Genomic DNA, 71,860 nt, shown 5'->3' with positions numbered 1-71,860 from the left:
TATGCATTTCATTTATGCATTTCGAGTTTTGTGAGATAGATTAGTACTTGTTGGTGCAACCTTAGGTCAAGGTTGACCTGGTTGACCCGACTCGAGTTGACTTGACTCGAGTTGTATTTTGATGTTTGACTTGGGAAGATTGTTGATGCAACCTTAGGTCAAGATTGACCTAGTTGAGTTGCATGTTGATGTTTGACACTCGTGGAAGAGTTGTATTCTTGATGTGAGACAAGAATAGATGGTTGGGAGATTATTGGTGCAACCCTAGGTCAAGGTTGACCTGGTTGACCTGAAAAGTCCAAGTATGGAGACTTGGCAAACGGAAAAGTCCAAGCAGGGAGCTTGGCACGCGAAAAGTCCAAGTATGGAGACTTGCCATGGAAAAGTCCAAGTATGGAGACTTGGCAGGGGAAAAGTCCAAGCGGTAGCTTGGCACGGAAAGTCCAAGTATGGAGACTTGCACGGGAAAAGTCCAGCAGGGAGTTTGGCACGGGAGAAAGTCCCAGTGAGTGAAGCGGTAAAAGTCACAGTGAGTGAAGCCGGGCGGTTGGAAAGTCCCGGTGAGTAAGCAGAGGGAAAGACCTAGTGAGTGAAGCTGGGCGGTGGGAAAATCCAGTGAAGCAAGCGGTGAAAATCCTAGTGAGTGAAGCTAGGTGAAAGGAAAGTCCTGGTGAGTGAAGCCGGTGAAAGTCACAGTGAGTGAAGCCGGGCGGTGGGAAAGTCCTAACTGGGATGTTAGGCGGTTGGGAAGTCTGGTGAGTGAAGCCAGGGAAAGTCTCAGTGAGTGAAGCCGGAAAAGTCCCGTGAGTGAAGCCAGGCGGTTGGAAAATCTGGTGAGTGAAGCGGTGAAAATCTAGTGAGTGAAGCTAGGTGAATGAGAAAGTCCTAAGTGGGATGTTAGGCGGTGTGAAATCTGGTGAGTAAAGCCGGTGGAAAGTCACAGTGAGTGAAGCGGGCAAGGAAAATCCAGATGGATCAAGGGTGATCGGACATCCGGTGTTGAGGCCAAGTGAGTGAAGCTTGGCATATGGAGTCGGAGAGGGCTCGGTGGCTCGTTCTCCGAACTAGGTTTGAGAGGGCACTCTAAGCGAGGAGTTGGATCGATGCGTGACCGATCCGGTGATCTGCGTTTGCCACTCGATGCGGTGACCGATCGAATTAGATCGATGGCTCACGATTGCAATCGATCGGTCGAAGACCGATCGAGGCAACGCAACCTGCGAGAAGAAACCGTGGATCGGTCTCCACCGATCCATTTGATCGGTGGCGGGCACCGTCGAAAGAGATCGATGGCGAGGAGGAAGACCGAGGCGGTCGGTCTATGGACCGATCGGGAGGTTCTGATCGGTCCGCAGCCGTCGGGCTTGATCGCGACACGATCGATGCGGGACCAATCAGGTGACAACAGAAGCTTCACGCGCCTAGGCTGATCGGTCTGCAGACCGATCAGTGTTCTAGCCGTTGCGATGCAACGGCTAGTTTCTTCGCTGTTTCTTCTTCGCAGGTATAAAGGGGCTGAGGGCTTCTACAGGGCTTCTTCTTCTTTTGGGGAAGTACTCCTTCTGCTGAATCTTTTCTGCTTCCTGCTGAGCTTTGGTTGAGCTCTCATTGTGCTGAGTTCTGTTGAACTCGTCGAAGCTCTGCGTGAGTTTCCTGCTGGTGTTCTAGCTGCTGGATCCGAGAAGCTGCTGCTTCATCAAGGTTCCAGTCGACAACAAGAGGCAAGCAAGTGTATTACAATTTCTATTGTTCTTGTTTGTTTTTCTCCATTGTTGTACTCCTTTGTTTGCTGTTGCAAAAGATTGTGGTGAGGTTTCTCCACCCATAAGGAGTTTATATTAGCCGGTTCTCCGGGGACTCATCCACCGACGGATTGACCGGACTCGTCCACCTTACGGACACGCCGAGGAGTAGGAGCCCTAATCTCCGAACCTCGTTACATCCATCGAGTTTGAGGTTTGATTTCTTTCCGTGTCGCTTCTATTGTTTTATTTCCGCTGCGCTAACTCGACATTGTAGAAAGAATCGAACGAATTGGGGTCGGCTATTCACACCCCCCTCTCTAGCCGTACGAAAGAACCTAACAAGTGGTATCAGAGCGAGGCCGCTCATCATCGGATCAACACCCGGGGGAGCACGGGCTAGAGATGGATCTCTATGGAGAAGATGTCACGATTCAACCCTTCTACGAGTCTCACGACAACTTCACATATTGGAAGGTAAGGATGATGTATTTTCTTAGGACTAATATGTTAAATTGGTTTTGTGTACAAGAAGGGTTTTCCCCACCGATGGATGAGGAAGGAAAACCTATCAAGAAGAAGGAGTGGACGAAAGAGCAAATCCACCAATCCACAATCAACGACGAGGTAACGAAAATCCTTGAATTTTCATTACCTAGTGATATCTTGCATAAGATAGGTAGATACAACGATGCCAAGGAATTGTGGAACAACTTGGCAAAGTTCCATGAGGATAGCTCAAGTTCAAGCCATGAAGAGGAGCTAAGTGAGCCAAGTAGCTCACATTATGGAGGGAGCGAATTGGGAGTTGAGGGCTACTCAACATCCAAGGAAGAAGAGGAGGAGAGTTCCTCTTGTTCAAGTTCGGAGCAAGAAGAAGAGGCATCTACCTCCGGAAGGGATGAGGAAGAGAGCTCACACCCATGCCCAAACCTAGGTAACTCAAGCATTTCAATTTCAAATAAGTTACATATAATATGCTTTGAGTGTAGGGAGTGTGGACATTACAAGAGCAAATGTCCAAAGAGAGTTAGGAAGACTCCACCGGCACCAAAGGTCAAGGAAGCCGGAGTCCCAACACGCAAAGGCAAGAAGCACGTGGTGTGCTTTCAATGCAAGCAACGGGGACACTATAGGAGCCAATGTCCGAAGGGGAGGAAACCTCGCAAGGACAAGAGATCGAGCACATCGATAGGGGGAGCTAAGGCAAACCCTAAGGTATCTTTTAAGGCTCATTCGTGCAATTCTAGTAGGATACATGCTAGTAATTTTATTGCATTAGTCAATAATGATGAGCATGTTAACACTAGAAATCAACACATGTGCTTAGGTGCTAAACATGTCAACCTAGATAGGGATACTACTAGGAATGCTAACCCTAGGTTTAACACTTCTAAGGTTAAGGAAAACCTAGGTAGAAACCCTAAATCAACTAGACACATGCCTAGGAACACCTCAAGAAAGAATGACAAACCAAAACTTGAGGTATTAGAGAAAGAAAATCAAGTCTTGAGGTCAAGACTTGACTCTCTAGAAAAGGCTCTTAAGGATTTGACTCTAGGGTCTAGGGGTCAAAAACCCAAGTCCAAGGACAAGAAAGGTTTGGGTCACAAACCTAAGTCCCAAATGGTCAAGCCCACCTATCATAATGTTCCATTCGATTATGGAACAAATCCTAGGGCTAGGAAGACCAACACCAAGGTCACAAGGGGAGTCACCCCTAGAGTTGATCTTGATGAGTCCCAAATGACCAAGGCTTTAAAGCCTAAGAGGGTCATTAGGAGGGTTGCTAGGGAAGTTATCCCTAGTGAATATTTAGTGAATCCAATGAGCTCAAGTAGGTATTGGGTTCCTAGGAGCATCTTCTCTACCCCATAGATGGGTTAGAGAGTGTCAACTCCAATAAGAAGGGTAGTTAACCCAACTTTGAGGAAATTGACACTCAAGGAGTATTTTCAAGGTTTTGAGAACTTTTGAAAATGAAATGGAATTATCATTTACTCCTTTGAAGAGCTAAATGTGCCTAATGGTGGAAATATCATTTTTAATCTTAAGTGGCACAATTTGAGGAAAACCTAGAGAAATACCATAATTGGGATTTTGGTTTTCTCTTAGGGATATATGGGCAATCTAGGGTTAGATTTTAAGTTAGCTAAGGCTAAGGATACTTAGATAGGGATTTAGGTATTTTATTTGTGCTAACTTGCCATGATTGGTTGCCATATGCCATGCCATGACATCATATTCATTTTATTATCATTTGATATGTCATGATAATGCTTAGGTTATCTATGTGTCATGTGTTAGTTTAGTTTCAAACTTTATGCCATGACATCATGACATTGGCACATGTTTTTACTTATGATATCATTATATGCCATGTCATCATCTCTTGCATTATAATCAATGAAATTGATTTAAGGACAAACATATAATTTGATATTGAGATCAAATTGATGTTTAGAAAATGCATGAGAACTTAGCCTAAGTTGACCTTAACCCATATCTCACATCAAATTGACTTGAATGTGGTTTGATACACCTTAGATGTGTGTGAGATATTAGGATCATGAGTTAGGATCAAGGTGCATAGTTTTTGTACCTAGATGAGCCTAATTCAAGAAAAGGAGGATCATAGGGAAAGCTTGTGTACAAGTCATGTACATTTAGCCCTAAGATTATGGTCCTAAATTCAAATGGTTTTAAAAGCATTTTAAAATTGATTTGAAAAACCTTGATGAAGCTTTCCTAGTGATAGCATTCTTCATTGAGCAAGATGATACAAAGATGACTTAACTTTGAACTATTTCAAAGTTTTCGAATTTTGTATCAAGATTTGAAAATGGAAGTTATTTTCATAGAAAACTATTTTTCCTTGATAGTATATGTTATGAGGAATGTATCCTCAAAATTTCACAATTTTTCGAATTTTCTGGAATTTATTAGGGGTTTCTGAATTTCGGGAGAAGAAAAATCAGAAATCAGAGTTGTGGACCGATCAGAGGGGCTGATCGGTCCGGACCGATCCAGTCTTTGGATCGATGCAGTGACCGATCCAGAGGTGACTCGATAAGCGTGCCAATGTCTGAAAATTGCATGTCGAAATTTGGTGACGATTGGTTTTAGATTTATAAAGGTTTGAAACTCTCCAAGACATTGTTGGTGCAATGGTCAAGGGGGAGTTGGCCCTTAGGGGGAGTTTTACCTAATTGTCAAGGGGGAGTTGACTTTTAGGAGGAGTTTTTACTCCTTAAGACTTTTGAGGATTAGTGATATGGGGTTATCACTAAGTTGGTTGTTGAGTTTAGTATCAAGGGGAAATTAAGAGTTTCAATGAAAGGTATGGGACTTTCATTAGGAAGAAACTCTTGACCTTGATACCCTCCTTTTTCTTTTTGATGTGTGTCAAAAAGGGGAGAGTGTTCATTGGAGGATTATTAGAGAACCTAAGTTAGGTTATCGGTTTAACCTAAGCTAGGGGAAGTTTGTCAAGGAATGTTCGAGGAAGAACATTGGAATACTTTTTGATGTGTGTCAAAAAGGGGGAGAACTATTGGAGAACCCAAGTTAGGTTATCGGGTTAACCTAAGGGGAGAATGTCCGGAGAATGTTCAAGGAAAGAACATTGGACATTGGAAGATGGTTGGAAAACCTAAGTTAGGTTATCGGGTTAACCTAACTTGATTATAGTTTTGTCAAACATCAAAAAGGGGGAGATTGTTGGTGCAACCTTAGGTCAAGGTTGACCTGGTTGACCCGACTCGAGTTGACTTGACTCGAGTTGTATTTTGATGTTTGACTTGGGAAGATTGTTGATGCAACCTTAGGTCAAGATTGACCTAGTTGAGTTGCATGTTGATGTTTGACACTCGTGGAAGAGTTGTATTCTTGATGTGAGACAAGAATAGATGGTTGGGAGATTATTGGTGCAACCCTAGGTCAAGGTTGACCTGGTTGACCTGAAAAGTCCAAGTATGGAGACTTGGCAAACGGAAAAGTCCAAGCAGGGAGCTTGGCACGCGAAAAGTCCAAGTATGGAGACTTGGCAAACAGAAAAGTCCAAGCAGGGAGCTTGGCACGCGAAAAGTCCAAGTATGGAGACTTGGCACGCGGAAAGTCCAAGTATGGAGACTTGGCACGGGGAAAGTCCAAACAGGGAGTTTGGCACGGGAGAAAGTCCTGGTGAGTGAAGCCAGGCAGTCGGAAAGTCCTGGTGAGTGAAGCCAGGCAGTTGGAGAAAGTCCTGGTGAGTGAAGCCAGGCAGGGGAAAGACCTAGTGAGTGAAGCTAGGCAGTGTGGAAATCCTGGTGAGTGAAGCCAGGTGAAAATCCTAGTGAGTGAAGCTAGGTGAAAGGGAAAGTCCTGGTGAGTGAAGCCAGGTGAAAGTCCTGGTGAGTGAAGCCAGGCAGTGGGAAAGTCCTAACTGGGATGTTAGGCAGTTGGAAAGTCCTGGTGAGTGAAGCCGGGCAAGGGAAAATCCAGATGGATCAAGGGTGATCGGACATCTGGTGTTGAGAAGTCCAAGTGAGTGAAGCTTGGCATATGGAGTGAAGTGAAAATCCTAGTGAGTGAAGCTAGGTGAATGAGAAAGTCCTAACTGGGATGTTAGGCAGTGTGAAATCCTGGTGAGTAAAGCCAGGTGGAAAGTCCTGGTGAGTGAAGCCGGGCAAGGGAAAATCCAGATGGATCAAGGGTGATCGGACATCTGGTGTTGAGAAGTCCAAGTGAGTGAAGCTTGGCATATGGAGTCGGAGAGGGCTCGGTAGCTCGTTCTCCGAACTAGGTTTGAGAGGGCACTCTAAACCGAGGAGTTGGATCGGTCTGGTGACCGATCCAGTGATACTGCGTTTGCCCTGATCGGTCTGGTGACCGATCAGAATTAGATCAGTGGCTCACTGATTGCAATCTGATCGGTCTGAAGACCGATCAGGAGGCAACGCAACCTTGCGAGAAGAAAACCGTGGATCGGTCTGCTGACCGATCCACCCATGGCCTGATCGGTCGGCAGACCGATCAGGAAGAGATCAGTGGCGAGAGGAGCCGAAGACTGATCGGTCTATGGACCGATCAGGAGGTTCCCTGATCGGTCCACAGACCGATCAGGGCTTCAATCGCGACACCTGATCGGTCTGGGGACCGATCAGGTGACAACAGAAGCTTCACGCGCCTAGGCTGATCGGTCTGCAGACCGATCAGTGTCGCAGGTTATAAAAGAGGTTGAGAAGCTACTGTTGAACTTCTTCTTCTTCTTCTTCTTTTGGGAAGTACTCCTTCTGCTGAATCTTTTCTGCTTCCTGCTGAGCTTTGGTTGAGCTCTCATTGTGCTGAGTTCTGTTGAACTCGTCGAAGCTCTGCGTGAGTTTCCTGCTGGTGTTCTAGCTGCTGGATCCGAGAAGCTGCTGCTTCATCAAGGTTCCAGTCGACAACAAGAGGCAAGCAAGTGTATTACAATTTCTATTGTTCTTGTTTGTTTTTCTCCATTGTTGTACTCCTTTGTTTGCTGTTGCAAAAGATTGTGGTGAGGTTTCTCCACCCATAAGGAGTTTATATTAGCCGGTTCTCCGGGGACTCATCCACCGACGGATTGACCGGACTCGTCCACCTTACGGACACGCCGAGGAGTAGGAGCCCTAATCTCCGAACCTCGTTACATCCATCGAGTTTGAGGTTTGATTTCTTTCCGTGTCGCTTCTATTGTTTTATTTCCGCTGCGCTAACTCGACATTGTAGAAAGAATCGAACGAATTGGGGTCGGCTATTCACACCCCCCTCTCTAGCCGTACGAAAGATCCTAACAGTACTTACTAAGCGTTTTCGCTTATAGATCTTGTTTTCTTTCCTCCTACTGCAGATAAAGAAAAAGCTAAGATATGAAGGGAGGCGATAGGGTGGTGGTGATGATGGATGTGTGTGGTGGCTGAACTATGGAGGGATCCAGAGGGGACTAGCAAGACTTATTCATTTAGAGTTTATGTCTAGTTCATTTTCCTTATTTCCATTATGAAATCATGAGTTTATGCTTGAGTTCGAAGTGCATTGTAGCTTGTTATGCCTTGTTCTGAGAGTTTTGAGTTTAATTCTTATTGCTAGTTAGCTTTTGATTAGAATATGACTTATTAATGCGTGGTTGTGAAGAATATTGTGATCCAGCCGCATGTGGCTGTGTATATCTTTTATGTATTGTGGATTTGGTCACCGGTACAGGGGAGACTCTGCCGAATTTTTCGGTGGGAATTCCTCTGAACTGTGATAAAATCTACCTGACTCTAAATATAGAGTCAGTGCCACTAGGAGGGAAGTTATAGTTAGGTAACAATCTCCCTTAGAGAGTAGTAGTAAGAAAGGGTGGTTGTTACATAACAAGCACATATATTTGATATTTATTTCTTTAATTTATCAATGGGTGAGATTTAGTTCGATGAATCAATAAGCCCGATAAGTTGGGAAATGGTATCACTTATAGTGTGTGTTGTTGATTATAGAAGGAAACTGTGTCCTAGAGATACTAGGTTGATAATGTCCCCAAGAGGAACTCATAAGGATTGTCATGTTAAACCCTGCAGGTGGACTTAGTCCGACATGACGATAAGGTTGAGTGGTACTACTCTTGGACTAAGATATTAATTAAATGAGTTGTCAGTAACTCACTTAATTAGTGGACATTCGATATCTTAAACACAGGGAGACTAACACACTTATAATAAGAAGGAGCCCAAAAATGTAATTTGGGATTGGTGCGGTAGTTCAATGATAGTTCTCTAGTGGAATGAATTATCATTGATAAAAATAAGTTGTGTGTTCGGGGCGAACACGGGATGCTTAATTTTATCGGGAGACCAAAACCAATTCCTCCTCTCGGTCCCTATCGTAGCCTCTTATTTATAGAGTTCTATACCCACCTATACCCACCTTCTATACCCACACAATAGGGGTCGGCCAAGCTAGCTTGGTAGGGCCGCCTAGGTATAAGATTGGGTGGCTGGCCCTAGCTTGAACCCAAGCTAGTAGGGCCGGCCAAAATAAATTAAAAAGAATTTTAATTTTAATTTTTATTATGTGGAAGAAATAATTTATTAAAGAGAATTTAAATTAAATTATCTCTCTTGTAAAATTTACAAAAGATTAAAGAAAGAGATTAGATCTCTTTCCTTATTTGTAGATTGGTGAGATATTTTATTTTCTCTTTAAAATTATTCACATGTTGTAAAATTAAAATTATAGAAATTTCTTTTATTAACCATGTAGAGATTTTTAAAGAGAAATTTTAATTTTAAAATTTCCGGAAACAAATTAGGAAGTTTTAATTGTTGATTGAAACTTGTCCAATTTGTTCTCCAATGATGTGGCCGGCCAATGTAGATTTAATTGGGAAATTTTATTTTATTTTTCTCAATTAAATCATGTCAAGGAAATTGAGGAAATTTTATTGTAATTAAATTTCCTAATTTGCCTAGGCCAAGGAATATAAAAGAAGGGGTGAGGGTGCCTTCATGAGACACAACATCTATTATTTCTCTCCCTCTTTTGTTCCTTGGTGTGGCCGGCCATCCTCTCCCTCTCTTCCTCTTGTGGTGGCCGAACCTCTCTCCCTTCCTTGGAGCTCTTGTGGTGGCCGGATACTACTTGGAGAAGAAGAAGAAGAAGGAGAGAAAGCTAGCATCTCTTGGAGCTTGGTTAGTATTTTGGTTTTTCTCCTTGGTGAAGTTTTTCCTTTGTGGCCGAACCTTGCTTGGAGGAGAAGAAGGTGGTTGGTGGTTTCTCATCTCGGTAGATCGTTGCCCACACAACGTCCGAGGTTAGAAGAGGAATACGGTAGAAGATCAAGAGGTTTTTCTACAAGGTATAACTAGTAATTTTTATTTCCGCATCATGCTAGTTATTTATGGAAATAATACCAAATACAAGAGGCTTACGTTCTAGAATTTCGAATATGTTTTTTCGATGTTGTGTTCTTTTGTTTTTTCTTTTCCTTGTGATTTGATTGTTCTCTTTGGTTAACCTAAAGTTATTTTAGGAAATTAAATATTAGCTTTCTATAAAAGGTTTTGTCTAGTCGGTGGTGGTTGCTCCCATATCCAAGAAGGCCATGTGCCTCGCCACGTCAGTACTGGGAACCAATTATGGAAATTAATATTTAATGGAATTAATAACTTAAGGAGACTTGGGTCGAACGTGTAAAGTTCCGCAGGAGATCCAAGTCAAAGCCTAAAAGAACAAATAGATTAAGTTTTGGATCAAACGTGTTAAGTTCTGCAGGCGATCCAAAATTTAATTTAAAAGAACACATGGTAGCTAGGAAAAGGTTCAGACCTTTGTACAAAATTTTTGTACAGTGGAACCTATAGGTTTTCCGAGTAGCAACCAACAATTGGTATCAGAGCTAGGGTTTTGCCTCTATGTATTTGGTATTTAGTTTAATTATGCACATGTCATACATAATTTAGGCAGGTTAATAGTAGGATGTGCTAACTTTGTGGATGCAGGATCCAACTATTATGGCTTTTAGTTATTATGTGTGTGATTGGACCTTGGACATGTCAAGGGCATTTATCTGTGTGTGCATGATTGTATTAAAATATAGCAGGAGCTGTATTTAGTTTATTAGGATTTTATTTTTGATCTAGATACATGTACATTCCTTTTATGGATATAGGATCAAAATGTAAAATTCTATTTATGTCGCGGATCGAATCTTGCAAAGCGTGGAACCTTCTAAGGATCAGAGGCGCAGCCGTCCGGGTCATCCTCTATTCAGATTCCCAGTTGGCTGCTCAGCAAATCTCGGGGATTTTCGAGATAAATAGTACAAGGCTCAAGCTCTACGTGGAGGCTATTGAAAAACTTAAGCTCAACTTTAGGGAGGTGATTATTCAGAAGATCCCCCGGGCGGAGAATCAAGTGGCGGATGAATTGGCCAAGCTGGCAAGCGCGTTATCCCCGGTCGGCTCTCAGAAGCCGATCGAGCAAGTATCTTTAGTAGCACATGTCGATCGGATGCAGGGCATCACATACCCGAGCGACTGGAGGACAACTATTGTGGAGTTTTTGCGCTCGGGAGCTACCCCCTCCGACCGGGAAGGAGCTCATTTACTGAAGAGAAGGGCTAGTCGGTTCACCCTCGTAGGAGATCAACTCTACAAGAAGGCCTTCTCCCGTCCGCTCCTAAAATGCGTCAGCTGGGAAGATGCCGAGTACATCCTTCGAGAAGTGCACCAAGGTTCGTGCGGTGGACATCTAGGCGGACGGTCGTTAACCAGGAAGATTTTGCTAGCCGGGTATTTTTGGCCAACACTTCAAAAGGATGCTGCCCGGACCGTTGCAAATTGTCTATCCTGTCAGAAGTATCACAGCATGTCCCACCGACCGGCAGATGAGATGAAAGCATCAACTGTGGCCTGCCCGTTCGACCAATGGGGGATGGACATCGTGGGACCCTTCCCCATGGCTACCGGGCAGCGGAAGTTCTTATTGGTGGCGGTCGACTACTTCTCAAAATGGGTAGAAGCTGAGCCACTTGCAAAAATATCCGAGCAGATGGTTAAAAAGTTCATATGGCAAAATATCATCTGCCGCTTTGGCATCCCAAGACGACTCGTCTCCGACAACGGACGTCAATTCACTGGGAAGCTACTCGGGAAGTGGTGCGAAAGTTATGGCATCGAGCAGCACTTCACATCGGTGGCATACCCCCAGAGTAACGGTCAAGCCGAGGTAACCAACCGAGAGATTCTCAGAATTTTACGGGCTCGGCTCGACCATGAAGGAGGCAGCTGGGTAGACGAGCTGCCGGGCATTTTATGGGCTCTCCGCACAACACCAAAGGAGGGAACGGGCGTCACTCCATTTCACTTGGTATATGGAGGCGAAGCAGTCATCTCGATTGATGTTGGGGTGGAGTCCGTTCGGGTACAAAATTATGATGAAGATAACGCCGAACGGAGGAGCATGGAGCTAGACTTGGTCGAAGAGGAAAGAGCTAAAGCGTCCGTCCGGCTGATGGCGTACCGGCAACGTATGAAACAGAACTACAACCGGCGCGTGATCCCCAGAGCCTTTCAAGTAGGCGACCTAGTTTGGAAGAAAGTCAAGCCGGTCGGAGATGTCGGCAAGTTGGAAGCTCCCTGGGCAGGACCCTTTGAAGTGGTCGAGAAGCTCCGTTCGGGCGCTTATTACCTCAAGGATGCGGAAGGTCGGATGCTGGATCGGCCATGGAGTGCAAATCACCTTCAGCCATATAGAGCTGGGTGAGAGGTGCGCTTTTGCTCTATTTTGTGTAAATTCAAAATAGTTGTACTCCTTTTATCGCAGGAAACAAATTATTCCCAAGGCATTCTGTGTTCATAGCCGAACGGTTGGTTATCCGAAGGCCCCATGCCGCTCGGCCGAAGGTAAATTATCGGAGCCAAGCGCTCGATGACGAAGGCCCCGAGCTGCTCAGCCGGAGGTATATTGTACGAGTCAAAGGCTCAATTCCGAAGACCCTGTGCCGTTCGGCCAGGTAAACGATTGCCCAAATTAGGCTTAAAAGCCCGACGAGCTCCGTCGTTAAAGATCGAGAGCCGCGCCGACCGGCTATAAATATCCGCGCCGACGAGCTCCGTCGTTAAAGATCGAGAGCCGCGCCGACCGGCTATAAATATCCGCGCCGACGAGCTCCGTCGTTAAAGATCGAGAGCCGCGCCGGCTATAAATATCCGCGCCGACGAGCTCCGTCGTTAAAGATCGAGAGCCGCGCCGACCGGCTATAAATATCCGCGCCGACGAGCTCCGTCGTTAAAGATCGAGAGCCGCGCCGACCGGCTATAAATATCCGTGCCGACGAGCTCCGTCGTTAAAGATCGAGAACCGCGCCGACCGGCTATAAATATCCGCACCGACGAGCTCCGTCGTTAAAGATCGAGAGCCGCGCCGACCGGCTATAAATATCCGCGCCGACGAGCTCCGTCGTTAAAGATCGAGAGCCGCGCCGACCGACTATAAATATCCGCGCCGACGAGCTCCGTCGTTAAAGATCGAGAGCCGGTCCGGTGTCTATAAATCCTCCGGCCCAGACGTTAAACCGTAGAGCCGCGCCGACCGGCTATAAATATCCGCACCGACGAGCTCCGTCGTTAAAGATCGAGAGCCGCGCCGACCGGCTATAAATATCCGCGCCAACGAGCTCCGTCGTTAAAAATCGAGAGACGAGCCGGCGTCTATAAATCCTTGAGCGGAAGACCGACGAGCCCCGTCGTTAAAGATCGAGAGCCGCGCCGACCGGCTATAAATATCCGCGCCGTCGAGCTCCGACGTTAAAAATCGAGAGACGAGGCGGCGTCTATAAAAACCGAGCGGAAAACTGACGAGCACCATCGTTAAAGATCGAGAGCCGCGCCGACCGGCTATAAATATCCGTGCCGACGAGCTCCGTCGTTAAAGATCGAGAGCCGCGCCGACCGGCTATAAATATCCGCGCCGTCGAGCTCCGACGTTAAAAATCGAGAGACGAGCCGGCGTCTATAAAAACCAAGCGGAAAACTGACGAGCACCATCGTTAAAAATCGAGAGTCGGTCCGGCGACTATAAATACCCCGGGCGGACGAACGAATATCAAAGAATAAGAAACCGCGGAAACCACAAGTATTAAAACATTTAGGCCCGCTCGGGCTTTGGTCCTTCGATACTTGGCGTTTGTTGACTTCACACAGGCTAGATACGTGCAGAGCGAGTAGGCCCTCCCGCTCGGACTTTGTTTAATGGGTTAAGCTGATCGGCCGCGTGATGGAGAACACTTAGAGCATGACTGACTCCAAGCATAAACGTTAAGCAAACAGAAGAATATTATGGATAATGATCAGGAAGACGCAAGCAAAGACATAATTGCATTAAAGGGAAAGCATGCCGGACGGCAAGTACAAAAAGTTGCGCTAGAAACGCAAAAACAAGATAGAGACGAGGAACACTCTTCACTCGGGGTCTTCGAAGTTGAAGAAATCGTCCGGAATGTCGTCTGTCATGGCCGCCAGATCGGAGGCGGGAATGTGCATTCCCGCAGGAAGGTGGCCACCCTTCTTCAAGTAGGCCATAGTGACCTTAACGGCCTCGGCAAAGGTTGAAGAGACGCTGCCGCCAAATTTCGTGCCGAACCTCTCCGATCGGAGGTAATCTTGACGTGCAGTAGCCAGACGACTCGGCTCCTCTTCCTTGTACTTTCTGAGCGCCGCCCGGGAGGCAATTAGTGAATCTTGAAGAACTTTCTGGTCCACCTCCGCTTTAGTGCGTTCAGCTGAGCGCCCATCCCGTTCGGTAGTTAGTTGGGTTTCCAGCTCCTTAGATCGCTGATCTAGGGCTCGGACTTCAACTTTCATCTTGTCCAGATCAGCAATCGCCCGCTTCTTCCGGCTACTGGCGCGCTTCACATCTTCGTCACGCTTCTTCACCAAGCCTTCAAGTCGAGCCACCTCTGTAGCCAGGTCGGCGACCTTCTTCTGTTCGGCCTCGCGGGCTTGTTTCTCCCGCTCGGCCGATGGACCCCCCGAGACTTGAAGCTTTTCCATAAGATCCTCAATCTCGGCCAGCCGATGGCTAGTGGCGATTTGCTCAGCCCAATGCTATAAGGGAAATAATAAAATCAGGAACCGAACAGTAGCATGGCACAGGAAGAAAAATGAACCTACCTGAGTGGCCTGCTGCATGTGGTTATCGCCGAGCTGCTTGGGCGTCATGAGGGCCACCCGAATCTGGGCGTCCTCGAAAAGTTTGGCGAGCGGACCCGTCAAGGTTATTTCATGAACGGGGCTTGATGGCCGATCGGCAGACAATAAATATTCCTCCGACGGGAATCGAAGGGTAGTCTTGATGGTCGGGTGGCCGGCCGGCACTTCCTCAGCCGCAGTCGCCTGGCCCGAGGACTCTCCTATGGTTGAAGTTTCGTCCAACCGTCGTAAGCGACGACGAGTCCGTGGAGGAGAGCCAGAGGGCTGTGCGGTGGACGAGGCCACGGGGGTCCTGATATGCAAAGGCGTGCGATCTGGAGAAGCGATCTCGATCGGCGCCTGCGGTTCGCCCTTGGGGTCGGCGGAAGGCTGGACTCTCTTCGGCGTTTCCGCCGAACTTCCAGTGGCGAATCCCCGGCCTGGGGGACTCCCAGCTCGGCTGGAGCAGAGGAAACAGGATCCGCCTCAACCTTCGTTGAAGCGGGTTGGGTGACTGCTTTGGGATGCGCCCCTCTCCTACATCTCGCCGGGGGATAAGACCTCGCGAGTTCTTTTGTAGCCGCCTCAATTTCCACTTCAATTTCAGATGATCGGTAGCCTTGGAGCGCCACATGACTTCAGTGCGGTGGAAGAAATTAAAATCAGTTAGACAAAAAGGCGAAGGGAGTAAAGAGTCCTTACCCATGCGGTGAGGGAGATTGGCGAACGGGAGATAATCCAAAATGTACAACACCCCTTGAGAAGCAACTGGTCAATTTGTACCGTTGACCGGACAAGCAATTTGCCGCATGAAGGTAGGCCGGATTTCTTGAATTTGCCGAGCCCTACTGGTCAGACAATGTCCGCCATTTGGTTCGAATCTTGCCGCCGAAGTCGATATATAAGAAGAACTCCCTCCAAGTGCTTGTTGGAGGTCGGCATGTTCTCAAAAAATTTGAAGCCTATTCTACTTTGGAAAATAAAAGTACCCAACTCGGATTGTTTGGGGTAGAAGAAGTAGTGGAATATTTTGGGGTCAAGTGGGATACTGTGCAGCCTAAAGAGGACGACAACCCCGCTCAGTAGCCTAAAGGAATTCGGCACAAGTTGGCCGAGCGGGATGCGGAAATAATTACAAACTTCCAAAATAAATGGATGAGTAGGAAATCTAAGGACGCCCTGGAATTGGTCCAGAAAAAAACAAATAGTACCGGTCGGCGGGTTATGGGGCCGGTCGATCGGGCCGGCTACAACTATTTCATGGTCGTGCGGGATCCCGTAGGTCCTAACAACGCGCCGGGCGCGCTTCTCATCTAACCTACTCTCCATACTCATATACCACGGACCGTGAACCTCGGTAGCGGGTGCAGAAGTGCTCGCCATGACTAAAGAAGGGAAGGAAGCCTAGCAATACTCGGAAACAAGGGGACGAGAGAAGAGAATAAGCTTACTGAGGGAAGATCAAAGGAAAGAAGCCCAGGAACTCGAAAACCACCGGAAAGCAAGCACTGGGAGTCGTCAGAGTAAGCTAGCAGCAGGCAGCTTCGACAGAGGACGCGCGATGAAACAGAGAGTGCGGCGTGAAGGCCAAAACGAGGGCCTTATACAAACGAGACCGCTCAACCTCGTCCGTCGGATGAAGGGCACAAGAGACGAGGTCATCATCTAGCCGTTCATTTCAAAACAAAGGGCGTCCCATCGTACGGAGCGTCACCGCCACTAGAGACAAGCCATGTGGCGCTCTGTCACCAAGCGCAATTAATGCGCCCATACCGCGCATGCTTCGGCTTAATGAACAAGACTTGCGCGATTTTCAAGAGGATTTAGACAAGCAAACATCCACGTTGGGCGCCAAGGCATACAAAGCGAAGAGCCGAGCGGATAAATTTGGCATGAGGGCCGAACGGCTCAAGGGATATCAGCAGCAGCGATAAGGCGACGACCGCCCGCTCGGACACACAGTCCAGTCAGTCGGACTCACTGCCTCCTTCGACTAGACTTGAAGGGGAGGCAAGTGATCCGGCGGTAAGAATGGGGGACCCACAGATGGGGTCCCGTCCGAGCGGAACCAGAGATTACCCAGCCAAAGGTTTGGGTTTCCGACGCCAAAGCAGAAGAACCGGAGCGGAGGTGTCCGCTCGGCCGGAATCGTGGCGAGGGAACAGTGGTTAGCCGAGCGGCCTATTCGATCGGCTCGGGAGATGATATGTCAGCAAAGGCATGATGATTAGACTGTACGCAAGATGGCACTATTAAAGGCCCCACCATCACGTCACGGACAGGTTGATACAGTAGCAGTATGGTCTTATGGATGCCCTTCTGATAGGCCCACACCTAGGCATGGTCGAAAGCAGGTGATTGTATCAACAGTATGGTCTTATGGATGCCCTTCTGATAGGCCCACACCTAGGCATGGTCGAACGCAGGTGATCGCTTCGATTGGTGTGCCCAGGCTCCTTCGAGAGGTCTATATAAGGCCTCCATTTCTTCAACCGGAGGTACACAAGTCTACATTTTCTAAGCCACTTTCTTATTCCTTCGCCTAACTTGAGCGTCGGAGGGCCGTCGCCGGGACACCCCCTCGGTTTTGTTGCAGGTTCGCCGGAGCACTCGAGGATACAGCAGGGAGCGCCACATCCCCAGCGTCCATTAATCCTGGTTCGGACAGGATCAGGGTGGTACTTGCGCTCTATTGTGTTTACTTGCCTTATAGACTTATGGTTTCTTCGAGTTTGCTACTGCACCAATATTATTACAATAAATTATAATAATCTTTGGACAAACCAGAAATCATATCTAAGTCTATCTTGAGGTTATTGAGCCATTCAGCTTTTATAGCTACCTCAGAGGCTTGCCATATACTAAGCTTCTATGGTAGAGTCCAGAAAAACACCTATATGCTTATGACTTTACCTCCTAAAGTAAACACAAAACCCTGAGGTTGACTTATTATTGTCCCTTTCCGATTGGATGTTAAAATCCATGCAACTCACAGGGAACAAATTATCTGCCTTATAAGCTAGCATATAATCTCTAGTGCCTCTATGGTACTTCAATATATGTTTTACCGCAGATCAATGTCCTTGTCCAGAGTTGCTTTGATATCTACTAATTATGCCCACGGCAAAATAGATATCCAGTCTCGTATACATCATTGCATACATTAGGCTTCCCACAGCCGAAGCATAAGGAACTGTCTTCATGTCCTTTATCTCCTTTGATGTCTACGGAGATATTTCTTTAGATAAAGTTACTCCATGCTAAAAAGGTAAGAAACCTTTCTTGGAGTTTTGCATGCTTAAAACGAGTAAGGATTTTTTTTTGATACATGAAGCTTGGGATAATTAAAATATTCTTTTCTTGTGATCCCTTATTACTTTGATCCCAAGAATATATTCATTCTCTCAAGTCCTTCATATCGAATTATTTGGACAACCATACCCTTACTTCTGACAACATTTTGATATTGTTTCCAACTACCAAAAATGTTATCTACGTATAGTACAAGAAATATCACCACGTTTCCATCACACCTTTTGTATACACAAGACTTATCCGATTACTAAATAAATTTATAGGTCTGGATTCCTTTGATAAACCGGATGTTCCAAGACCTTGAAGCTTTGCCTCAATCCATAGACTGATTAAGCTTGCACACAAAATGCTCTTTGCCCTTTGCAATGAACCCTTCTGGTTGATTTGTATGGATGCTTTCTTCAAGACTTCCATTAAGGAATGTTGTCTTGACATCCACTTGCTAAATAGATAAAAGAATCCAGATAGACTTAAGCATGACTACCAGTGAAAAAGTTTCCTTTTTCATCAAGTTTTGCTTTGAAAGTTTCCACCTTCCTATCTATCCATCTTTTCCTATTGTAGACCTATTTTTACCCAATGGCTTTTACACCATATGGTGGTTCTACAAGCTTCCAGATTTGATTAGAATACATATATTCTAATTCTGTATTCATTGCTCTTTGCCAAGATGCTGCATCTTTATCTTGGAGTGCTTCATCATATTTCCCGGATCAGACTCATGTTCATTTGGGATCAAGTCCAAAAACTCTCCCAAAACATGAATCTTTTTGGTTGTTTGACAACCCTCCCACTACGATGATGCACTGTCTATAATTGTGTATCAATTGTGATATGTGTTGCAGTTTCTTGTGATATTTCATCTTGTACAGTTGGTACTAGATTAGACATGTCCTTTATAATTTCTTTAAGAACAAATTTACTTATGGGCTTATGGTTTATTACATAGTTCTTTTCTAAAAATCGGTCATTGATGCTAACAATGACCTTCTGATTTTTAAGACTATAAACCTACTTTCATTTCTCTAGGATAACTTACAAACAAGCGAATTCCTGTCCAACTTATCATTGTCTCTCTTCAGCATATGTCCTGGACTACCCGAATCCGAATATGCTTCAAAATAGGCTTATGCCTATTTAGCAATTCTATATGAGTAGAGAGTTCTGACTTTGGAAGGTACTATGTTTACTTCCGTTTCCAGAGTATATCCTTAAAATGAATTTGGTAATTTTCCAAATAACTCATCATCAATCTACTTATTTCCATAAGAGTCCTATACCTTCCTTTTTCTACACCATTCTGTAGGGGTGTACCAGGTGCAATTAGTTGGGATTAAATCCCTACTTCTGATAAGTGACTCCTAAATTCTCCCAAGAGGTACTTGCCACTATGATCTCACCGTAGTGTCTTGATACTTTTACTTTGACGTTTCTCCACATTAGCCTCGTACTCTTTGAACTAATCAAAGCACTTAGACTTGCGGCACATCAAGTAAATGTATCCGTATCTTGAATATTTGTCTATAAAATAGACGAAATATTCGATACTAACTCTTTTCATAGGATCACACAAATCAAAATGAACATATTCCAATGTATCTTTGGCTCCATACCCCTTATACTTAAAAGCTTCTTGGTTATTTTTCCTTCCAAGTAAGACTCGCCGGTTGGAAAGATTTCCACTACCAATGAACCCAAAAGTTCATCAGCTACCAATGAATCCTACTCAAGTTAATATAACCTAGCCTTAGATACCAAAGATATAATTGGTTCATTTCCGAAGGTTGCTTTCTCTTAAAGTTAGAAGATGTGTTACTAATTTCCATTTGTTGCATCGTGGGAGTTATTGGATTTATAAATTGCCAACCAACGTACCAGAACAGATAACTTCCCTCTTTTTCTTAATAACAACTTTGTTATTAAAAGATGCAGAATATCAAGTTCTTTGAATAGTTTAGAAACTGAAAACTAGTTCTTTCTAAACTTGGTACGTAAAGACAATTACTTAAAATCCATATTTTATTCTTATCAAAGGATAAACTTCTCCCACTGCAACAGCTGCCATTTTTATAGCAGTGCTCATGTGGACGGTGTTTTTATTTTCATTTAGTTGTCGGGTTTCCTGGAACCCTGCAATGAATTGCAGACATGATTAATGGCATATGTATCTACACTCCAGGTTCTGGTAGATAACACCACTAAACATGTTTCAACTAATGAATTAAATACACCTATATTGTTCTTAGTTCTAAGAAGACAGACTACCTTAATATCCAAGTCCTATTTCCAATCAATACAATTGGGACTACTAAGTCTTTTCTATAGTATAACAACTAGGGAATTGACAAACATTTTAAATCCTAAGAATCACAAAAATATTTGGTCAAGATCAATTCTTTAAAACCCCCATGAATTTTGTATGCCATGATAGTGTGGACATATACAAAATCAAAGAGGAGATTTTATCCATTAATTTTATTATCTCGTCAACTTTACTTTATGACGAATAAAATTAATAGTTGATCTATCTTTGATCAAATATTTGGTCAAAACTTTTTGAATTTAAAATAACACTGATTCCTCAAACAATATTATTTAAATTCACCAACACCTCAAACACCGTGAATTTTGCATGCAACGATAGTGTGGATGTATACAAAATTTAAATATTTGTAAGAGGAGGGTTTTACCCATTAATTATCTTGTCAATAAATCTTTATGACAAAATAAAATTACCTCAAACACCGTGAATTTTGTATGCCACGATAGTGTGGACGTATACAAAATCAAACATTTGTAAGAGGAGTTTTTAATTTTATTTTCTTGTCAACCTATTTATTTGACAAATTAATAGTTGGTTTTCTTCGGTCACACAAATAATAGCAGTGACTCCGATGGGGAGGATACTATTAGACGTGCCTAAGTGTATTCCATTACTTGACACTAAATCCATTAATAAAATTGTGCCCTTTCCGATGAGGAAGATCACACGCTCTTAATTAACTTCCTATAGTCATCCAAAATAGAAGTTTAAGCTAGTGATCCGCAAACAAGCTCATCCGATATGGAGGAAGGCACTCAGAGTCAACGCACAAGCTTGTTGCATCACTTATAAACCAGTAATGGAGACTGTGGAATTTATTTTAAAAATAAATCCCTCTCCCACTTAGTTATTTAAAGTGAGGAATTTTGACTATACTAGCCTACTTAGCATGCATACTAACAAGCACACACAACACAGCATAAAAAGCAATAAATAGAAAAACTAATTTTCAACTATTATGGCTTTTATCTATTGCTGTCCTCCGTGTGTCACCAACCCTAGCTGCTGTCATCTTTGGCCACCGCCACCGGGTCTAGTTGTCGCATCCATCTTGCTCCTTGTTCCGCTGCGCCTCTGATCCTCAAAAGGTTCCACGCCTTGCAAGATTCGATCCGCGACATAAATAGAATTTTACATTTTTCGATCATATATTCCTCGAAGGAATGTACATGTATCTAGATCAAAAAATAAAATCCTAATAAAACTAAATACAGCTCCTGCTGTATTTTATAATACAATCATGCACACACAATAAAATGCCCTTGACATGTCCAAGGGTCCAATCACACACACAATATCTATAAGCCATAATAGTTGGATCCTGCATCCACAAAGTTAGCACATCCTACTATTATCCTGCCTAAATTATGTATGACATGTGCATAATTAAACTAATACCAAATACACAGAGGCAAAACCCTAGCTCTGATACAATTGTTGGTTGCTACTCGGAAAACCTAATGGTTCCACTGTACAAAAATTTTGTACAAAGGTTTGAACCTTTTCCTAGTTACCATGTGTTCTTTTAAATTAAACTCGGATCGCCTACGGAACTTAACACGTTTGATCCTAAGTTTAATTTATTTGTTCTTTTAGGTTTAGACTTGGATCTCCTGCGGAACTTAACACGTTTGATCCAAATCACCTAGGTTATTAATTCCATTAAATATTAATTTCCAAAATTGGCTTCCAGTACTGACGTGGCGAGGCACATGGCCTTCTTGGATATGGGAGCAACTACCACCGACTAGACAAAGCCTTTTAAGGAAAGCTAATATTTAATTTCCTTAAATAACTTTAGGTCAACCGAAAAGAACAATCAAATCACAAGGAAAAGAAAAACAAAAGAACACAACATCGAAAACTAATTCGAAATACTAGAATCTCATGCCTCTTGTATTTGGTATTTTTACAAAGAAATAAATCTAGTATAATGCGGAAATTAAATACTAGTATACCTTTTCTTTTGTAAACAAAAACCTCTAGGTCTTCTACCGTATTCCTCTTCTAACCTCGGACGTTGTGTTGGCAACGATCTTCCAAGATGAGAACCACCTTTCCACCTTCCTTCTTTCTTCTAGTTTTCGGCCACAATAAATTTCTTCAAGGATGAAGAATTTCGGCCACCACCAATGCTCCAAGGGATGCTAGAGACGAGGCTTGCTTTCTCTTCTTCTTCTCCTTCCTTGATCCGGCCACAAACAAGAGCTCCACCAAGAAGATAGGTTTCGGCCAACAAGAGGAGAGGAGAGAAATAGGGCCGACCATCAAAACCAAGGAAGAGAGGGAGGAAAAGAATAGAGGTTGTTCTACCATGAAGGCTCCTCTACCTCCTCTTTTATAATCTTTGGTCTTGGCAAATAAGGAAATTTTAATAAAAACTTTCTTAATTTCTTTACCATGAAAAGGACAAATTTATTTAATTAAAAATAATTTTTCTTCTCATTATTATAATGGCCGGCCACACCAAATCTCTAAGCAAATAAAAATTTTAAACACAAATTAAAACTTCCTTATTTGCTTCCAGAAATTTTATAAAAAATTTCTCCAATAATTTTTATCCCTTCATGATTGGTTAAAAGGAAATTTTATAAATTAAATCTTTCTTTAAACATGTGGATAATTTCCGGAAAGTTATCTCAAAAATTAAAATCTCCTTTCAATCTACAAATAAGGAAAGATATCAAATCTTTTCTTAATCTTTTGTAGAAACTAATAAAAGAGAATTTATTAATTTTTAAACTTTCTTTTAAATCATGAACATGGTTAAAATGAAAATTTTTACCAAAATTAAAATCAACCTTTTAATCTACAAATAAGGAAAGAGATTTAGCTCTTCTCTTAATCTTTTGTAGAATCTTATAAAAGGAAAGATTTAAATTTTTAAACTCTCTTTTAAATCATGTTATCCACATAAGAAAAATTTTAAAAAAAATAAAAATCCTTTTATTTTAATTTGGGCCGGCCAAACCAAGCTTAAACCCAAGCTAGGGTCGGCCACCTTGAAGCACCCATGAACCAAACTTTGGCCGGCCCTAGCTTGGTCGACCCCTATGGAATGGGTAAGAAGGTGGGTATAGGTGGGTATAGAACTCTATAATTAAGAGGCTATGATAGGGACCGAGAGGAGGAATTGGTTTTGGTCTCCCGATAAAATTAAGCATCCCGTGTTCGCCCCGAACACACAACTTAATTTTATCAATAATAATTCATTCCACTAAAGAACTATTATTGAACTACCGCATCAATCCCAAATTACATTTTGGGCTCCTTCTTATTATGAGTGTGTTAGTCTCCCTGTGTTTAAGATAACAAATGTCCACTAATTAAGTAAGTTACTGACAACTCACTTAATTAATATCTAGCTCCAAGAGTAGTACCACTCAACTTCATCGTCATGTCGGACTAAGTCCACCTGCAGGGTTTAACATGACAATCCTTATGAGCTCCTTTTGGGGACATTCTCAACCTAGATTACTAGGACACAGTTTCCTTCTATAATCAACAACACACACTATAAGTGATATCATTTCCCAACTTATCGGGCTTATTGATTTATCGAACTAAATCTCACCCATTGATAAATTAAAGAAATAAATATCAAATATATGTGCTTGTTATTATATTAGGATTAAGAGCACACACTTCCATAATAACTGAGGTCTTTGTTTCTTTATAAAGTCAGTATAAAAAGAAACGACCTCTAATGGTCCTACTCAATACACTCTAAGTGTACTAGTGTAATTATATAGTTAAGATAAACTAATACCTAATTACACTACGACCTTCCAATGGTTTGTTCCTTTCCATCTTGGTCGTGAGCTACTGTTTATAATTTATAAGAAATCGATAACATGATATTCTGTGTGTGACACCACACACCATGTTATTTACAATATAAATTAATTGAGCAACTACATTTATCGTAAATGTGGACATTTGACTAATGTGATTCTTATTTCTAGATAAATGTTTATATCAAAAGCTAGACTTTTAGTATACATCCTAACAGTATGTTGTATGAGTATTGTACGAGGTTTCTCCATCTTCGGTAGTTGCCGAGAAGGAGTATTTCTTTTTTAGTGGAGAGTGCTTGCGTGTGTGGATCCTTAAATTAGTCACCTCATTTTGAGATAGATACCAAGTAAATCCTTCATGTTAGCGTTGTAAGTGTGTTTTGTATTTCATTCCGCTACAAATCATCATCACGAAGCATGATAACGAGCGCGACAAACTATCCCCCCCCCCCTCTCTAGCTACAAATCGACCCTAACAATGCCCCCATCCACAACTTAAAGGAGGCACAACGGCTGACTGGATGGATCACCGCACTATCGAGATTAATCTCCAGATCGTCTGACTGTAGTCACCAATTCATCAAGATACTGCGCCAAGTAATGAAGTTCCAGTGGGACGCGGAGTGCGACAAAGCACTGGAGGAGCTCAAGGAGTACCTTACTTCCTTACCTGTATTAGCAAAACCCAACGTCGGCAAGCCGCTCTAGATTTATTTGTCATCCACAGAGTATGCGGTTGGCTCAGCATTGGTGCGATAAAACCGCACTGAGCAATAGCATGTATATTTTCTAAGTCATATATTAAAAGAAGCATAATTTCGTTACACCAGTCTCGAAAAATTAGCATACGCGCTAGTACTCACCGCTCGGAGACTCTGGTCGTATTTTCTTTCACATTTGATCGTGGTGATGACCAACAATGCTCTGGGAAGAGTCATCCTTAACCCAGATGCATCTGGATGGTTGATCAAATGAACCACCGAGTTGAGCGAGTTTGACATACAATATCAACTGTGAACGACGATCAAAGCACATGCCTTGGCTAATTTTGTTCCCGATATCCAGAATGCCGAGCCGGATGCGACTTGGAAGATCTATATGTTGGTTGCTTCTCGGAAAACCTAAAGGTTCCACTGTACAAAAATTTTGTACAAAGGTCTGAACCTTTTCCTAGCTACCATGTGTTCTTTTAAATTAAATTTTGGATCGCCTGCAGAACTTAACACGTTTGATCTAAAACTTAATCTATTCGTTCTTTTAGGTTTTGACTTGGGTCTCCTGCAGAACTTAACACGTTCGACCCAAATCACCTTAAGTTATTAATTCCATTAAATATTAATTTCCATAATTGGTTCCCAGTACTGACGTGGCGAGGCACATGGCCTTCTTGGATATGGGAGCAACCACCACCGACTAGACAAAACCTTTTATAGAAATCTAATATTTAATTTCCTAAAATAACTTTAGGTTAACCAAAAAGAACAATCAAATCACAAGGGGAAAAAAACAGAAGAACACAACTTCGAAAAACATATTCGAAATACTAGAACGTAAGCCTCTTGTATTTGATATTATTTCCATAAATAACTAGCATGATACGGAAAGGAAAAATTACTAGTTATACCTTCTAGAAAGACCTCTTGATCTTCTACCGTATTCCTCTTCTAACCTCGGACGTTGTGTGGACAATGATCTTCCGAGATGAGAAACCACCAACCACCTTCTTCTCCTCCTAGCTAGGTTCGGCCAACAATAAGGAAGCTTCACCAAGGAAGAAGATCAAAACACCAACCAAGCTCCAAGAGATGCTAGCTTTCTCTCCTTCTTCTTCTTCTTCTCCAAGTAGTATCCGGCCACCACAAGAGCTCCAAGGGGAGAGAGAGGTTCGGCCACCACAAGAGGAAGAGAGGGAGAGGATGATGGCCGGCCACACCAAGGAACAAAAGAGAGAGAGAAATAATAGAGGTTGTATCTCATGAAGGCACCCTCACCCCTTCTTTTATATTCCTTGGCCTAAGAAAATTAGGAAATTTAATTATAATAAAATTTCCTTAATTTCCTTGACATGATTTAATTGAGAAAAATAAAATAAAATTTCCCCAATTAAATTCTAATGGCCGGCCACATCATGAAATCAAATTAGACAAGTTTCAATCAACAATTAAAACTTCCTAATTTGTTTCCAGAAATTTTAAAATTAAAATTTCTCTTCAAAATCTCTTCATGGTTGATAAAAAGAAATTTCCATAATTTTAATTTTACAACATGTGAATAATTTTTAAAGAGAAAATAAAATATCTCACCAATCTACAAATAAGGAAAGAGATCTAATCTCTTTCTTTAATCTTTTGTAGATCTTTTACAAGAGAGATAATTTAATTTTAATTCTCTTTAATAAATTATATCTTCCACATAATAAAAATTAAAATTAAAATTCTTTTTTAATTTAATTTGGCCTGCCCCTCTAGCTTGGTTCCCAAGCTAGCTTGGCCGGCCCCCTTTAGGTGGGTATAGAAGGTGGGTATAGGTGGGTATAGTACTCTATAAATAAGAGGCTACGATAGGGACCGAGAGGAGGAATTGGTTTTGGTCTCCCGATAAAATTAAGCATCCCGTGTTCGCCCCGAACACACAACTTAATTTTATCATCCCGATAAAAGGATCTGCCAGGTTATCCGCTGATGCAATCTTGGCGATGGCAACTTCTCCTAGCTTCACGATATCTTGTATCAGGTGGTACTTGCGCTCTATATGTTTACTTGCCTTATGAGCTCGTGGTTCCTTCGAGTTTGCAACTGCACCGCTATTATCACAATAAATTGTGATGATTTTGGGCAAACTAGGAATCACATCTAAGTCCATTAGAAAGTTCCTGAGTCATACTGCTTCTTTAGCTGCCTCAGAGGCTGCTACATACTCAGCTTCCATGGTTGAGTCCGAAACACATTTCTGCTTAACACTCCTCCATGAAATGGCTCCACCTCCTAAAGTAAACACATAGCCTGATGTAGACTTACTGTTGTCCCTATCTGATTGGAAATCTGAATCCGTGTAACCCACAGGGAGCAAATCGTCTGCTTGGTAAACTAGAATATAATCTCTAGTCCTTCTCAAGTACTTTAATATATGCTTTACCACAGTCCAATGTCCTTGTCCAGGGTTACTCTAATATCTGCTGACCATGCCCACGGCAAAACAAATATCAGGTTTCGTACATAGCATTGCATACATAAGGCTTCCTACAGCCGAGGCATAAGGAACTACTTTCATGTCTTCTATCTCCTTTGATGTCTTAGGAGACATCTCTTTAGATAGAGATATTCCATGCCTAAAAGGTAAGAAACCTTTCTTGGAATCCTGCATGCTAAAACGAGCAAGAATTGTATCTATATATGAAGCTTGGGACAGACACAACATTCTTTTCTTGCGATCCCTTATTACTTTGATCCCAAGAATGTGTGCACACTCTCCTAAATCCTTCATATCAAATTGTTTGGACAACCATACCCTTACGTCTGATAATACCTTGACATTGTTGTCAATTAACAAAATATCATCTACGTATAGTACAAGAAGTACCACCACGTTTCCGTTACACTTCTTATATACACAAGACTCATCCGGACTTTGAATAAATCCATATGACTGGATTACTTCATTAAACCGGATGTTCCAAGATCTTGAAGCTTGCTTCAGTTCATAAATTGATCGATTGAGCTTGCACACTAGATGCTCTTTGCCTTTTTCAATGAACCCTTCTGGTTGCTTCATATGGATGTTCTCTTCAAGACTTCCATTAAGGAAAGCTGTCTTGACATCCATTTGCCAAATCTCATAATCCATATGAGCAGCAATGGATAAGAGTATCCGGATAGACTTAAGCATGGCTACTGGTGAAAAGGTTTCCTCATAATCGATTCCCTCTTTCTGAGTGTACCCTTTCGCAACAAGTCTAGCTTTGAAGGTTTCTACCTTCCCGTCTGTCCCTATTTTCCTTTTGTAGATCCACTTACATCCAACGGCTTTTACACCATCAGGTGGTTCTACAAGCTCCCAGACCTTATTAGTGTACATAGACTCTATTTCAGAATTCATCTCATTTTGCCAAGATGCTGCATCTATATCTTGGAGTGCTTTATCATATGTCCGGGGATCAGGTTCATGTTTACCCGGGATCAAGTCCGAAGACTCTCCTAAAAACATAAATCTCTCAGGCTGCCTTACAACCCTCCCACTACGACGAGGCACTTTCTGTGGCTGTGTATCATGTGTGACACGTGTTGCAGTTTCTTGTAGTACTTCATCTTGTACTGTTGGTACTAAAGTAGACGTGTCCTCTCTTAGTTCTTCTAAAACAACTTTACTACTGGGCTTGTGATCCATTATATAGTCTTCTTCTAAAATCTGGGCATTGGTGTTAACAATGACCTTCTGGTCTTTAGTGTTAGGACCAAAAGTAGCTAGAGGGGGGGTGAATAGCTCGTCGCGTTCGCTCGATGCTTGGCGTTGCTTGTTTCTTCAAGAATATGCAGCGGAAAATACAGAAACAAATACAACCACGCTAACACTAGGATTTTACTTGGTATCCACCTCCAAAGGAGGTGACTAATCCAAGGATCCACACCACGCACGCACCCTCCACTATGAAACACTCCTTTTCGGTAACTACCGAGGGCGGAGAAGCCCTACAAGACTCTCGGTACAAGAAGAAGGAAAGGGAAACAAAATACAAGCACAAAGCTTACAATGAATGCAGAAAACCCTAACCCTAGCTTCTCTTCTTGCCTTTGATCCGCCTCTTGACTCGGAGAGCTTCCAAGAACCTTCAAGAACTGGCGATCACGAGCTTTGAGAGTGCTGTGGAGGAGCTGGCGAAGATCTGAGATGAAACGGTGAAGCACTACCGAAGGAATCGCACGCCAACAGCTATAAACGACGCCAACGGTCGAATCCCAATCGATTGGATTGCTCCCAATCGATCGGGGAGGCTTTGGATCGATCCACGGATCGATCCAGAGCGCCTCTGTGCTCTGGAAACATGCCTGGATCGATCCACGGATCGATCCAGCGCTTATCGCGCGAAGCAGCAGCGTCCCAATCGATCCACTGATCGATTGGGACCTCTGGATCGATCCACGGATCGATCCAGAGGGGTTCTGTTCGCGGGGACTCACCGGATCAATCGGAGGATCGATCCAAATCTTCTGGATCGATCCACTAATCGATCCAGATCTGCTGGATCGATCCACGGATCGATCCAAACCTGCTGGATCAATCCACGGATCAATCCAAACCTGCTGGATCAATCCACGGATCAATCCAAACCTGCTGGATCAATCCACGGATCAATCCAAACCTTGGTTTTTTCCCAAAACCAAGTCCAAAGCCCCCTAAACCAACATCTAGTCAACCATGACTTGTTGGTACATAAGACCTAGCATCCGGTCACCCTTGACCGGCTAGGACTCTCTCACCGAGTGTCTGGTCAATCCCTTTGACCCACTTGGACTTTTCTCTTCTTGCCAAGTATCCGGTCAGTCCCTCTGACCTACTTGGACTTTTCTTTCTCGTGCCAAGTATCCGGTCAATCCCTTTGACCTACTTGGACTCTCACCAGATGTCTGGTCAACCTTGACCCTTCTGGATTTCTCTTGCCTGGCTTCACTCACCAGGACTTTCCCAATTGCCTAGCTTCACTCACTAGGTCTTTCACCTGGCTTCACTCACCAGGATTTTTCTCCTGCCTAGCTTCACTCACTAGGACTTCCCAATTGCCTAGCTTCACTCACTAGGTCTTTCACCTGGCTTCACTCACCAGGATTTTCCTCCTGCCTAACATCCCAGTTAGGACTTCCCAGTCAAGTATCCGGTCATCCTTGACCTACTTGACTCTTCTTCAATCAACCTTGCATTGTCAAACATCGAAACCCAAACCAAGACTCAAGCTTGGTCAACTAGGTCAACCTTGACCTGAGGGATGTTGCACCAACAATCTCCCCCTTTTTGATGTTTGACAATACCAACACTATCACTTACAATACCACATGTAAGTTAGGCTAATCCCATAGCCTAAACCTTCTTCATGCCACTAGGTAATGAATACATAAGTTAAGCCCTTCATTCTCCCCCTAAGAAGGCAAACTCCCTCTAGGTAATGAAAGCCTAACTTACTCCCTTTCATTCTCCCCCTATTGGCACACATCAAACCATCTTTGAGCACACATCAACCCGTGCCTCAATTTTGGGCACTCTTCAACAAATGCCCCATTGTTGAAAACTCTCCCCCTGAAGAGTTGCTCATCGTTGTTCACAACTTCACTCAGACCAATACGATAATGAAGGTCCCATACCCTTCATTAACCTTAACCCTACATTCTCCCCCAATGTAGGCAAATGCCCATCCTTGAGCATTATCCACTTGAAGCCACTTGAACAATGAGGATATCCACTCCCCATTAAAGTTCAACCGCTCAACCTTGAGCATGTTCTTAACGGAAGGTTGACCACCTTCCAAGGTTCATGAAAAATAATTTTCATGTCTTTAAAGAGTCCCTCCCCTTAAAGACATGGTGGTAACTTCTGTCATTGCACCAACAATGACTTGGAATCCCCAAAACTTTAGGAAACCCAAATTTAGAAGTTTTGAGGTTCAAATATTCAAAATTTGAAACAAACCTCAACCTAAACTTCAACTTAGCCTTCCTTAACCAATCCATCCTTATTTTCCACACGAAAACACCCTTTTTATGTATACAAATGTATTTTCAGGGGTTTGGAATGGTTACCTAGACTAAAATAGGTTCAAAATGCTGAAAATAAGCTTTCCCAGCCAAAATCAGCATCTTCGATCGATTGGAGTTGGGTTCCAATCGATTGAACCTCTTGAATCGATCCACCGATCGATTCAGTCTTCTGGATCGATCGAGTGAGCTTCGCTCGCTAGAAATGCCTTCTCAATCGATCGGCTGATCGATTGAGGCACTCCAATCGATCCACTGATCGATTGGAGGCCTGAAATTGCTGAAATTCAATTTCAGCCAATTTCAAAAACCCCTAGAAAATTCTACAAAATTCCAAAAATCGTAAAAATTTGTGTAGACATTATTTAGGGTATAATTTATCATGGAAAAATAGTTTTCTATGAAAATACATCATATTTTCAAAGATTGACACAAACTTGAGAACTTGCAAAAACTTTAGTGTTTTCTTCAAGTTTGTGTCTAACTATTCAATGGTGATTACTATCAAAAGATAGCCTTCACCAAGGTTTTCCAAAATTATTTTAAAAACATTTTCAAAACCAATATCCCACCATGTTCCTTGGGCATAATGCACATGACTTGTACATTAGCTTTCCCAATGATGGGAATACACATAACTATGTGTTTTGATGAACCTAAACTTAAAAGAATGCACTAAATCAACATGTTGAGTTTTGTTCATCATCCTAACATCTCACTTGTATCTATTGTGGACAAAACACATACAAGTCATCTTATAGGTCTTTGTGAGATGTAAAATTTGGTTTTGCCCTATTCTAGGGATCATGCATATCTATCTAGGCATTTTAGAGATATTAGACATCCACCCAGGATGTCACTTGTTAATAAGTGTTGTTAAATGTCATTTGTCCTTAATTACAAGGAATTAAACTTAATGCATGATTATGCTATGGCATACATCAAAATGAAATAACTTTCAAAAGAAATATTCCTATAATTACATGATGTATGTATGACATGACATGGTATTTTTGTATTTTCATAATAAGTCATGAATGCACAAATAAACTTGATGTCATGGCATATGATGGGCAAACAATCATGGCAAGATTTAGCATTAATAAAGTATACCTAGATTAACTATCTAAGTATCCTTAAAACCTTAGCTAAACTTACAACTTAAACCTAGATTGCCCTAAAGTGCTTCAAGAAAATGCCAAAGCCTAAGTTTGCATTTCTAATTCCCTTGATTAATTTATGCCAATTAAAATTAAGCATATTCCTCAAATGTTGGCATATTCCATTTTTCCACAAGAGTAGCACTTTTAAATTAAGGCTCGGATTGCCTTAAATTGCCTAAGAACATACCAAAATCCCAACTTGATAGTTCTTATGAATTTCCCAATATGTGCCATTTAAGATTAAAATCAATTCTTCCACCATTAGGCACATTTTACTCTTTCAAGGAGTAAATAATAATTCCATTTCATTTTCAAAGGTTAACACAACCTTGAAAATGCTCCTTGAGTGTCAATTTCCTCAAAGTTGGGTTAACTACCCTTCTAATCGGAGTTGACACTCTCTAACCCATCTATGGGGTAGAGAAGATGCTCCTAGGAACCCAAAACCTATTGGTGCTCCTTGGATGCTCTAGGTATTCACTAGGGATAACCTCCCTAGATACCTTCCTAGTGACCTTGTTTTGCTTCTTAGAAGCCTTGGTCACTTTTTCTAGGTCAACTCTAGGGATTTCTTCCCTTGTGACCTTCTTTGTGACCTTCTTTGACTTCTTAGAAGTCTTAGTCACATTTGTTGCAAAAATACTCTTAGGGATGACTTCTCTAGTATTTTTGACTTGACCACGAGACCTAGGGTTTGTTCCATAACTATATGGAACCCTATGGTAAGAGGGCACATCCTTCTTAGCCTTGGGTTTGTATCCCAAACCTCTATGGCCATTAGATGACCTATGTGCTCCCAGACCTAGGCTATGCTCATTTTGCCCTTTTAGGATATTTTCCATACTTTTAGGGTCTTTTCCATTTTATCAAGTCTTGACCTCAAGACTTGATTTTCTCTCACTAAGTCCTTAGTATTTGACCCATGAGCATTTTTGTTTCTAGGCTTGTATCTAAAATCCTTAGAGTTTTCGCCTAGATTTTTACCTACAATCCTAGCCTTAGGTGTAGTGGTTTTAGCATGAAAAGCTCTATGTTTTTCTTTAACGCTATCATGCTTTCTATTTTCATGGTAAATAGCATTAAAATGATATAAATTTGAACTATCATGCTTTTTACCATAATGTAAAGGAGTAGACTCAATAAATGTTACCTTTTTCTTTACCTTAGAGGCTCCCCCTTGACTAGAGCTTCCTCCATGAGCCTTGACCACCTTCTTCCTCTTAGGGCATTGACTTCGGTAATGCCCCTTTTGATTGCAAGAGAAGCACACGATGTGCTCCTTGCTCTTCTTTGTTCCGGGGATGGTCTCCTTGGGCTTCTCCTTGCCCTTTTGTGCCACTTGGCCCTTCTTCTTGGCCAATTTAGGGCATTTGCTCTTGTAGTGCCCACTTTCCCTACACTCAAAACATATTATATGATTTTTATTTTTAATTGAAACATTTATACCTTCTTGTATAGGGATGACACTTGCTCCTCCATTTGATATTTCTTGAATTTCGGAGGTGGCACCATCTTCTTCTTCTTCACTTGACCCGGATGTAGAAGCTTCTCCTTCTTCTTGATCCGGCGTCACCAAGAATTGCTCCCCCTCAATCCTAGAGGTGGAGGCTTCATCATCTTGAACATGAAACAAGGAGTATGCTCCCTCCTTGTTCCCTTCGTTGCATTCCCTTGAGGATGAAGCTTCTTGGATTTCCTCTTCTTCGGAGGTTGAGCATCTCTCAACCTCGGAGTCCTCCTCTTGGTCTTGCTCCAAAGAGTCACCCTCTCTGGATTCTTCATGATCTTGTACAGTGGAGGGGATCTCTTCATGAAGCTTAGCCAATTTGCTCCAAAGTTCCTTTGCATCTTCAAATTCTCCAATTTTGCAAAGAATGGTGCTTGGCAATAAATTGACCAAAAGCTTGGTCACTTTGTCATTTGCCTCGCACCTTTGGACTTGCTCCGGGCTCCATTTGCTTTTCTTTAGAACTTTGCCCTTTGAATTTCTTGGAGCCTTGAAGCCTTCCATTAGAGCAAACCATTGCTCTATCTCCATCATAAGAAAATTTTCGATTCTTGATTTCCAAGAATCGAAACTCGTAGAAGTGTATGGTGGAGCCACCCTTGTGTCAAATCCAAACCCATCTTGGAATTGCATCTTGAAGTTGAGCTTGATAAAGTCTTGAACTTGAAGAAATTGCTCCAACTTCTTTACCCTCTAGCTTTTCTTGATATATTTGCCCCTTCCGGCGGTGATTCCGGTGAAGAGCAACCTTGCTCTGATACCACTTGTTAGGACCAAAAGTAGCTAGAGGGGGGGTGAATAGCTCGTCGCGTTCGCTCGATGCTTGGCGTTGCTTGTTTCTTCAAGAATATGCAGCGGAAAATACAGAAACAAATACAACCACGCTAACACTAGGATTTTACTTGGTATCCACCTCCAAAGGAGGTGACTAATCCAAGGATCCACACCACGCACGCACCCTCCACTATGAAACACTCCTTTTCGGTAACTACCGAGGGCGGAGAAGCCCTACAAGACTCTCGGTACAAGAAGAAGGAAAGGGAAACAAAATACAAGCACAAAGCTTACAATGAATGCAGAAAACCCTAACCCTAGCTTCTCTTCTTGCCTTTGATCCGCCTCTTGACTCGGAGAGCTTCCAAGAACCTTCAAGAACTGGCGATCACGAGCTTTGAGAGTGCTGTAGAGGAGCTGGCGAAGATCTGAGATGAAACGGTGAAGCACTACCGAAGGAATCGCACGCCAACAGCTATAAACGACGCCAACGGTCGAATCCCAATCGATTGGATTGCTCCCAATCGATCGGGGAGGCTTTAGATCGATCCACGGATCGATCCAGAGCGCCTCTGTGCTCTAGAAACATGCCTGGATCGATCCACGGATCGATCCAGCGCTTATCGCACGAAGCAGCAGCGTCTCAATCGATCCACTGATCGATTGGGACCTCTGGATCGATCCACGGATCGATCCAGAGGGGTTCTGTTCGCGGGGACTCACCGGATCAATCGGAGGATCGATCCAAATCTTCTGGATCGATCCACTGATCGATCCAGATCTGCTGGATCGATCCACGGATCGATCCAAACCTGCTGGATCAATCCACGGATCAATCCAAACCTGCTTGATCAATCCACGGATCAATCCAAACCTGCTGGATCAATCCACGGATCAATCCAAACCTTGGTTTTTGCCCAAAACCAAGTCCAAAGCCCCCTAAACCAACATCTAGTCAACCATGACTTGTTGGTACATAAGACCTAGCATCCGGTCACCCTTGACCGGCTAGGACTCTCTCACCGAGTGTCTGGTCAATCCCTTTGACCCACTTGGACTTTTCTCTTCTTGCCAAGTATCCGGTCAGTCCCTCTGACCTACTTGGACTTTTCTTTCTCGTGCCAAGTATCCGGTCAATCCCTTTGACCTACTTGGACTCTCACCAGATGTCTGGTCAACCTTGACCCTTCTGGATTTCTCTTGCCTGGCTTCACTCACCAGGACTTTCCCAATTGCCTAGCTTCACTCACTAGGTCTTTCACCTGGCTTCACTCACCAGGATTTTTCTCCTGCCTAGCTTCACTCACTAGGACTTCCCAATTGCCTAGCTTCACTCACTAGGTCTTTCACCTGGCTTCACTCACCAGGATTTTCCTCCTGCCTAACATCCCAGTTAGGACTTCCCAGTCAAGTATCCGGTCATCCTTGACCTACTTGACTCTTCTTCAATCAACCTTGCATTGTCAAACATCGAAACCCAAACCAAGACTCAAGCTTGGTCAACTAGGTCAACCTTGACCTGAGGGATGTTGCACCAACATTTAGGACTATAAAATAAACCACCTTTCGTTCCTTTGGAATATCCTACAAACACATGAACTTCTGTACGGGATTCTAACTTATCAGCATCTGGTTTTAGCACATGTGCTGGACTACCCCAAATCTGAATATGTCTTAGACTGGGTTTTCGCTCATTCCACAATTCTATGGGAGTAGAAGAAACTGATTTAGAAGGTACTAAGTTCAGAACATACACTGCTGTTTCCAGAGCATATCCCCAAAACGAATTTGGTAATTCTGAATAACTCATCATCGATCTAACCATCTTCATAAGAGTCATATTCCTTCGTTCTGCTACACCATTCTGTTGGGGTGTTCCAGGTGCAGACAATTGGGATTGAATCCCGGCCTCTGATAAGTAATTCCTAAACTCTCCTAAGAGGTATTCGCCACCACGATCAGATCGTAGTGTCTTGATACTTTTACCTAATCGTTTCTCCACATCAGCCTTGTATTCTTTGAACTTATCAAAGCACTCAGACTTGCGGCGCATTAGGTAAATATATCTGTATCTTGAATAATCATCTATAAAAGAGACAAAATATTCAAAACCACCTCTTGCCTGGACAGACATAGGACCACACAAATCAGAATGAACCAATTCCAACACTTCTTTGGCTCTATACCCCTTGGCCTTGAATGACCTCTTGGTCATTTTACCTTCCAAGCAAGATTCACAAGTTTGAAAATTTTCCAACTCAAATGAACCCAAAAGTCCATCGGCTATTAGCCTCTGAATCCTACTTAAGTTAATATGACCAAGCCCTAGATGCCAAAGATATGTTTGGTTCATTTCCGAAGGTTCTTTTCTTTTATTTGAGTTAGAAGATGAGTTATAAATTTCCATGTTTTGCTTTGTGAAAGAAATTGGATTTAAAGTATACAAATTGCCAACTAATGTACCAGAACAGATAATCACTTTATTTCTTTTAATAACTACATCGTTACTGAAAGAAACTGAATATCCATCTAAAAACAGTTTATAAACTGAAAATAAATTCTTTCTAAAACTGGGTACATAAAGATAATTTCTTAAAACCAAATTCCTATTTCTACTAAAAGATAAGTAGACGTCTCCCACTGCAACAGCTGCCACCTTAGTAGCATTGCCCATGTAGACGGTAATTTCTCCTTCAGATAGTCGTCGGGTTTCCTGGAACCCCTGCAAGGAATTGCAGACATGATCAGTGGCTCCCGTATCTACACACCAGGTGCTGGTAGATAACACCGCTAAACATGTTTCAACAACTAGAGCATGAGATATACCTTTGTTTTGGTTCCTACGAGGACAGTCCGCCTTCCAATGTCCTGCCTGCTTGCAGATGAAGCACTTGCCCTTCGGCTTCTTCACTCTAGCTTTAAATCCCGTACTCTGAGATTTATTCACTTTCTTTGCTGAACCGACTTGTTTCTTCTTCTTCTTTCCTCTCGGTTTAGAAGTAGAACCATTTTCAGCATAGTGAATTTGAGCATTGTGACGAAATAATCCTTCTGCTGCTTGAAGTTCTGTCAGTAGTTCCGCTAATGAATAAATCCTCTTATTCATATTATAGTTCAGGCGAAACTGCTCAAAACTTCTTGGTAGCGTTTGGAGGATCATATCGATCTGGGTTTCCCCATCAATTTCTCCTCCAAGGATCTGTATCTCGTTCAGATAAGCCATCATCTTTAGGATATGATCCCTCACAGGAGTACCCTCTTGCATGGTGGCTGTCATTATCTTTCTTATGGCTTCTTGCCTAGAAGCCCTATCCTGATGACCAAAGAGTTCTTTGAGATTGTTCATAATATCATAAGCTGTCGGTAAATCTTGATGCTGATGTTGCAATACATTTGACATTGAAGCCAAAATGTAACACCGCGCCATCTCATCAGCTTTTACCCATTTCCTATGATATTCAATCTCCTCTTGGGTTGATTCACCAGTAGGTGCTTCAGGGCAAGCCTCAGTCAGTACAAATTTATAGCCCTCAGCAGTAAGAACAATGTCCAGATTTCTTTTCCAATCTATGTAATTTGGTCCAGTAAGTCTATTCTGTTGAAGTATGATGGACAGTGGGTTGAAAGTCATCCTAAGAATCACAAATAACTTTTGTTCAGAACTCTAAATTTAGAATAATATTGATTCCTCAAACAATACTATTTTAAATTAACCAACACCTCAAAACACCGTGAATTTTGTATGCCACATTAGTGTGGACGTATACAAATTCAACATTTGTAAAAGGAGAGTTTTAACCCATTAATTTTATTATCTTGTCAACCTAACTTTTTGACAAATAAAATTAATAGTTGGTGTCTTTTGGTCACACAAATAATAACAGTGATTCCGATGGGGAGGATACTATTAGATGTGTCTAAGTGTATACCATTACTTGACACTAAATCCATTAATAAGATTATGCCCCTTCCGTTGGGGAAGATCACACGCTCTTAATTAACTTCCTATAGTCATCCAAAAATGGAAGTCTGTTCTAGTGATCCACAAACAAGCTCATCCGTTATGGAGGAAGACACTCAGAGCCAACGCGCAAGCTTGTTTGCATCACTTACAAACCAGTAATGGAGACCATGGGATTTACTTAAAAATCCCTCTCCCACTTAGTTATTTATAAATGAGGAATTTTAACTATGCTAGCCTACTAAACATGTAAACTATCATACACACACAGCATAATATAAAAGCAATAAATAGAAAATCTAATTTTCAACTATTATAGCTTTTATCTCTAGTTGTCCTCCGTGTATTGTCATCCCAAGCTGCTGCCATATTTGGCCACCGCCACCGGGTCTAGCTGTCGCATCCATCTTGCTCCTAGTTCCGCTGCGCCTCTGGTCCTTAGAAGGTTCCACGCTTTGCAAGATTCGATCCGCGACATAAATAGAATTTTACATTTTTGATCCTATATTCCATAAAAGGAATGTACATGTATCTTGATCAAAAATAAAATCCTAATAAAACTAAATACAGCTCCTGCTGTATTTTTAATACAATCATATACACACATATAAATGCCCTTGACATGTCCAAGGGTCCAATCACACACATAATAACTAAAAGTCATAATAGTTGGATCCTACATCCACAAAGTTACCACATCCTACTATTATCCTGCCTAAATTATGTATGACATGTGCATAATTAAACTAATACCAAATACACAGAGGCAAAACCCTAGCTCTGATACCAATTGTTGGTTGCTACTCGGAAAACCTAAAGGTTCCACTGTACAAAAATTTTGTACAAAGGTCTGAACCTTTTCCTATCTACCATGTGTTCTTTTAAATTAAATTTTGGATCGCCTGCGGAACTTAACACGTTTGATCCAAAACTTAATCTATTCGTTCTTTTAGGTTTTGACTTGGGTCTCCTGCGGAACTTAACACGTTCGACCCAAATCACCTTAAGTTATTAATTCCATTAAATATTAATTTCCATAATCGGTTCCCAGTACTGACGTGGCGAGGCACATGGCCTTCTTGGATATGGGAGCAACCACCACCGACTAGACAAACCTTTTATAGAAATCTAATATTTAATTTCCTAAAATAACTTTAGGTTAACCAAAAAGAACAATCAAATCACAAGGGGAAAAAAAACAAAAGAACACAACTTCGAAAAACATATTCGAAATACTAGAACGTAAGCCTCTTGTATTTGGTATTATTTCCATAAATAACTAGCATGATGTGGAAAGGAAAAATTACTAGTTATACCTTCTAGAAAGACCTCTTGATCTTCTACCGTATTCCTCTTCTAACCTCGGACGTTGTGTGGGCAACGATCTTCCAAGATGAGAAACCACCAACCACCTTCTTCTCCTCCTAGCTAGGTTCAGCCAACAATAAGGAAGCTTCACCAAGGAAGAAGATCAAAACACCAACCAAGCTCCAAGAGATGCTAGCTTTCTCTCCTTCTTCTTCTTCTTCTCCAAGTAGTATCCGGCCACCACAAGAGCTCCAAGGGGAGAGAGAGGTTCGGCCACCACAAGAGGAAGAGAGGGAGAGGATGATGGTCGGCCACACCAAGTAACAAAAGAGGGAGAGAAATAATAGAGGTTGTATCTCATGAAGGCACCCTCACCCCTTCTTTTATATTCCTTGGCCTAAGCAAATTAGGAAATTTAATTATAATAAAATTTCCTTAATTTCCTTGACATGATTTAATTGAGAAAAATAAAATAAAATTTCCCCAATTAAATTCTAATGGCCGGCCACATCATGAAATCAAATTAGACAAGTTTCAATCAACAATTAAAACTTCCTAATTTGTTTCCAGAAATTTTAAAATTAAAATTTCTCTTCAAAATCTCTTCATGGTTGATAAAAATAAATTTCCATAATTTTAATTTTACAACATGTGAATAATTTTTAAAGAGAAAATAAAATATCTCACCAATCTACAAATAAGGAAAGAAATCTAATCTCTTTCTTTAATCTTTTGTAGATCTTTTACAAGAGAGATAATTTAATTTTAATTCTCTTTAATAAATTATATCTTCCACATAATAAAAATTAAAATTAAAATTCTTTTTAATTTAATTATGGCCGTCCCCCTCTAGCTTGATTCCAAGCTAGCTTGGCCGGCCCCCTTTAGGTGGGTATAGAAGGTGGGTATAGGTGGGTATAGTACTCTATAAATAAGAGGCTATAATAGGGACCAAGAGGAGGAATTGGTTTTGGTCTCCCGATAAAATTAAGCATCCCGTGTTCGCCCCGAACACACAACTTAATTTTATCAATAATTATTCATTCCACTAGAGAACTATTATTGAACTACCGCACCAATCCCAAATTACATTTTTGGGCTCCTTCTTATTATGAGTGTGCTAGTCTCCCTGTGTTTAAGATATCGAATGTCCACTAATTAAGTGAGTTACTGACAACTCATTTAATTAATATCTTAGTCCAAGAGTAGTACCACTCAACATTATCATCATGTCGGACTAGGTCCACCTGCAGGGTTTAACATGACAATCTTTATGAGCTCCTCTTGAGGACATTATCAACCTAGTATCTCTAGGACACAGTTTCCTTCTATAATCAACAACACACACTATAAGTGATACCATTTCCCAACTTATCGCGCTTATTGATTCATCGAACTAAATCTCACCCATTGATAAATTAAAGAAATAAATATCAAATATATGTGCTTGTTATTATATTATGATTAAGAGCACATACTTCCATAATAACCGAGGTCTTTGTTTCTTTATAAAGTCAGTATAAAAGAAACGACCTCAAATGGTCCTACTCAATACACTCTAAGTGTACTAGTGTAATTATACAGTCAAGATAAACTGATACCTAATTACACTACGACCTTCTAATGGTTTGTTCCTTTCCATTTTGGTCGTGAGCTACTGTTTATAATTTATAAGGTACTGATAACATCATCTTCTGCATGTGGCACCACATACTATGTTATCTACAGTATAAATTAATTGAACAACTACAACTAAATGTAGACAATTTGACCAAATGTGATTCTTTATTCATAATAAATGTTTACAAAGCTTAGGCTTTCAGTATACACTCCAATACTATATAGATGATTCATCCACCTGGCAAGAAAGTGGGATCAGCATCCTCTTGATATCGCTTAGGGAAGACAGGATGTAATTGTCTGTATGACTGAATTATCGAGCTACAAACAACGAAGCCGAATATGAGGCCCTAATTGCCGGCTTGCAGGTAGCTCGGCATGTAAGAGCCACAAGAGTCTTCATCCACTCAGATTTTAATTGGCGGCACACTAACTATTAGGCAACTTCGAGATAAGTAAATCCCAACTCAAGCTATACGCCAAAGATTTCGAAAAGTTGAAGGTCGATTTTCAAGAAGTGGTTATCCAAAAGATCCCCCAATCGGATAACCAAGCCACTGATGAGCTGGCTAAGTTAGCCAGTTCGTTATCACCGATCGTAATAGATCAACAGGTCAAACAAGTCTCACTGGTGGCACACATCGATATGATAGATGGAATAACCTTCCCGAGCAACTAGAGGATACCACTGATAGAGTTCCTCTGATCAGGCATCACATTAGCCGATTAGGAGGAAACCCGCTTGTTAAAAATGAGAGTAAGGCAGTTCACCCTGATCGGGGATAAGCTATATAAAAGAATTTTCTCAAGGCCGTTGCTCAAGTGTGTTAGATCTGAGGGCGTTGAATATATCTTACAAGAGGTTCATCAAGGCTCCTGCGAAAGTCACCCGAGCGGCAGATTACTGGCCCAAAAGATCCTGTTGGCGTGACTTTCTAGTTCGACGGCACCGCGAGAGTTGATCTCAGCTGCGGGGAGTTTGCTCTTACCACTCAGCAGGGACTTCAACATGACTTTGGCTGCAAAAATGAAAATAAAATCAGTAAGATTTTAAAGTGATAGAGGAAGAAATAGTTTACCTAACGAGCTAGACAACTTTGAACGATGGGGACTTAGTCCAAAAATGTATAAACTCCTTCGTGTAGCACCTTGTGTATATGATATTTCTGACTGACAAGATGAGCAGCAGCCTCTAGATAAGTCGGCTCCCAATGATACTTGCGCAGAGCGGGAAGCCCCATCGGCTCCATCTGCCGGTCGGTCAGGAAGGATGGCCGCTTGGGAAGGCGAACATAAAAGTATTGTTCATTCTAGTGTTTGTTAGAAGTAGACACCTTCTCAAAGAACACATAGCCCATTCGGGCCTGTAGCAAAAAGGTCCCTGCCTTAAAAAGTTTGGGGTAATAGAAATAATGGAAGATATGACGGGCGAGCGGGATACCGTATAGGCGGAATAAGACTACTACCCCACATAGAAGCCTGAAGGAGTTCGACACTAACTAAGGTAAGGAAATGTGGAAGTATCTACAGATAGTTGAGAAAAAAGGATGGATCGATAAATGCAGACCGGTCAAAAACTAATCCTTAAAATAAGTAAGGCAACCATTCGGCGACATATGTGGTCGGGCATGTGTGGTTGGAATAATTATCTGATTATCATCATAAATGTGGTAGGACATTTGCATTTGCATTATCTCGTCGTCGTTAAAGTTGGACTCGATGGATGTATACCATAGTTCATCGATTAGTGGAGGAGGAGGAGAAGTGGTAGCCATGGAAAATAGCAAGAAACAAAAACTAGAGGTTGACGGTCAATCAAGGAGCAAATGGAGAGGAGAAGAAAGAGCTTACTGTGAAATACTGACGGCGAAAGGTGACGAAGAAGGAGGGCGACGAAGAGCTTGCACGGCGGAGAGGAAATGCGATGCAGATGATATACAACGGTGAAGAAAGGTTCATAAACCTAGGGGACAGGCGCTCTGGGCTGTCTGATCAAGGGTTACGAAAAGTGATGACAAGATTTGGTCATGAAATTTGAAAAGGCGTCTGTCACATCATCAGCGAATATCTGCTTGTCACGTCAGACGTGCGGTGACATAAAGTGGGACACGTGGCAGCCGGCTACGGGGACGCATAAATGGGATGTAATTAAAAGGCATGGGTGGCGTGCTCACTATAATGATCGGAGATTTGTATAGTCTTCCAGAAATTGAGATAGCGTCAGCGACTATTTCAAGGCGCTCGTCCAAGAAAGCGACGAGATGTGAAAAAATCATTAAGTGTCACTGGCAACCACCCCAATCGGCACAGATCTCTAACTATATAATAGCCGAGCATCGTCTCAAAACCCAAGCTTGTGAAGTTAGATCCAAGCGGCAGCTACACACTCAAGTCAGTAAGATAATGTCAAACAACGACTATGAAGATAATATAAGCCGATCGAAGACTTAAGAAAAGGGAATGCCCGATCAGGAGGTCACCAAAGACACTACATATCCAGTCAGTCGGACTTACAGCCTCCTTCGACTAGACTTGATGGGAAGCTTGTGATACAGTGATAAAGGGGGTCCACCAAGTATGGGTGAAGTGCGGAGATATTAGTCAACATGGAGGTCAAAATCAAGGCGGTCAACGTCAAAGAACCAACAGGCTCACCAAAGGTGATCGAGCGAAGGTCTATTACAGTTGCTGATTAGGCATGAAGTGTCCGATCAACAAGTGGTTTGTCCAAGCGGAACACCTAGATAGCCAAGAGCACTGTGGCCAGAACATCAGATGCTCATTATGAAGTGGAGGAACACTAAGGTAACCAAAGCGCTGGTCCAGTCGGGCGAAAACAATCAACTGGGCTGAAGGATTATGGAGAAGATCGGCTCAGGTCGACGAGGTAGGGATCCTCGACCGAGCGGCTTTCCCACTTGACCAAATAGTGAGATCCCCTTTATATCTCTTTTTATCTCTTTGGGAGATAATGCCACTAATAACGAGGCATGATCAACAGGTAGATCGTACGACGGAAGCTTCTACTGTCGCATCAGTGATTTGCATGTCTTGTTAAGGTATGGTGTCAGAAATACTTTCCTGACATGCCATTTCATAGGACGGTTAGGGAAGCTTGCCTGCGCCTTGTGGCGCGTGCACGTCGCTCACTGGGGCACTATGTAAAGGGGAGGTTCATGCACCAGCGGAGGTACGCGTTATTCACTATTCACGCCTATGCTTACTGTTGCTCCACTTCCCTTCATTTTTCGGATGACTGACTTGAGCGTTGGAGGACCAACGCCGGGGACCCCTTTCCTGGCTCGACACTGACGTTTCTTGTGTTGCAAAGTGGAGTGAGGTCTACAAGTAGTCAACCCAAAAGTCATATCCTCAGCCAGCCTTCTTCATAATTTTTGGACAGGATCATATCTATTTGCCTTTTTTTCTAGTGTAGTTTTCATATTTTGGCTGATGATCATCTTGATGGGTCCTCTAGTGACCTCCATTATTTAAAAGAGTGGTAAATAGGATTTACTCGGCAACAACAGTATCTGTAAAAAATTGTTGATGGACATTTTGTATCTAACGAACAATCTATCCTTGGGTGTGCTGCATATAGCCAGCATATAATTATTTTATCTATAATGGACAGAGATCAATTATGAATAAGGGTTCATCACTTGCCTAAGGCCCCATAAAATGTTTGATTATTGTGCGTTCCCTCGGAACGATGCAGTGGTTAAAGTATAGGATGTTGTCATATGAGGTCTTAGGGTCAAAATTTGGTACGTCTGAGCATGTCCTCCTCTATGTCTTGATCATTTATACTAATGACTAGTAGTTATCCATAATTTACTTCTTTTATATTGATCTAGGACGAATTGTTACTTTTTTACCATATGTATAATTATTGTGCTCTTGATTACCTTCTTGTGAATTGTGATGGCCATGGAACCGGCTCGTATCCACCATTTTTTTTTAATCTCTGTAAATTGGTTTAAGTTGAGTTCTAAAGCTACTTTAATAATTTTTTTTCTCGTTGGATTGCTATTTTTTATTTAGAAAATGAAAAAAAAAAAACAAATTAATAGGTTGATAAAATTTAGCCTTTACAAGTTAGTTTGATTAAGTCGCCCCGAGTAATTGTTCATGGTTGGGCACTTCTTAATTTGCACCTCTTAAGGATCGAATTGCAATTTTAGTAAATTAATAGATGATTTTTTAAAATAAATAATTAATTTAAAAATGCCGGACTGTTAAGACCGTTCATTGTGAGTGCATTTTAAATTTTGGATGGACGTGTAAATTGAATATTTAGTATCAATTATAAAAATAAAAATTTAATAATAATAATAATAATATTAAAAGATTCAAAATTGATTTGCTAAGGCAAGTACTGGAACAAGATTTGACCAGCCAATGAGAGAATGATAAGTCCACGCGCGTTTTTTGGTCAACCAATAAGAATTCTCAACGGAAACCGTCAAATCCATCCTAATAATTGAAACCAGCACACTGGATAGCGCCCGCCGACTTCACCGGTTCGGTATCCAATATTACCCCGGTTTAAGATCCGGTTCAAACTTCGAATCCAAACCGGATTTTATTAAAAAATAAATCATTTGGACTAAATAGAAATTTATTTAAAACTAATACATGAACAATTTTCTTAAATTTATTTTCATTAATTGTCTTCAAAGTAGACTTTTTATGATTTTTTTTTTAAATAAAAATGTTTATCATATATATTGATACTTGCATGTAATATTATTGTAATAGATTATGTGATCAATTTTTAACATGTGTGAAATGCATGATAAACTATCTAGCCCTATATAAAGGACCTAGACTAAATCCTATGATTTACCTTCCTTTAAGATAACCTCCCTTCTAAATCACATGAGAGGCTTGTGAGGTGAAGGTTATTGTTTTTGTTGCTATTATTATATAATGAACTTCTCTATGTAAAAATTTTTAAAAAAAATGAAAATGTTTTTAAAAAAACAAAAAACAAAAAACAAGAATATTAAAAAAGATACAACAAACTGTTTCCTTAATAAAGTACTTGTTCGTATACTACTTTCCTTGATAAATGACTGGTCATATACCACTGACTACAAGGAGCACAATGCACATATACTACTGACTACTACAAAGGAACACAATGCAAATAGATCGAAACTGAAGCTTGATAAACCAAGTAATTTGCAAATATCAACAACAAAATGAGTTTTTTTTTTCATTTTTGATATTAGAAAAATCATCAACTGATTGGCAATTTGTTTATGCCCTTATACACAGTTGTAATCTGCCAATAAACAATGATCTGAAGCATTTGAAGACATGTATACTTTCCAAGTTTTGTTTCTTAGCAATGACTTTATGAACCATTGGATCACCTTCTCATCTCAGTGTTTTAGAGACTCCATCATAACAAAATATAAATCGAAGGGAAATAAATATTCATTTTTTTGTCTGTTGAGCTCGAGCATTGGAGTCGGTCGACACCTGCAGATAATTTTGCTGTGACGAACACAGAAGAGTCATGGCAGTAAGTTAGTCACTAGCGCCGACCATTTGCCCAACTCCTGACTTGGTTTCTGGATTTCGCGAATGGTGGCTTACTGACTACCTTTTTTGGTAGATCGTGCAGCTCCATTACTTGTATCGTTCGTTGTTTTTTCGCTGCAAATAGGTGAATGCCAATTGTCCATCAGTTTGATAATCATATGTAGCGTTAAACGAGAGATCCCTAGTATTGAAACAAACCATTTTCTGCTTGCTGGTAGCCTTCTTGAAGCTTCCTCTTCGCGATTTCTAGCTTTGCTCGTATCTGAGCATCCTCAGAGTTCTTTGTTTTCTGCCATCGAGATGAATTTCTTACTAGTTTGGTACACTCCCAACACAACGCTATCTGAATGCATCAAAAAACCAGCAAAAATTAAACTTACGTCTTGCGGAGCAACAGAGGACGACTTCCTGCGAAGTGTGGAATTGCCATGAATCTGTTTCGACTCAGTGCCAGCTTTTTGCTCAGGGACCAGCTTTGACAGTCTACCAGGGCCAGAAACAGCCATTTTTTGCTTTGCCTGGCTAGTAAATGTTTCTCGAACTTGTTTGACGACCGATTGTTGCTGCTTCACTCCTCCTTTAGCTTCAGGAATAGATAAACGTCGTGGTTCTTGCCTGCTTGAATCTTCCTTTAACTCGGTTGTAACTGCTTGTGCTTGCCGCCTTGTCTCTCCTTTATCTTTGAAGACGGTTGCTTGCTTTGGGGGCTGCTGTTTCTGCTCCGGATCTTTGATTTGTATGTTTCGATCATTTTCCCTCTTCCCTTTGAAAACATCCATATTTCTGAAATCTGCAGAATTTTCAAGTCGATTGATTGCTCATCCACATATGAAACAGACTAATAATAAAAAAAAAAAGAGCAGGGAAAAGCGAAGTTACACACTTCCATCCTCATCCATTTCATCAAAGAACTTCAAATCCAACAGCACAGCAGGACAGGAAATAGAAACAAGTTAGTTCATTTCCACGTCCTATCGATCGATTGAACAATTACTATTATCCAAAATATTTATTGGTTTGTACCTCAGACAGATGCATAGGAGCTGTTTGGGTTGCTAATAGAGCTCCCTCATCTAATGGAGGGAAAGGGAGACCTTCCTCATCTTCCATAGGAAGATTTATTGAATCCGGAGAATTATCTGCAAATAATTACTTCGTAACGACAAATAAAAGAAATCATTATGAGCAAGAAAGTAAGCGATTATTTACCTGGAATGTTAGCTGTAGCACTTGCCCATTCATCAGCCAAAAGCTTCCAACCGCTACGGCAACAGAAGTATGGTTAGGCATGCTTATTAATGTACTATAAGCCGACAAAGTTGATAGAAAAATTAGGAAATATCCCATCATGCATAAATGAAGTAATTAATTCGATCGGGATATTAGGATAAGTACATTCAGATAGCAATATTGATTAAGGGATCTACCAAAAACCAAATATAATACGAGTAACGACAAGAATGTCCATTTTATTGTCGGATTCTGCTATTTCTAAAAAGTCCTACACATGATCAATAGAGGTGTTGGATTGGAGTGTCTATGTAAGAGTATTCCGTGATGAATCATAGATCAAACACCCTAGTGCATTTTCTTTCTAGCTTCAAAATAAACTTGATACATAAGGAGAAACTTACTCAATAAGTGTTCGTGCAAGATGGCGAACTTGCTTCGAGTTGTGTTTTCGAACACCACTTACTGCCCTCCCAATCGCTGTCGCCTAGGACCAAAATAGATGGATTCAGGATTAAGAACACACCATGCATCACTAAAGAAAGCAACAATCAAGAAAACTCTAAAAGAATGATACTTCTATTCCTCACCATAAGTACTTCTACAGAAAGCTCCATCAGCTGCAACCTCCTCAAGGATTCGAACAACACATTATCAGACTGCACAAAAATGAAAAGTTAACTCATGGAGTAGCAAAGATTATCGATAAGCCTTGTTCACAATTCTGAAAACTAGCTAGACAATGTATCGAACAATATACGTGGAACATCGAAGGCATACAGGAAATGGAGGTTCTGAGAGAAGAGAGAGGAACAGACCTCATCTTGATAGTTGACAAGGATCTCCTTTATCCTAGAGACCTCCGTGACTATCTCGTTGGCCTCTTCGATCTCCTCCGTGAGCGCCTCTGCCTCGTCGTAGCTGTAGTTGCTGACGATCCTGTTCAGGTCCTCGGGCCCGTTGTCGTCGTCGTTGTTGGTTTGTTTTCCCACATCATCCATCTTTACGCTGTCGTCGCCTTCCTCCCCGCCGGCAGCGTCTCCGCAACCGAAGCACCGGGGCGGCAGCAGGGCGGTGAAGAGTTTCTCCGCCAACTGATCCCTTCGGCTCCGGAACTCGTCGGGGTAGTCCGACGCCGCCACCATGACGGCGTGCTCCACCACCTCGAAGATATCGCCCTCGCAGCTGCGGAAGAACTTGCGCCAGTACTCGAGCGATCCCGACATGGAGGAAAGGGGCGCCGGCGCCAGCGAGCGAACCACGCAGGGAGAAATCACGATCGATGAACGTAAACAGGAACCAAACCGGAGGAAAGATCAAATCACGATCGACGAATGCTCTGCCGACCGGAGCGATTTCTGCAACAAATTCAACCAATTTCATTCCAAGAGCAGAAGCAAGTAAATCTTTTTGGCGATAACAGACGACTTAAAAACCTGCAAAATTCCAACTTTTTGCCCCAAAACAAAAACGCCGTCTCCTCTACGCTCCGCACAAACATCCAAAAGAACTTTTTTTTTTCCAAAAAAGAGAAAAAAAAAAAAAAACAAAGAAAATGAAGAGAAGATTCAAAAGCAAATGAGTAGGAAAAATTGTCAGAAGAGATGCCTTTTGGTTCAATGTTCTTCCTCGCCTTAAACCGCAATAATGATTTCCCTTTTCTCGCCCGCAAATAGGAGGAAAGCGAGAGGGGGATTGGAGGAAGGGAAAGGACCTAATCCTTGCTTGCCTTCCTCCTTTAAAACAAAATTGCAGATTAAAATAACAAAAACCGTGTTTTTGATCGATCTAAATACGCAAGACGGTTACGAATACTCGCATCGCCCAGGATCGCGATCGTAGATTTCGATCGGACTCGTCGACGGATTGGATTCGTGAGGATTTAATCATTTCCAGTAAAATAACAAGTGTAGACGGGAAGACGAAGTGACGAGGCAACGGCGAAGGGTCGCCGTCGTTGACTCGGTGAAATGGACGGCCGAGATGTGGTGTTAGTGGAACAGATCTATAGAATATTTATAATTTTAAAATTCTTAGCATTTTACTCTTTCCAATTTTCAGTCACTGATATTTTTATTTATATTATAAAATAATTTAATGGAAAAATGATATTATTATATAAAGTTACAAAAACTATCTGTTTAATATTACAAAATAATGAACTTTCTAACGTGAGATATAGTAAAAACTTACCATATATTTGAACTAATAAATGTAGTTATTCGTCGGACAATTAAAGGATAGCAATTTTGGAATATAATTTATGTTTTTTATAAAAAAATTATTATTATTATTATTACTATTATTATTATTATTATTATATACCTTGCAAAATAATAATAATGATCACAAAATTTAATATTTTTAAACAATATTTTATCAATAGAAAATATCCTCTATGTTGATACTTTAATTTAAGAAAGAAGTAATTTGATAAGAAAATAAAAATATTGAAAAATGTTTGACATATCACTCTAGTTTGGACTAGGTCGTCATTGTACCTAAGCCAATCACATAACCTTCAGTTTGATCTAGGTCGATAGAGATACTGTACCTAAGCCAATCACATAACCTTCAGTTTGATCTAGGTCGATAGAGATACTGTACCTAAGCCAATCACATAACCTTCAGTTTAGTCGTTACAAGTTTAGTCAAATCAGGTTAAATCTATCCTAAATTATCCTAAAATTCATAATAACAAACTCAATTTCTTTTTCAATCCTTACGTTAGAAAATTTTCATTCCCACTCTCTACATGTAATTTTTTTTTTATTTCAACTATCTAATATACATCGATTTATCTAATTGTCATTATTTACCTAAGCCAATCACATAACCTTCAGTTTGGTCGTTACAAGTTTAGTCAAACCAGGTTAAATCTATCGTAAATTATTCTAAAATTTCTAATAACAAACTCAACCTCCTTTTCAGTCCTTACCTTAAAAAATTTTCATTCTCACTCCCTACATGCAATTTTTTTTATTTCCACTCTTACCTACTTGTCATTATTTTTTTTAAGGTATAAAGATTTAAAAATAAGATATAATTTCTCCAAAGTACAGCATATTTAAATTTAAATATAATATATTTTTTATCAAATTAAACACCACTTTCTTGCTTAACCAATCGATTGATATATTTGAGATTAAATAATATTGAATTTATATTAAATTTAAATATAATATATTTTTTATCAAATTAAACACCACTTTCTTGCTTAACCAATCGATTGATATACTTGAGATTAAATAATATTGAATTTAGAAGAAATTATATCTCATTTTAAATTTTTTGTACTTATAAAAAATAATAAAAAATTTTGATCTAAAAATAATGATATAATTTCTCTTAAATTCAATATCATTTAAAATTAGTCATGTGAAAAAAAAATCATACTCACTTGATATACTAAATTTCAATTTAAATATATTAAATTTAAGAGGAATTATATTCTATTTTAGATTTTTTTTAATATCTAAAAGATGAATATAATTAAATAAATTAGTGTATTAGAGATCGAAACAAAGAAAAATTAGTTAAATTTTTTCTAACATAGAGACGGAAAAGAAAGTTGAGTTTATGAGTTTAAGATAATTTACCCCTAAATCTAATAAGTAGAGAGAAAGATATAAAATTTAAATGAAATAAAAAGAAAATGGCATTTCGATAGAAAAATGATTATGAATTAATTACTTATCTAGTGTAAAAAAATAAAAATATAAGGTCGAGATTTTTAAAATAAAATAAAGAATGCATTAAATATCAATTAAACTTATAGAGGCACACATATAATCTCTACTTAACAACCACAAAGTCAACTTTTATTAAAATAAAAAGTACTTACTATTTACCAAGTCAACTATGGAACTCTAATGGTTAGGAAAGCTCTAACACGTTCGTCACTCCAATGAATATGAAAACAATCCACGTCCACACTAGAGCGCAAACAAATCGACCCGATTCACAAATTTTTCACGGGTCAAAAAAATATTTGATTTATTTTTAAAATTATCAAATTCGCACCGCACTAAAACATATTCAATAATTTTTCAAATCGAATTTAAACCTACAATATTTTATTTAATTATTCGAGTCGAGTTAAATTCTAATTATTTTACATAATTTTAACTTGGATATATTTAAATTAAGATTAAAATAATTTGGATTAAATTCAAATTTAAATCATTTGAAATTATAATTCAAGTATGCTCAACCAATTTAAATCGAGCTCCCAAATTATTTATATTTTTGAGTTTCAAGTTGAGATTCAAATACTTTATATATATTTTTCAAACTCAAATTCAAATATCAATATTTTCATATTATTCAGCTAGATCGATTTGATTTATTTATACCCTTAATCTCCACAAGATACTCAATTGACTAGAGATCAATGCTCGATAAGCATATACCCTAAAAAAAAAAACTTCTTTGAATCACCTATTGCTACTATAACAGCCATTATTAATCTCTAAACATCACTTCAAATCCAGATCATTTAAAATGCTTCAATTAATATCAATCTTAATTGAACGATTTACTCATTGCATCAAAGCAGTGAAGCCAGTCACGGCTATAAATAAACAAACATCATAATAAATTTTTTACACATTTTAAAGAGGATTATCAAAAACACTAATTAATGGTGAAGAGTATGATTAAACTAGATATATAATAAAGTTGACTAGAAATAAAAATGAAATACGTTGACATGTGTGGTGAATTAAAATGATGAAGCAAAGCATTGATTTCTTGGTAGCTACTACTTCCCTGATTATTTATTTGCGTCAACTTGACTCAAATTAGTCAATTAATTTCTGATAAAATATAATTGTGCCTTCTGATTACACTTTCTGTGGTTCCAAGAGCCATTCATGTCTTCCTCTACCAAATATAAAAGTAAAGAAAATAATAAATACATCAAAAAATAAAACACTGAAAAATACCATGTATGAGAGATTTGAAGAGTCAATTGAAGGAAAGACGAACAATGAAGGGATTTTGAAAGAAAAAGGCCAAAACAGTAGAATATAATTGTTGATTACCAAGGGAAAAAAAAGAGATTGTAGCAAATAAAAGAGTTTTAGCAGGATCAAGTTTGCTCGAGCAAGGTTAGCAACAACGGGAATATTATTAGTCTGCCCATGCAGGATAAAGTTTTTAGCAAATAATTGTTCATGAGATTGGTCTGAAAATGAGCAAGAAGTAACAATTTTTACATAGTTATTAGTCTGCTCATTTTCTTAAAATAACTATCCTATTCATTATCAATTCTATTAAGTGAAACAGATCGAGGGTACTTATTAAATACTATCCAAAATTTCATCACTATAAATCCTTAAAGGAAACAGCTGAAAGAAAACCTACAAGTTTGATGATTCACACCTTAAAGAGTCACGTTATATATCACTTTCATACCAATTCAAGGAAAGCTAGCAAAATTTCATGTGGACGCTAAGAGTTTTACCTTCTCAAAAGTAGCCGTCTGAAATGATGAGATGTTCACTTAGATGTGCATCATAATGCGTAAATCTTCAATGCGCATTCGCTGTTGATCATTTGTTGATTTCTTCCCAAAAGCACCACTCGCTAAGCTCTTCTTCTTTTCCTGCAACATCAGAATCCTCTCCTCGATGCTGTCCTTCACTATCATCCTCACGACCTTCACTTCTTCACGTTGCCCAATTCTATGCACTCTGTCCATCGCTTGCTCCTCGACTGCAGGATTCCACCATGGCTCGAAAAGGTAGACTCGGGATGCCGCTGCGAGGTTTATTCCAGCACCTGCAGCCTTTAGACTGGCGAGTAGAATCATTGGTGTTCCAGGACCAGATGCTGTGAATTTCTTTATCACCTCAGTCCTCTTTTTTGTGCTCATCGAACCATCCAATTGCAAAACCACAAAACCGGCTTCCTTAAGTGGCTCTTGAAGCAAAATAAGCATCTTCCTGAACTGTGAGAAGATGACAGATTTTGTCAAGGGATTCTGCTCCTTGTCTGCTAATAGAAGTTTCAACAAGGTAGTGACTTTTGAAGATAATGGCCTATTTCTTGAGTGAGCTTTTGACATGTCGTCATTGAAGGATTTTGTTTGCGGCACCACAAAAAGGTCAGTTTTCGATAAGGAATGACGACAGATGGGACAACGGGCATTGACCTGTTTTAGGGTTTTCAGTATGCAGGCTTGACAAAATATGTGAGCACAACAAGTAATGACAACCCTCTGAGGTGGAGAAAGGCAAACTGGACAATCGAAATCATCTCCTTCATCAACCAAGGATGCTAATTTCTTAAGCAACTCTGGGTTCTGAGAAACATCTGCGCGAGAATTAACATCTCTTGAGTTAGATATGATAAAAAAAAAAAGGAGAAATGGTCACATGGAAAAACTGAAAGAGAAGATATTGAAGCCAGTAGAATAAGGAAACTAGTTTATTATCAATGTCTAAGTTCACATATACAAATAGCTTTTTTGCTCTATTGATGTTTCAATCTATGATGTTCATTAATGAACCTGCGATGATTTGTCAAAACTTGACTAAAATGAGACCAATATATAAAGGGAACAAATAGATGAATGGAAACTTCACAAGTAGAAGAAAATAAGAAATACAGCAAGGTAAGACAACTTTGTTTGCTTCCAACCAGTGAAATTCACAAACAATGGTAAACAAATATTGAATTACAATCTCCCTCAAATTTTAAAGCGTTCTCAAGTTTGTGGCTTCAATCCGTTAAAAAAAAACAATAAATAGGTCGTAAATCTAATTGCATAACTAAGAATGAAACTTTCTTACCAATTTATGGAAACTGTTAATACAATGAATCACTATAAAATCTTTAAGTGCCAAAGTTAACTGATGTGCTATGTTTGTTTGTTATCGTAGTTACACAAACATGGTCATTGCTCGTCAAAGAGTCATGATATAATACAGTTAACAAATTTTAATGTCTGCTAATTTATTTTAAGAACACAATTTTCGACACAAATTAGGAAAACCATATATAATTTTAGACAAAGGCCTATCAAGAAAAGGTCTTGTCCATAAAAAGACTTTGCAGCCTCAATACACTTCAAATAGGACCTAAACAAAAGTGATTTTCAGTCATGTTTTCTATTAATGCAATTTTCAAATATGAAAGCAATATCAAACTTGCAATTAAAGATCACACGTTACCTTCAAGGGCACTGGGTGGAAGGAAAGATTGGATGTCTGAAGGACACAACTCCATGTCGTTGCAAATCTGCCTTAGTCTTAGTAATATATGAAGCACAGTCGAATAATTACGCAGTAAAGTGTCTGTATCAAGGTACTCTCTGAGAGTGTTTTGAGCTTCAGATTCAATATGGTCATAAAATTCTAGTTCCTCAGCAGATAGGTTTACATAACAGGTTACAATAGTTTTGCGTGGAAGCCCAACCACACCTCCACTTCCATCTTCTGCATATTTTGTCCTCCGCAAGGATATTGTTCCTATCAAGGCCTGGCAGACTCAGAGAGAAAAAGCTTGATAACTGAAACAGCAACTTAGTTAATCCGGTCTAATTTTCTGAGATACAATTATCATATGGTTTTAAAAATGGACAAAAAAGCTAGGTAAACTGTCCTAAATTAATTTAAGGTTACTTTGAAAGCAGCTATGAGATACAAAAACCATGTATGATAGTCATACAATTTTCGTCAATTTCCTATTATAGAATGCAACTATTTTGAGCAGGAATTTTCCCCCACATCCTACAAAATAAATCAATCTCAAGTCATGCTTCTTTTTTCATCAGTATATATGATTGTGGCATCATGATGAACTGAGGTTCCAATGCTTTAGCTAGTCACGTTTTGGAAGTCAGTTAGAACGAACTAAGGTTCTTCTCTGTGCTAGTTAATCATGAATAGAGAAAAACACACATACAGAATTTGCTGAAATCAGAAATCAGTTACCTGTAGGCGAGCTATCCCGCTCTTTTTCCTTTGATAAAGTGGGCGTTCAATCAAGTTTTGCCAGTAGCTCTTGATTGCAAATGGTTGAAATTTCAAGAAAGCCATAAGCGAAAACAAATCAAAAGAACTATTCTGAATAGGCGTCCCTGTCACTGCCCACCTTCTCTCAGATTTCAGAGCAATGACTGCCTTTGTTTGCTTAGCCGCAGAATTTTTAATCAAGTGAGCTTCATCAAGAATAACTCTGTACCACTCAATTTCCTTCATAGGAGAGTTAGAATCATTGAACTCAGCGGACAAAGTGGCATAGGTTGTCATAACAATGTCATGTTGCAAAAGCACCGCGGGATCCTGTGTGCGATCTCCATGATACAAATACACTTTCAAGCTCCCGGGCATGGTGTGTTCTTCCAATTGAGTTATCCATGATGTGAAAACAGAAGGAGGACAAACAACCAATGTCGTTTTAGGTCGCAAGGCATCTTCAGTCTGTGTGACACTTCCACCATCAAGTTTGCGTCTTTTCCGTGGAGCAGTAGTTTTCTTCCCAGACTTTCTACTACTCGAAGATCTTAGCCTTTCATGTTCTTCCTGAAGACTTGACGAGGAGGAACTGGGAAAGCCACCACACTTGTCGGTGGCAATCAAAGAAAGTAGAGTAAGAGTCTTTCCTAAACCCATATCGTCGGCGAAGATCCCACCTTTCAGCGTCTCTGGCCTCTCTGAGGTCTCGTGATTCGTCAACACATTCACAAAAGTTCCATTCCGTGCTTCCCAAAACGGAGGCAGGTCAGAAGAATTCTCCCTCCCAACCAACCACCCTAACCCTTCCTTCTGGTGCTCGAACAGCTCTGACAAAATAATGTCTTTCGGGGGCTCCAAAGGAGCAAATTTCCCCTCATCGACCTTTCTAACTAGGGCAAAGATCTCGTCGACGCTCTTGCTGCCCTTCCCTGACTTGGACTTCTTAGAACTCTCTTCCTGTATGATGACGGCCTCCGAAAGACCGAACTCATGGTCGCCGTACTCGATGAGCTCAAGCCCTCCTTCAGAGACGGCGGCGCGGACAATCGGAATTGCGTCGGGGCGGGCAAAGAGGTGGATTTGGCAGGGGAGGCGGTAGGGGTTCCGATTCTTGGAAGGGGGTTTTGGCACAATGGCCTCTACGGTGACGAGGTGCGAGTCGATGAGCGGCGCGAGGGCGGCGGCGGAGCCGCGCTGGATGTGGCCAACCTGGACAGTGCGAGTGTTGAGGACCTTGATGGCATTAGGATCGTAAGGGTTGAGGGGCTCGCGGACGAGGCCGACCATCTCCCGGCCTCTGATGACGCCGGAGTAGTGGCGGAGGCCGACGATGTCAGCGAGGACGAAGCCGACGAGAACCGCATCGGAGAGAAGCTCTTGCCACTCTAAATCGGAGGTGCCGCCCGGGGGCTCGAGCTCGTCCATGGAGGCCATCGGCCAGGAGAGTCAGCGGGGGTTTCGAGAGAGTTTTAAAAGCCGCACAAAGCCGTGCAAAGCACGTGCGAGCGCCACAGCGGTGCGCTCGATCAAAATATCTACTTCACCCCTAAGAAAATACGTATAACAATTTTATCCTCAAAATTTATTTACATTTTTATTTTATTTTATTTTTCAGCCTGCATGAGAATCAGAAACATGTAATAACAAAAAAAAAAAAAAAATGGCATGATTAAGCAGAGACTACACATTAACAATAATATAACAAATCACAATAATACTGAATAAATTTGTAATGATGCATATTAGAAACACACTTGCAACACTGGTTCTTCCTCAATGTATATGAGAACTGAGAAAAGTAACAAAATTTACAAAACTAATTTGGTTAATGATCAAGTTATTCCATAGCATGCCATTAATATAGTCTTTGTATCTGTTAACAATAGATACACAAGTTGATAGCCTTTTTTTCTCTCTCCGAAGAACATCTTCGTTGTGTCGTCGTTGTTGCTATTATGTCATAGGCATGTAGAAGGACCCATTGCAATACCGCCAAAGATAGCAGTGCTATGGGGTTTCAAATTTCAGACTTCAGAGCAAGATGAAGCTGATACTGCACAGTGCCATCAAAGATAGTCACAGGGTTCCAGACATCTGTGTGAGTTGCAGTCTAGTTGCTCCAAGGGATAGGAAAAAAAATCAATGCCACAAGGAAAAGAAGCTAAAAGTGAAAATGAAATAGCGACGACATAGAGTAGAGAGTCGATGAAATCGAAAGCAATTGTTAGCGACACTAACTTAGATGCAAATCACATATATATCTAGTCATGCAGATGCTGATGCATTTCTCTATAGCTAAAATTATCCTGAACATGAAAAAGGATGATTGAATCACTACTTTTCCAATCTGGATAATTTGAGGTACAGGGAATATTAAATGCATAAATTGAAGACTAGATAAACCAAAAAGAGCAAACCGTTCCTCCAGGAAATATCAACAGAGGTAATCGCAATGCATAAATTCTGTTTTTTGCTTTTTAAGATAAGCAGAGCAGTTGGGTACATGGTTCTCAATCATCAATTGGCAGTCATCTATTGAATCATTGTCTAAGAAATAAGGAGGAGTGGTATATTAAATGCAGATCAAACCATTTCATGGTTAAAGGGATGTGCATTTGAAAAATGGATTAAACAAGATCCTAAACATCAGCTCACTAGTTCTCTGATGTGCAAACATATTATTAATGAAGCACCATCTGTTACCATTGTACTTGGAAGTTCCATAACAGTATTAACCTATAACCAGACTTAAACAAGACTAAGAAGCAAGACACTGAAAGAAGGGAAAAAAAAATATATCAACGTATCTACTATTTTAAACAAAAACAAAAGCACTGTATTATCAGCTATAAGCAAGAACATATGTTTCATGCATAGTGTTCACCATTGCTTCCACCTCCTCTGAATCATTGTCTAAGAAATAAACAGGAGTGATATATTAAATCAAGATCAAACAAAGATTCTTAACCTCAGCTCACTAGTTCTCTGATGTGCAAACATATTATTAATGAAGCACCACTCGTTACCATTGTACTTGAAGTTCCATAAGACTATTAGCCTATTATTGGACTTAAACAAGACTAAGAAGGCAAGACCCTACAACAGTGAGGAAAAAAACTCTATCAACTTATCTACTATTAAAGGGCAATCCGGTGCACGAAGCTCCCACTAATGCGGGGTCTCGGTGAAAGATCTATTGTACGCAGTCTTATCTTGCTTTTTTTTTTTTTTGCAAGAGGCTGTTTCCAAGAACAGCAACACTGTATCACCTATAAGCAAGAACATATGTTTCATGGATAGTGCTCACCGTTGCTTCCTGTCCAATTCCTTCCACCTCCTCTGAATCATTGTCTAAGAAATAAGCAGGAGTGATATATTAAATCCAGATCAAGCCATTTCATGGTTAGAGGAAGGGGTGTGCATTTGAAAAATAGTTCAAACAAGATTCTAAACCTCAGCTCACTAGTTCACTGATGTACAAACATATTGCTAATGCAGCACCACCAATGGCCATTGTACTAGGAAATTCCAAAAAAATATTAGCCTATAATTGGACTTAAACAAGACTAAGAAAGCAAGAAAATCCAACAGTGAAAAAAACTCTATCAACTTATTTACTATTTTAAACAAAAACAGCAGCACTGTATCACCTTTAAGCAAGAACATATATTTCATGGATAGTGCTCACAGTTTCTTCCTGTCTAATTCCTTCCACCTCCTCTGAATCATTGTCAAAGAAATAAGTAGGAGTGATATATTAACCAGATCAAACCATTTCATAGTTAGAGGAAGGATGTGCATTTGAAAAATAGTTTAAACAAGATTCTAAACCTCAGATCACTAAGTCTCTGATGTGCAAACATATTATTAATGAAGCACCATTAGTTACCATTGTACTTGGAAGTTCCATAAGAGTATCAGCCTATAATTGGACTTAAACAAGACTAAGAAAGCAAGACACTACAACAATGAAAGAAAAAAAAGACACTCTTACCAACGTATCTACTATTTTAAACAAAAACAATGGCACTATATCACCTATAAGCAAGAACATATGTTTCATGGATAGTGCTCTTGATATTGTTGCTTCCCGGTTCATTTCCTTCCACCTCCACTAAATCATTGACTAAGAAATAAGTAGCAGTGATATATTAAATCCAGATCAAACCATTTCATGGTTAGAGGAAAGGAATGTGCATTTGAAAAATAATTTAAACAAAGATTCTTAACCTCAGCTCGCTAGTTCTTTGATGTGCAAACATATTATTAATGAAGCACCATTAGTTACCATTGTACTTGGAAGTTCCATGAGAGTATTAGCCTATTATTGGACTCAAACAAGACTAAGAAAGCAAGACATTACAACAGTGAAAGAAAAAAAAAAACTCTGCCAATGTATCTACCGTTTCAAACAAAAACAGCAGCACTGTATCACCTATAATCAAGAACATATGTTTCATGGATAGTGCTCCTGATACCGTTGCTTTCCTGTCCAATTCCTTCCACCTCCTCTGCAATTTCCCCACGGCTCATTGTTCGATTGGTAATGGCTGGTTTGGTATTTGGGTCTGATGTGTCTTGGCCCCCAGCGACCCCCTCCATCCCTTTTTCTTCCATTTCGTCTACCATGATCAGAAATCCTGTTCTTGTTTTCCCAGGTTCCCCATTGAGCATTTCTCCTGTTGTCTTCAGCAACAAAATCGGACCTTCCGCCACCACTACTCCAGGGATCACCTTGATTCCACGCATCGGCAGATCCATCACGGTTCAAACGATTTGGCTCGGGCACTTCGTTCCACCCGGTCGAGTGATCCCATGCGTCGACAACTCTACCGCAGTTCAAGGGATTAGGCTCGGGCACCTCGTCCCACCCGGTCGGCCGGATGTCTTCAAGAAGAACCCTATCGCCCGTAGTCAATGGAGCGGCGGCGTCATCCGGTTCGCTGTACTGCGGCGGCGGCTTCTCCAGGTCGGCGATCAGCTCCGGATCGACGATGGCGTCGTGGTCGACCTCGTCGATGTACATGTCCGGGTCAGGGAGGGGGATGCCGCAGGGGCGCCCGTGGTAGCGGGCGCAGTACCTGGCCTTGGAGTCACGGAGGGCCTCCGCCGCGGCGGAGTCGTCCCACCGCATCACGCGCTCCTGCGTGTCGCCGGTCATCCACCGCTGGATCGCGCACAGCCGCTCCCACGGGATGCCACACGCCTCGCTACAGAACCGCCTCTCCCAGAGCGGGACCGGGTGCCCGTCGGCCGACCGCCGGTGGGGGCGAGGCGGCCGCCACGCGTCGGCGGGCCATCCTTCGCCGCTGCTCCGATCGCCCATCGACCGATCGACGGAATTACGAAGCCCTAACTGACGAAAGCGTTTCCGACGAGGCTTCTCGGCGGAGTATTTATAGGGCGAAGGACGGCGAAAGTAGGCAGGCAGCTTCACGGAGGATTACGAATCAAGGAAGGAACGAGGGTTTGAATGCGGCGACTTCGTTATATTAACTAAACCTTTTCTTGGATAAAAATTAATTATAATATAAATAAATTAATCAGAATACAAATTGTTAGTTAATTTTTTCTAATTATATTTTTTTTTTAAAAAAAGAGAGAAAACAAGTTATGAAAACTAAAATAAAATAAAGATTATTCACTAGCTACGTCAAATACTCAAAGAATGTCTAAACTTGATCCATAAAGACTAAAGAACCGATGAACCCATGAGGTAGCAATGTACCATCCGAGTACCAACTCGATTATATCCGTGAAAGCTGATGAACCCATAATGCCTCATTGCTTAGGAGGATCAAACAATACCATGACTAGAGATGGTATCCAAAAACTAGGGCTGTAAATGAACCAAGCGTTCGTGAACAAGCTTGGTGTTCGGCTTGGTAAAAGCTTGTTTATGTTCGTTCAATATACATAAGATTAATTAAACAAACAAGCTTGAACAGCTCGTTAAGCTAAACAAACAAGCTTGAACACATATGTGTTCAGCTCGTTAATGTTCGTGAACAATGTTCGTGAACAACGTTCGTGAACAATGTTCACGAACCATATTTATTAATAAAACTCTTTCAATATGCTAAATAAATAATAAAATAAAATAAATAAATTTAAATTATCAATCTTAATAACTAATCAAACAATTAAAAGTTTCAAACAATCAAACAAGCTTGAATCGAGAGCTTGATAACATCTAAACGAACCAAGCTCAAACCAAGCTCAAGCCAAGCTCGAACCAAGCCCAAGCCAAGCTCAAGCCAAGCTTGAATTGAGAGCTTGATAACATCTAAACAAACCAAGCTCAAGCCAAGCTTCAAACAAGCTCAAGCTCATAAAAAATAAACCAAGTCAAGCTTGAACACTCATTTCAAAAGCTTGGTTCATTTTAAGCTCGGCTCGGCTCGATTATCTTATCAAACAAGCTTGAACACCCCAAAACTCGGCTCGGCTCGTTTACAGCCCTACCAAAAACAGCTTCTATTATGATCAAATTACAACCATCATCGAAATAGTCTGCTGCAGATACAAACTTTGTATCGAAACCGAAACAGAGTTACAGATAAAAACTGCGGGGAGTCCTAAAAATCAAGACAAGTTTGATTTTAGCTACACCAGAATTAAGCTTCCCGCTCAGAAATTCCACTCTCTGAACTTGAACCACCACCGGTCTACCAATCGAGAAATGCGCACGCAGTGTTTGCTTGTATGCACCATGAGCTTCATAGGATTTGGACGAGGTCTCTTTTCCCTGGCCAGCTCGAGCTTGGTATTGTTGATTGCTAGTCGGAGTCCTCATACACCTCTCCGTCATCCGACAACTCGTCGAGGGACCTCATGTCCAGCTGATAGCGCAGGATGCCACCTATGCCACCGAAGCCCCTGCAGAACTGCGAGCCCTCTTGCGATTTGTTGGTGACGAACTCCAATGTGCAACCGAAACGCTTGTATTCGTTGGCGAACCACTCTAGAAGCGACATTTTCTCCTGGACCTCTAGTTCCGCGTTGCTAGCCAGGTCGCGGAAGTTGCTTTGGTCGGCTTCTTGATCCTTGTTCAGGTGCTTTATTATAATTTCCCCAGTAGCACTGTTCTTTAGCACGTATCGATTGATATCCAAATTTTCCCACACGATCAAGGTCTCCACAGCTCCCATTTCAAGAGCCTTTAAAGTGTCGTCCACACCGAAAACATATTTCCCAGTGTCCTGACTTATTTCTTCGAAATACTTCCCTATCAACTTCTTTTCCTGTATGAATTTCACATTCGACAGAATCTCTGCTGACAACTCAATGGCCTGGTTGAAACCGTTTTCTCCTCCGTAAGAAACATCGACTACATTGAGGATTTTAACTTGAAGACGTTGATCGAACATGTCTGATTGACTTAACTCGGTTTTGAAGTCGGCTGAACCGGCCAAGATCAGTCCGGCCACATTTGGCTGACTCGTAGCTGGGTTTATGAAGAACTGGGTGGCGAGTTCTGCTGTTTTTCGCACATAATTGTGACGCTTTTCCATACGGAGCCTAGCAAACCGAAGTGCTGATTGCCCTCCGCGGCCATGCTTTTTCGGAAGGTCAACAGTGAATTTGTGAAGCACCTCTCGTGTATTTCCACTCAAGGTACCGAACAGAGTTCCATTACCATCCATAACTATGAAACCAAATTTGTCATCTGATTCCAGGAGTTCATTCAAAGCTTCGGTATGGAACTTGTTATCACAAAGGTAGAGCGAGACGTTAATGGGTTTAAAAGGCTCGAAATCAATCGTCACCTTCTTTTCCTTTCCGTCATCGGTGACAATGGTACCGGTATACAAAACCAGACCCTTGGGAGGAACCTTGCTGTACAATTTCAGCCTCTGCTGAGCCGATGTAATGGCCGCCAGCACGGACTGTCGATTGACTCTACTTTTAATATTTGAAGCAGTACCATATTCATCAGCCAGCATCTTGGTGACTCGAGCAATTTGATCACGTGGAGGCATTATGAGAGAGATCATGCTTGTGCCGTTACCTCTGGCAGATTCCAATGCCTTGATTAGTTTCTTGATCTTCCAGATCTGAATGTTCTTATCGGTTTCCTGATCATCTGCCATGTCTACGAAATTTCAAGAATCTACACACTGATCACCTGTGTAAGAGCCAAAATGCAATGAGAAACTAGTAAAAATTACCTATGGAACTAATTCAGAGCACGATAAATAAGCTGCTTTGGTTCGAAATCGGAGTTTAGAAAACATGACAGCAAGTCATAAGGTACTAAATATGAAGTCAAATATGATAAACACTTTCGAGTTTGCTAGGAAGGAGACTCAGATCTAAAGAATCATATTTTGAGGAATTTCATTCAAATCAGCTAGCGAGCAAGAAAGGCAAAAGAGAAACTACTGCTTGGATAAAAAACATGGTACCAAAACTTTTTCACAAGGCAGCATCTCTATAATTCATCTCATTTCTAGTTTTCCAACATTATGTTTCAACCAAACACACGCAGCACAACTTATGCTAACAATGACCAACATAAAGACACCTGCCGACTGATGACTTTAAAGCAAAGACCTTCCTAATTTTTCGACAACTTCGTCATTGAAAAATCAAGTAATGTGTAAAATCTTGTTATATCCGGCTATACTATGCTTCATGTTGATTCACAATAAAAAATTAAATCAAATTATTCCAAACACAATTGGAGTTTCAGTATCCGTATTCATGATAATATCATTCATAGAATAAAAAATGGATAGTAAAACTGGAGAAATACTCTTAGAATCTTGCACAATTGTTGTCTCTCATACGCTAAAAGAAAACTTTATAACAAACCTTTTGAATTAGAATTTTGCGCAATTATGAACATGCCGAAAGAAAAATTACTGTGATAAGAATGAGAATGCAAAGATGCACATGAGGAATTGTATAAATAAAATTAAAGAAACACTACTATATGTAGCTACGGTAGATAACAAAGGGTGTGACCATGTTCTGCAACGATCAGTTGATTATATAGTTAGAAAAGTTGAATCAACTAGAATTGAAGATTTGGTGTGATAGGAAGACATCCAAGAAAACATCAGTTGGTACAAACACTACTTGATGATGTTTGGGAACGATCGGTTGATTATATAGTTAGACGATAAGAGGACATCCAACAAAACATCAGTCGGTACAAACACTGCTTGATGATGGTCTCCAGAAAGATACTAAATAAAGTTGCAATATAGCAAGCACATCATGCCAGTAAATGTGAAACAGCTAAGTCATTTCCTTCCATTACAATGAACAGAAATCTTTTGTGCAAAGAAACATCATTTTACTTGTTATCGAAGTGAATCGAAGGATATTATAACAACAATTAGCCATATTCAAACTGTTAAAGGGGGCAGCTACATGGATCTTATCCAGCAATTGAAGAACATATAGTAAAAGGAGCTAAAAGGCAAAACTTTGGCGGATGAGATCTCTATCAAATTTGTTAAGGAGTATAATCCAGCTTCAAAGATTGAACCATGTATTCGACAAAGAACTTCAAAGCGTAACAGATCTGACACACAACACTCCGGGAGATAAGAACAATCCATTTTACGATCAAAAAACATGAGTTTCACAGCGTCGCATGAGGAGAAGGAATCATCGAAGTTTATGTCAAATAAAGAGAAATCTTAGACGGAGGAATGAGTGGCGGAGCAGGAATCACCTTTGAGCGGCGCTGCGGCGGCACAAGGAACGCTGCTATCAAAAAGGGTTTCCTTTTGGGTCGAAGGCGAGAAAAAGGTCCGACTTTTACACTTATACCCTTATCGTTCATTGAATTGGACTTTTCATCCCGACGAAAAAGATAGGAACATTTTGGAAAAGGTAATTCCATTCCTGGATTCTCTCCTCCGCCTGAATCAGCTCAAGCATGTCGCCGGCGACGTCAACTCCTGCAATTGCATCACCGTCGCGGGATCCGACTTCTTCGTAGGCTGGAAGAGTTTTTGACAAAGGATCGATTCCCGGCGAAGGACCCTGAAAAGGTGGCGGCCTCAAGTGTTTCTTCCTTGTCTTCTTTGCTGCATCCTCAATTCTACGACAAAATCTCATCTTTTCTGTTAAGTATGAGAGAAAAAAACTACTGCCACGGCAATTTCTTCATGCTCACGCCCATTCCCCCACCTCACCTCTCTCTTTGCTTTTTCTTTCTTCTTCTTCCCCATTCTTCTCTTTTCTTCTCCTCTCCAACGGCAGGAAAAAAAATTTGCAGCAGCCCCCTCTTCTTCACAAGCACGAGCCCTTCTTCTCCTCCTTTCTCTTCACCAACACCCAAGAGAAACGCAGCAGCTGTTGCTGCTGCCACTACTGCTGTCCTCTTCCGGCAACAAGGGTAGCAACCTTTTTCCCCTTCTTTTGTTGTTTTCCAGCAAATCACAGCCGCCGGAGCCTCTGCCGGGGTTTCCTTCCTTTTCTTTCATGGTTTCAGCATTTTTCTTATCATTCCTTTCGTTTGCTCTTGGGTTCCAACAAAACATCAACAGCAGTTCTCTTCCCCATTTACGGCACAAGATTGAGCCAACATCAACCGCTTTTGGTGCTTTGTCCCATTTTTCCAGCAAAAGGGGTAAGCTTTAAAGGAAGTTGTAAGGTGCATTTTGGGTTGTTTTTAAGTGATGTGCAGTTAGGAAACTTATCTGGATTGGAAAGGTCATAGAAATGTTTAGATTTTATGTCATAAACTTTATTAGCATTTGAGTATTTGAGTTATTATTATATTATCTGTTGACACTAAAAAAAATTTCTGCATAAAAAGTGGTTAACTTCGATTCTTTAACTATGTAAATATTACTTTGTGCATGAATAAATAAAATAATTGGTAATATGTATATTTTTATATAACTCTTTTAAAAAAGATATTTAAAATAGTATAATAAGGGTTATTGAAAGGTAAATAATTAATGCTATTTTCATATCCATATGTGGATTTCATATGAGGATGAAGATAAAAAATAGTGTTTTAAAAATGAAATGAATGTTCTAACATACACTTTCGATGATACTCTTTAATGTTGCTTGATCTTCTATTCTCTTTGATATTTTATAATGTTGATACTTGTAGTCTTTATATTTGTAAACCCTATGATCATAAATTAATTAACTTCATGTGAAAAGGTTAATTTGATCGATCATGATATGAAAAGAGAACAATTATGATAAATGGATAAAATTGAATCTTTGAAATAATAAATATAGTAAATAAAGAATACTAAAAAGTAAAAACTATGTATCTAATTTTATACCAGAGCTTTAGACTAGAGTACTGAATCAACCATATGTTATTATGTTAGTTTGGTGGCCCGCGGTCTAGAGCACTTGATCGTACACCCGAGGTGTGGTGGCGTGATGTAGCCCTTAATTAGTATTTATTATGTCTTCCACCAGTGAAGGTTATTAGCTTGTACATTAGATGACGTATGCGACAATATTATACTCTAAGGAGGCTTTTAGTCTATATGTATGATGTTATTACACTCTAATAAAGGTAGATTCGCTATCTTAATGGCCTCCCTAGAGTCGGCCCCACAGATATGGAAGGAGGTTTATGCAAGTACATAGGCATTGAGCTCATGGTGGGATCGACCATATCGGTCATCACCCTGAGGGATCGACCCCTGACCATTACGCCAGAGTTGTTATGCGCCCGCCGTCTGTGCACGCCCTGGGAGCCATTATTACACTCTAATGGTGGCAAAAGACGAATACGCTCGCCCCAGCGCCTCCACCAACCCGTCCCAGGACCAACACGGAGGAGGTAAATCACGGCCGGCTACTAGCCTTTGGAATAGCGACTAGCACATAAGAGAGACATTTACCTCAGCTTTGTCGAGATTCGAACTGTTGGGATTTTCAAGCCGCAAAAATCATTTTTTCGCGTTGCGGAAACCCCGAATCTCCCATGCCACCGGATCCGTGCGAAGTTTATAAACAAAATTTCGAGTACGAGTTTACTAAAGCCTAGATCTACACTAGAGAAGGAAGTTACCCTCGATGCAATTCCCTTCGCAATCCCGCTCGTCCAACAGTTCACCGGATCTCGAGATCGTCAAGCGTACGATCCTCTAGAAGTATCCACACGAACAAACTAGGTGGAGAGGCCAAACAAAAGGTGTGCTAGCACCTATGAAGTGTTCGGCCAAGAGAGGAGAGGGAGAAGAAAATTGAGAGCAAGAGGAAGAAGATGGAGTGAATGCCTTGAATGAAAAAATCAACTCTTTTCCTCACAATAAGTGGTCGGCCACAATGGAGTTGTAACCTCCATTCGCATTTAATGTGGTCATTAAAGAGAAGATTTGTAACCTCCATGAGGTGGTACACACATGTGCCAACTATGATGATGTGACACATCATCATTAGTCCTCCTAATGCCAACTCACAAATGAGGTGGCAAATAGTCAAGTCAAACTTGACTCTTCCTCTCAAGTCAAGTCAAACTTGACATTATAACTCCCATGGTTGATCAAATCCAACCATTTGATTCAAGCCAATTTAATATAATGAATCTAATTCATTTAATTAAATTGATTCAATGAGTCATAATCTAAATTAGACTCATTGAACACATGAATCAAATTGAGTCCAACTCAATTAGCCCAATTAGGATTACTCTTAATCCAATTTGATTCATCACATGAATCTAATCCTCTTGGTTCATCATATGAACCTAATCTCCATCTAATTGTCCTTTGTGTGTGACCCTATAGGTTCTTATAACGTTGGCAATGCTCCTAAACTCATTTAGAAGCATAAATAATGAGCGGTATCTAACAACACATCATTACTACCCAAGTTATAAGAATGTTGAGATCCAACATCACCTTGTGACTACTAATTGTGACTCCTCACAATATATGACATTGTCCTTCTATCCTAAACATCTAGATTGATCAATATGAGGCATAGACCATGTCATCCTCTAATCAATCTAAATCTTGAACTCCAAGTAGACTCACTCAATCAAATGAGCTCAATATCTCATATTGACTCATTTGGGCATGGTCATGTACTTCGTGGTCTCACTCTATCAAGAATATCGATGTCGCTCCCGTCATATAGGAGGGATAGATCTCATCTACATCACTCACATCCCTCTGCATAATTCGTTACATACCTAGTAATCGCCTTTATAGTCCACCCAGTTACGGGTGACGTTTGACGAAGCCAAAGTACGTAACTCTTTATGTAGGGATCCATGGTGACTTCAGGTCCAAGGACTAGTAGTCATACTAATAGCCACATGAGAAAGTATATGACACTCATATAACGATCCATGATATTTTCTCATAGCGGGTCATTCAATATACATTCTCAAATGCATACACATGTGTCAACTTGATATCTCCATATCCATGACTTGTGAGATCAAGTCATCGAGTTGACCTACATGCTAGTCTTATTGTATTAACATTGTCCCTGAATGTTAATACTCGACTAGGAATGATTAAGAGTAGTGTTCCCTATATAATCTCACTATCGGTTCAACTAACTGATTGATATAGGTAAGAACTCTCTACTCAAGGACGCTATTATACTTAGTTTATTTGGCACCAATACAAGTAAGTATAATAACCAAAACAAATGCCTTTATTAATATAGAAGAATATGATACAATGAGTCCATACAACAATCATCAAATGATTGACTCTAGGCTCTAACTAACAATCTCCCACTAGCACTAGTGTCAATCAGTGTAGGCTCTAAGCCCCAATGACCTAGTGTGACCATCATGCTTTCTCTGTGCCAAAGCCTTGGTCAAGGGATCTGTAATGTTAGCCTCTGTAGGTACTCTGCAAATCTTCACATCTCCTTTGTCGATAATCTCTCGAATGAGATGGAAGCGCCGTAGTATGTGTTTGGTTCGCTGGTGAGAGTGAGGTTCCTTCGCCTGTGCTATAGCTCCATTGTTGTCACAATAGAGCTCAATAGGGTCAGCAATGCTAAGAACCACCCCAAGTTCAGTGATGAACTTGCGGATCCAAACTGCCTCCTTTGTTGCTTCTGATGCAGCAATATACTCGGCCTCTGTCGTAGAATCAGCTACTGTGTCCTGCTTCGAACTCTTCCAGCTCACAGTACCACCATTTATGCAAAACACGAACCCTGACTGCGATCGATAATCATCCTGGTCGGTCTGGAAGCTGACATCACTGTAACCCTTTACAGCTAGCTCATCATCGCCTCCATATATCAAGAAATATTCTTTAGTCCCTCTTAAGTACTTAAGAATATTCTTGACTGTTATCCAGTGACTTTCACCTGGATCTGACTGGTATCTGCTCGTCATGCTCAAAGCATACGAGACATCAGGACGAGTACATAGTATGGCGTACATGATAGATCCTATGGTTGAGGCATAAGGGATCTGATACATACGGTCTCTCTCCTCTCTAGAAGAGGGACCTTGAGTCTTCGAAAGACTCACGCCATGTGACATTAGCAGAAATCCCTTCTTGGAGTTCTGCATGACAAACCGTAGGAGTACCTTGTCAATGTATGTACTCTGACTTAGGCCAAGCAATCTCCTAGATCTATCTCTATAGATTTGTATCCCTAGAATGCGAGATGATTCACCTAAGTCCTTCATTGAGAAACATGTCCTTAGCCAAGTCTTGACAGACTGCAGCAAAGGGATGTCTTTCCCAATGAGTAGTATGTCATCCACATATAATATGAGGAAGACAACTATGTCCCCTACAACCTTCTTGTAGACACAAGGTTTATCTTCATTCTTGATGAAACCAAACTGTTTGATTGCATCATCGAATCGAAGATTCCAGCTCCGAGAAGCTTACTTTAGTCCATAAATGGACATATGCAGATTGCATACTCTGCTAGTATGCTGTGGATCTACAAAACCCTCAGGTTGTGTCATGTACACATCCTCGAGCAGGTTTCCATTCAGAAATGTGGTTTTGACATCCATCTGTCATATCTCATAGTCATGGTATGCTGCAATAGCAAGCATGATCCGAATGGACTTAAACATCGCTACTGGAGAAAAGGTTTCATCATAGTCAATACCATGAATCTGCTTGAAACCTTTAGCTACCAAGCGACCCTTATAGATAAGTCCATCCATGCCAGACTTTCTCTTAAAGACCCACTTACACTCAATGGGTTTTACCCCTTCAGGTGGATCAACCAAAGTCCATACTTGGTTGGTGTGCATGGCTTCCATTTCGGATCTCATAGCCTCTAGTCATTTCTCGGAATCTGGTCTCATCACAACTTCCTGATAGGTGGTAGGCTCATCCTCTATGAGCACAACGTCATCATGGTCAGACAAGAGAAATGAGTATCTCTCAGGCTGACGACGTACCCTATCAGACCTGCGAAGAGGTATGTCTACTTGAACTGGTTGTTGTTCCTCAACTCTTTGTGGAACAACATCATCCACAACACTTTGTGGTTTCAGTTTAACTTCCATCGAGGCTCCACTGCTATGGTCCGCATCTTGAACTTCTTCAAGATCGAACGTACTCCCACTAGTCTTTCTAGAAACAAAGTCCCTTTCTAGAAAGACCCCAGTCTTTGCAACAACTACCTTGTGCTGACTGGGAATGTAGAAGTAATATCTCTTAGTTTCCTTAGGATATCCAATAAAGTAGCACTTGTCGGATTTGGGTCCTAATTTGTCTGAGACTTGACGTCTAACATAAGCCTCACAACCCCAAATCCTCATAAAAGACACCTGGGCATCTCTCCCAGTCCATATCCTATATGGTGTCTTTATCACGGCCTTGGATGGAACTCGGTTGAGTATAAAAGCTGTCGTATCTAGAGCATAGCCCCAAAGGAATGTCGGAAGATCTGTGTGACTCATCATAGATCGTACCATATCTAATAGGGTACGATTCCTCCTTTCGGATACATCATTCCACTGTGGTGTTCCAGGAGGAGTGAGTTGGGATAGAATCCCACACTCAGCTAAATAGTCATGAAACTCATGGCTAAGGTATTCTCCACCTCGATCTGATCGAAGTATCTTAATACTCTTGCCAAGCTGGTTCTGTACTTCATTCTTGAATTCTTTGAACTTTTCAAAAGATTCTGACTTATGTGTCATCAAGTACACATAACCATATCTACTGAAGTCATCAGTAAATGTAATGAAGTACCTATAACCGCCTCTAGCAACGACATTGAAAATGCCACATACATCACT

At 40.9% G+C, this 71,860-nt stretch overlaps 4 protein-coding genes across 6 annotated transcripts; all 4 read right to left on the bottom strand.

The window, feature by feature from the left end:
- Positions 1-46,233: 46,233 nt before the first annotated feature.
- Positions 46,234-49,566, bottom strand: LOC122041582 (probable mediator of RNA polymerase II transcription subunit 26b). 2 transcript variants are annotated; one of them, XM_042601315.1, is made up of 10 exons: positions 49,316-49,566; positions 48,526-49,065; positions 48,298-48,366; positions 48,112-48,194; positions 47,687-47,739; positions 47,501-47,616; positions 47,361-47,388; positions 46,858-47,267; positions 46,676-46,766; positions 46,234-46,591 (listed from the first exon to the last, which is right to left on the bottom strand). In XM_042601315.1, the coding sequence occupies exons 2-10, from the start codon at positions 48,931-48,933 to the stop codon at positions 46,470-46,472; spliced, it is 1,380 nt and encodes a 459-aa protein (XP_042457249.1). In that variant the 5' UTR covers positions 48,934-49,065; positions 49,316-49,566; the 3' UTR covers positions 46,234-46,469. The 2 variants fall into 2 exon arrangements, with proteins under 2 accessions (XP_042457249.1, XP_042457250.1); XM_042601316.1 differs by lacking the exon at positions 49,316-49,566 and adding an exon at positions 49,144-49,289.
- Positions 49,567-52,348: 2,782 nt separating this feature from the next.
- Positions 52,349-57,135, bottom strand: LOC122041581 (putative SWI/SNF-related matrix-associated actin-dependent regulator of chromatin subfamily A member 3-like 1). 2 transcript variants are annotated; one of them, XM_042601314.1, is made up of 4 exons: positions 55,648-57,135; positions 54,886-55,192; positions 53,175-54,025; positions 52,349-52,591 (listed from the first exon to the last, which is right to left on the bottom strand). In XM_042601314.1, exons 1-3 carry the CDS (start codon positions 57,103-57,105, stop codon positions 53,214-53,216), a joined length of 2,577 nt encoding a protein of 858 aa, XP_042457248.1. In that variant the 5' UTR covers positions 57,106-57,135; the 3' UTR covers positions 52,349-52,591; positions 53,175-53,213. The 2 variants fall into 2 exon arrangements, with proteins under 2 accessions (XP_042457248.1, XP_042457247.1); XM_042601313.1 differs by lacking the exon at positions 52,349-52,591 and having other exon boundaries at positions 53,005-54,025.
- A 1,732-nt stretch (positions 57,136-58,867) lies between these two features.
- LOC122041580 lies at positions 58,868-61,139 on the bottom strand. Its single transcript, XM_042601312.1, has one exon. The coding sequence runs from the start codon at positions 60,995-60,997 to the stop codon at positions 60,128-60,130; it is 870 nt and encodes a 289-aa protein (XP_042457246.1). The 5' UTR covers positions 60,998-61,139; the 3' UTR covers positions 58,868-60,127.
- A 984-nt stretch (positions 61,140-62,123) lies between these two features.
- On the bottom strand, positions 62,124-66,224 carry LOC122041579 (eukaryotic peptide chain release factor subunit 1-3-like). The gene is made up of 2 exons (XM_042601310.1): positions 65,360-66,224; positions 62,124-63,799 (listed from the first exon to the last, which is right to left on the bottom strand). The coding sequence occupies exon 2, from the start codon at positions 63,762-63,764 to the stop codon at positions 62,451-62,453; it is 1,314 nt and encodes a 437-aa protein (XP_042457244.1). The 5' UTR covers positions 63,765-63,799; positions 65,360-66,224; the 3' UTR covers positions 62,124-62,450.
- Positions 66,225-71,860: the final 5,636 nt, after the last annotated feature.

The sequence above is a fragment of the Zingiber officinale genome, chromosome 2A, assembly GCF_018446385.1.
Source record: "Zingiber officinale cultivar Zhangliang chromosome 2A, Zo_v1.1, whole genome shotgun sequence".
NCBI lineage: Eukaryota > Viridiplantae > Streptophyta > Magnoliopsida > Zingiberales > Zingiberaceae > Zingiber > Zingiber officinale.
This window is presented reverse-complemented; position numbering and strand designations above follow the sequence as displayed.

What these genes read in the sequence shown, in the direction of transcription:
- LOC122041582 (XM_042601315.1), bottom strand. Translation starts at nt 48,933, where the DNA reads ATGTCGGGATCGCTCGAGTACTGGCGCAAGTTCTTCCGCAGCTGCGAG. An exon ending in CTCCTATGCATCTGTCTGAG is followed by an intron (nt 47,389 to 47,500) that starts GTACAAACCAAT and finishes TTGGATTTGAAG; the next exon opens with TTCTTTGATGAAATGGATGA. An exon ending in CTACCAGCAAGCAGAAAATG is followed by an intron (nt 46,592 to 46,675) that starts GTTTGTTTCAAT and finishes ACCTATTTGCAG; the next exon opens with CGAAAAAACAACGAACGATA.
- LOC122041580 (XM_042601312.1), bottom strand. Translation starts at nt 60,997, where the DNA reads ATGGGCGATCGGAGCAGCGGCGAAGGATGGCCCGCCGACGCGTGGCGG.
- LOC122041579 (XM_042601310.1), bottom strand. Translation starts at nt 63,764, where the DNA reads ATGGCAGATGATCAGGAAACCGATAAGAACATTCAGATCTGGAAGATC.
- LOC122041581 (XM_042601314.1), bottom strand. Translation starts at nt 57,105, where the DNA reads ATGGCCTCCATGGACGAGCTCGAGCCCCCGGGCGGCACCTCCGATTTA. An exon ending in GCGGGATAGCTCGCCTACAG is followed by an intron (nt 55,193 to 55,647) that starts GTAACTGATTTC and finishes TGAGTCTGCCAG; the next exon opens with GCCTTGATAGGAACAATATC. An exon ending in TCCACCCAGTGCCCTTGAAG is followed by an intron (nt 54,026 to 54,885) that starts GTAACGTGTGAT and finishes ATTCTCGCGCAG; the next exon opens with ATGTTTCTCAGAACCCAGAG.